The sequence below is a fragment of the Impatiens glandulifera genome, chromosome 2 (genome assembly GCF_907164915.1).
Source record: "Impatiens glandulifera chromosome 2, dImpGla2.1, whole genome shotgun sequence".
Classification (NCBI taxonomy): Eukaryota; Viridiplantae; Streptophyta; class Magnoliopsida; order Ericales; family Balsaminaceae; genus Impatiens; species Impatiens glandulifera.
Window position 1 is genome coordinate 1,106,124 of NC_061863.1, and position 72,089 is coordinate 1,178,212.

General features: G+C 25.2%; 2 protein-coding genes, 1 long non-coding RNA gene and 1 pseudogene across 5 annotated transcripts; 3 read left to right on the forward strand and 1 right to left on the reverse strand.

The window, feature by feature from the left end:
* The first annotated feature begins 214 nt into the window (after positions 1-214).
* Positions 215-3,712, forward strand: LOC124927257 (GATA transcription factor 27-like). Of its 2 annotated transcripts, XM_047467646.1 has the most exons (9): positions 215-764; positions 1,027-1,380; positions 1,452-1,731; positions 1,827-1,905; positions 1,977-2,080; positions 2,143-2,329; positions 2,413-2,518; positions 3,018-3,106; positions 3,146-3,712. In XM_047467646.1, the coding sequence occupies exons 1-9, from the start codon at positions 725-727 to the stop codon at positions 3,488-3,490; spliced, it is 1,584 nt and encodes a 527-aa protein (XP_047323602.1). In that variant the 5' UTR covers positions 215-724; the 3' UTR covers positions 3,491-3,712. The 2 variants fall into 2 exon arrangements, with proteins under 2 accessions (XP_047323602.1, XP_047323600.1); XM_047467644.1 differs by having other exon boundaries at positions 3,018-3,712.
* A 4,296-nt stretch (positions 3,713-8,008) lies between these two features.
* On the forward strand, positions 8,009-10,511 carry LOC124927084. Of its 2 annotated transcripts, none has more exons than XR_007098385.1 (5): positions 8,009-8,103; positions 8,181-8,257; positions 8,645-8,879; positions 8,965-10,250; positions 10,331-10,511. It is a non-coding gene; the product is annotated as an uncharacterized LOC124927084 (long non-coding RNA). The 2 variants fall into 2 exon arrangements; XR_007098386.1 differs by having other exon boundaries at positions 8,020-8,103; positions 8,178-8,257.
* LOC124927083 (expansin-like B1) lies at positions 8,263-9,344 on the reverse strand. Its single transcript, XM_047467429.1, has 4 exons — positions 9,209-9,344; positions 9,021-9,127; positions 8,628-8,939; positions 8,263-8,545 (listed from the first exon to the last, which is right to left on the reverse strand). Exons 1-4 carry the CDS (start codon positions 9,342-9,344, stop codon positions 8,351-8,353), a joined length of 750 nt encoding a protein of 249 aa, XP_047323385.1. The 3' UTR covers positions 8,263-8,350.
* A 15,441-nt stretch (positions 10,512-25,952) lies between the features above and the next one.
* LOC124928202 lies at positions 25,953-27,052 on the forward strand (annotated as a pseudogene).
* Positions 27,053-72,089: the final 45,037 nt, after the last annotated feature.

The following is a 72,089-nucleotide window of genomic DNA, read 5'->3' on the forward strand; positions in this document are numbered from 1 at the left end:
AAGAAGAATTATACTTAAAAAAAAATCTTATAAAGGTTATTATAGGTGAAATTTCTTGTAATTACATTATTATTATTATTATTATTATTATTATTATTATAAATAAAAGTGAAAGAATATAAAATTGACTTCATCTAATTAAAAAATAAAATTCATCCTAAAATTTTTCATTTAATTTTTTAAAAGTGCACAAAGAAAAAGGAAGAGCAAGATTTCAATAACATAAAAAAAATAAAGCAGAGAAAGCAGAAGCATTTACTTCACCTTACAACAAAAAAGGTCTACACAGAAATCTCAAACCCCCCTTCCTCCATTTCACCTTCCTTTGCCAAACCATTTATTAGACAGATTCCTCCTGTGTTCTTCTCACTTGATTCTAGAGAGAACCCATCTCAACCCCCCCTTTCATTTCAGCTTGATTTTGTCCATTTCCACTGGGTTTTCTTGGAATTTTAAGCTCTAAATATCTTCCGGGTCTTCTTCTTCTTCTTCCTCTTCCTCGGTTTTTCCTATTCTCTTCTCTCTTCTCTCTTCACCCTGCAGAGAACTGTTCTCTGTTTACTCGAAGAGAAGATAGACCATATACGGATTCAATACAACACTCTTCTTTTTCTTCAACTTTTTTCTTATTAAGAACAAGTTTTCCTGAAGAAATTAGTTCAGCTTCTCCTTTCTCCCCTTTCGTTTGTACTGCGTTTGTGAATTCTGAAACAATTTTAAGGAGATGGGAAAGCATGGACCTTGCTGTCACTGTGGTGTCACAAGTGAGTCCTTCGTTGAACAATGGTTCATTGAAAAGGGTTGCTGTGAACCTGTTGAATGTTATTAACTGTGATTTTTAAGATGGAAAACATTCATAAGGGTCATGCATCTTGATTCTTGAAAAGGGTTTCTGTTTTTTTTTTTTAGTTTTCTTTCTATCTGTTTTATGATATACCCATATTGATGGATTTGGATTTGCATTTGCATTTGCTTGTGGAATTCAAGTTTCTGATATTGTAATTCCTTGGTTGAAAATCGATATAGGCACTCCGCTTTGGCGAAATGGACCACCCGAAAAGCCAATACTATGCAATGCATGTGGATCGCGATGGAGGACGAAAGGAACACTAGAAAATTATACCCCTTTACACGCTCGAGCTGAAATTACTGATGTGTTTGATGACAGTGGATCAGGAAGAGTAAAGACTGTATCTCTTAAGACCAAAGAAGTGAAGTATGTTCCAAAAAGAAAGTTAATCGACAATGAAATCAACTTTGATTCCCAACAAAAGAGACCTTTTGATGATACCAATAGATCAAGTATTAGCTCTGCTAAATCCAAACCCTTCTCTGAGATCTTTGAAAAGTTTAATGTTGGAGATCCAACTGATTTAAAAGGTTGAGTTTGATTGAATATTATTCTTTTGTTATCCATAACCGACCGTGAGTTCATATTATGCTCATTACAGATCTAGCTCGAACCGTTGCATGGGAGACAAAGAAGAGGACTTGTGTTGGAAAGCCTAATGTATCTTCTTCAGTGGAGATGCTTACTAGAGATCTTTGTACCATTTTACATGAACAAAGACAATCTAAACAATTCTCTGAAGAAGATCTGTTTTTCGAGAATGTGTCTGTTGAGATGGGACATGGAAGTATGCTCATTCAAAATCCGAGTTCAGTATCCAAGGATGAGGAATCAGAAGCAAGTTCCGTTTCAGTTGAAAAAAAACTGGCTCTTTCAAAGCGGTAGTAATCTCTTCCCATTTGGTTTGATTGTATATGTTTTCTTTTTGCTCATTGGTTTTGTTACATTGTTTTAATCTGCTTCTATAATACATTAGTTGCAAGGATAAGGTTCAAAATGAGACACCAAAGATCCATGAAAATCCCAATTTACAGCTTCTTCATGTGGATCTTAATGTAAGTAATCCAAATTCTTCTGTAATGTTGAATCTTTGTTTTAGCAATTAGTTTAACCTCATTTGGTGCAGGATATCGTTAACTTTGATGTGTTCATGCATAACCTGTCGCATGAAGAACAGCAACACTTGCTTAACCAGCTACCATCTCCGGACACCACAAGTCTTCCAAACAGGTTATTTATTTATTTTTTTCGAATCCCAATTCGCTTGCTCATTTCTTTTGATGTTGTTACAGCCTTCAGAGCATGTTTACAAGCAATCAATTTGAGGAGAGCATACGGTCATTCAAGATGTTGCTTGGGGAAGGTATTCTTGATAATTCTATGGAAGGTGTATCAGTTGAGGATTGTAGGCATCTGAAGAAGCTTGCTTTATCGGATTTGCTAAAATCAAAATGGTTTGAACAATATATCACATTGAAGGTTTGAAATGTTTATTGAAAAATTTTGATCACGATATTTTGAATGATTTTTTTTAATGAAATGTTGTTGTACGACGATTGTAGGGTGTAAAAGGTAAAGGTAGATATGTTGTGGATTCTTCTGAAGTTCCAAAGGAAAAGATTGACAATATTACTTGGAAAACAGAGGATAATCCATCTCAACATTCAGGTAACTTTTACTTAGATTAAATATGCTTAATTGATAATCATGTTAATATAATTAATTAAATAGAATAATTGTTAGAACTAACATTATAGACAATATGAAAACATTACCCTATTGATAATGAAGTTCTTTAATTCTCAACCTTCGCGTGGAGAATTGAACATTCGTTGATCTACCACGGGGAATGTGACAATTGGATTTTTTTTTCATGTTTCTTAATCTTTGTTTTAACTCGTGACAGTTCTTCAAACTCTGATAAACAATTATTATAAAATCAGTTATTTAAACGTTAGGATTAGGATTACTAGAGATAGTTTAGTTATTTTATAAATAGGTAATATAGGTTAATTTATTTATCATCAACTAAATCTGATGAAACTATAATAAAACAGAGCATTAGGTCTAAAGCTTCAATAAAAATAGTTATAGATTATTTTTCCCGAATTCTTAGTGGGATCGAACTATTTATTTTCCGTATTCACTAATAAACATTGTGTTTCAGGATTGATGAAGAAAGACCAGCCAAAGGAGGGTGTCTTAAGTGAAAGTAAACTCCTTATAGCTTCGCCACTTGATGATAGCTCTAATCAAATGCTCGGCTCTTTCCAAATTGATGATAGCTCTAATCAAATGCTCGGCTCTTTCCAAATTGATGATAGCTCTAATCAAATGCTCGGCTCTTTCCAAATTGATGATAGCTCTAATCAAATGCTCGGCTCTTTCCAAATTGATGATAGCTCTGATCAAATGTTCGGCTCTTTCCAAATTGATGATAGCTCTGAAATGCTCGGCTCTTTCAAAATTGATGATAGCTCTCAAATGCCCGAGTCTTCCCAAATGAAATATGAAACTTCTGATGATCAAGATATACTACTGGATGTGCAATTCAACAATGCATTCCCGGAGGCAGAGCTTCTCTTTCCCCCTCCAAATTTTGGTTCGAAAGCAAGTACCATGAAAAATATCCGGTTTTGAAGATCGTGCTTTTCTTATGCTTAGCTTGAACACCAACTGCTAGTGGCTGTAATATTTAAAGAGATAGTTCAAATATGCAGCCTGTTTACTTTCTAAAACCAACTTTATTTTATTTTCTAGTTTGTTGACAAACTTGTGTGACACAATGAGGGTTCTTGACTTTTTGTATGTCGGTTTAAGATATACTCTGTTGTTTATTTATAAAATTTTCGATAAAAACCATTCTATGTGTATGTAGCTATAGTGGCCAGCAACTTAGATTTTCACTGAAAATAATGGGGTTGAAGTGGTGACCCTTTCTTTAAAAAAAAAAAAAAAACCCATCACTTATATAGTTTATTTTAAAACTTATATTTTATCTTAATTATTATTTTATTAAAAAATTGTTATAAAGTTTTTTAATTTATTTTTAAAAAAAAAAATTATTGTTCCATGATGAATATTGTAATGTGAATTTTTTAATTTATTTTGCATACAAATTGATTTTAGATTAGGTCAAAATTATAGTGCAATTTTTTATTTATTTAATTAGATATATAAATTTCTTAAATACCGTTTCTGACATTTTCCCTATTCAACTGTAATTTAAATGAACCAATGGGTTTTAAAGGTCAGTTTACCCGCGAATTTCATAAGTAACGGCTAGCAAAGAGATCATACAGTTGGCACGGTTTTCTGTACTGTGTCAGACCTAATCAGGTTTCACAGACAGATATATATAAAATAGTCCGTTAAAGTTAACTTTATATATATTTAGCTCCTCTAATCTTTTGAAAGTATTAAATTAATCCTTAATTGAAATCACTACACAGGGTTTAGTTCACGTAATTTTATAAACTTTGGAGTTTATTTAATGGAATTTTTTTATATTAAAAATTAACTTTATGATTTAAAATCATCTTTAATCTAGTTATTACGTAATGATTGAATTCGTCCGATTTTAATTTTGTATTTTTTTTACTAATATTTTTGTGGTTACCGATTATATTATTTAAAAATAAATTATGATAAAATTATCTTCTTCTTTAGAAATAACTCATTTTATTAAAATATAAAATTATATTTTTATGTAATATATGAAAATGATACATTTATTTTTCGTCCAGGTTTTTAATCCGAATGGTTTGATATTGACGATTTTTTTTTCTGATTTTACCAGTAGTGGATCAAGATGGTATTTGTGTCTCCTGCCTCGACTCTCCTTCGATCTCACTTTGATTATACTCTAAACACTAATAAACACAACTAAATATATAATATCACCAATATAATTGTTTTTCATATTTTATAAAAGTTTTAAGTTTAATTTTTATAATAATTTAAATTTTCAATTAAAAATTCAGTATATATAATTTTATTATTATTTTTTTTAAATATGATATAACGGTGCCCCGCGGGATTCTTCAAAATCGAACTAGACGGAGATAATAGTAAAAATAAATCAAAATAAAAATTGAGACAATTTTTGGTAGACGTATTATCGGGTCATATTGTTGTATGAACTAAATTTTTCCTTAATAACTCTTAATTTGATATGGAACCACATCAAATAAATCTACTAATGGAGGATACTGATTTGGTCAAGAAGAAAAAAAATATAAATATTTACTGTTATTTACTTATTTTGACAAATTGATCTTTTAATATACTAATTTCAGTTACTTTAATTTTTTACCTTTCTTTTTTGCTAGTTGAAAATAAATAAGTTTAATTAGTATTTGAGATATAAAATAAAAATAATAAACAAGTATATTTGTGGTAGACACAAATATCATCCTAACCATCCAGGCCAATTTGAGTAAAAATTAACCTAAATGGAATAATTTGAATAGAAAAAATGCAAGTAGATTAACTATTTTGATTGTTTTTTTTAGAATTACAATAATAACAATGACATTGATTATTTGATATTTGGTAGAAAAAAATTGATTGAAAAAGAAAAAACTTCATTTCATATTTAATTTGTTGATAATTTTTTAATCAATTATTTTTACTTAATTTAGTTTGATTTTATTTTTTATATTTATTTATTTGATCATTTTTTTTAAATATAAACAGATAAAATAGATACAAAATAATAATAAATTATTTTTATTTTTTAAATTTTAATAAATAATTATTTTAAATAATTAAATAAATAATATATTTGTTCAAAATAAATTAACATTATTGAATCAAAATATATATAATTGAGATACATATTTTTACAATTAATATTCATTTATCAAAATATATTAATTTGATACATTAATGGTTATAATAATAATTGTGGAAATAAAGATTTGCATTGAATGGTGCATTCATAAATGTCACCCTACAAATAAGTTGCAGAGCAAGTTTTCTATAATAAATTTTTATTGTAATTGTCGCCCTAAAGTTAACAATTTCTTTATTATTATTAAATTATTTAATATTTTAGTTTAAAATAATCAAAATAAAAATAAAATAATGTTTTTAAATGAGGGTTATGTTAAACATATAACCCGCAAATGCATAGAATTTGGCGTCTAAAAGACTCGAACTCATAATCTCTCAAGGAGGTTAGAGATATTCACGTCTTATTTTCGAATTTGTCAATACTCTTTAAAGATTTTTACTATCCACTTCAAATTAACTCATTCATTTATAAAAATCAAATTAAAATAAAAAATAATTAATTATGTTATAGCTTAATAACAAAATTCACTCATTAATTAATTATATTAGATAAATAAATTACATAATATAATTAAAAAAAATCAATATCAAAAAAATATATTTTAAATGTTGTAAAAAATGTATCACTTTATTTATTATATAATCAAACAACATAATTTATATTTAATTTTTTTTTTATATATTCTTATATTTTATTAATTTAATTTATTCACTTCCCTGTGATTACTTATTTACAAAAATATATAAATTAGTTATAATAAATATATAATTAAAAATTAATTGATAAGAAAATGAGAAAAAAACAATTAATGAAGCGTGAAGATAGAGAAATAATTTTGTTGTTTAGTCAGAATCCTAATCATCATTCCAATTCATTTTTAACTATAATTTTTTTTTTCTACTTTATCATTACTCTAATTGTTAACACAGGGATGAAACATATTTTAATCTCCACAACTCAGTTATCAAATTTCATTAAAAATCTTCATATAGTTTTTTTTTAATTAAATATTTTCCCTCAAAATCTCAATTTTCACCTTTCTCATCTCACGATTATTTAGATTGTAAGTCGTATTATCTCTTCTACATTTATCACAAGTCTTTTACCATACGCATAGATGTAGTTATTTACTTATTTCAATCGTTATTTTAATTATAAATTTTTCTGAACCATAAATTTATTATTTTATTTTATTTTTGTCAAATTTCAAAAATTGGTCAAACTCTTCCAAAAAGAATGTGTCATGTTAAATTATTTTCTTATTAGATGTGTTACCATTTTAAATTGTTTATAAGGATTATTGAACTTTTTTTTTTAAAGAGTTAAATAATTTTTATAGTGTATTTAGAGTAAATTAAATAGTATTTATATGTAAATATTTAATAAATTATTTGAAAAATAATAATAACTTTAAAAATAATATTATTCTTTTTATAATTAAACTTTAAAATATTTGACTGTAGTGTGCACATATTAATACTTTTATTGATAAAATTTAAAATTTATATTAACAAATATTAAATTTGAATCATCTTCTTAAAAATAATATTTGACTCATAATTAGGCATGAGAAAATTGTTTTATATCGAAAATATTGTTTTACAAAATATTAAATTTTGTATACCCATCAAATAGTAAGGTAGGATAGTTATACAAGATTATTAATAAGATAAATAAAAAGTTTAAACACTAATTAACTAATAAACAAGTCTCAAGTTTAAAAAGTATATATTATTTCACTAAGGTTAGTATTATTTATTTATTTTTTAAACATATTTGATTCTAATTTAATTAAATAACTCTATTTTTGAAAATTAAATTAAAATATAATTAAACTTTAATATTATTATGTATGAATGCTATAATACTTTACTATAAAACGTATACAGTCAATACTAACATATTTACAATATTTAGTTGTATCACGTCGAAATTTTAGTTTACAAAAATTATACGGTAATGTTATGATTTTTTTATACCAAAATTTTCGGTATGATATATAATATGGATAAAGAATTGCGATAAAATATGATATACGGTCAATATTCAATATAAACCGTATATTATTTGTACATGTTCAGATTTCGGTATACCGAAATTACGGTACAGTAAAGTTATAATTTTTTTTATACCAAAAAACTTTTGGTATGATATATAATATGGATAAAAAATTACGATAAAACGCGAAATATCGTCAATATTCAATTACTTGTATCATATCGAGATTACGGTAAACCAAAACTACTTTAATGTAACATTATTAATTTTTTTATACTAAAACTTTCATTTTCCTAATAAACATTATAAAATTGTTAATATTTAAAAAAAAAATAATTATTTTTTATGTCAAAAATCCTCCTTTTATCTCTCCTGTTTCTTTAGGTTGCCGCCGGGATGCTCGCCGGAAAAAGTTAGTCTGGCGATTTCTTTTAAAGCTTGCTTTGTTGCAATAGAAGTATAAACCTAATCCTTCTTTCTTGTTTAGATTTATTGTATTTCCTTCTTTCAACTAATTCCTAATCCTCTAAGCAGTCAGAAAATGGCGATTTACTAAACCCTAATTACTTGGACAGTTCATTACATGAGGAAATGATAATTTCTATCTGCAGGTATATCTGAAAACAAAACTTTATTCCATTTTCTTTCACAACTTAGTACACAAAATCACTTCTTTATTGATGAACACTATAGAAATTTAGATTCTACAACTGAACAGATGTATCATAAACCACTCCAGCCTTCCAATCATTAGGTATTCCTTTGTTAATAGTCACCCATTTCATTCCATCACCACCACTCACTTGAACCCTAAAGTTCATTGCACCTGTTGGGGGAGTAACTATGTCCCAAACCGTCCCATAAGCCCTTCTCATGCCTTTCCATTCTTTGCAATCCTCCTATATTTCAAAAAACAAGCAATTTCAGATTACTGTACAAAGTTAAAGTTGAAATGAAACTCATTTTGTCTATACTCTATACCTGCCATACTTCAACAGATGTAATGTCATATGAACCAGCTTGATACAAGATGACTATGGCTAGATAATTTGGGAATTTACTTTGCTGTTTAACCTTGATTAGGAGATTGTAGCCTGGATATTGACAAGGTACCCTTTTGTATTCTATATCAACCACTCCATAAGAAAATAACTCTGCAGCTGAATTCGGACGAGCCAATCTTCCATATGCACGAGTGCTGAGAATGAAATCGGTTCTGTCACCTTCACCGTAGTCTGTTACCACCACATTGATTCCATCATCACTGCAATGATTTGGTACCCTGCACCTAACCTGTTTTTTGTATTTTTGTTTTCAGGTTATTTATCTCTTATTTTGATTAACATGCAATGTGATGTGATGTAATGAAATGACCTGATAGCAAGCTCCACAGCCAGTTCCATTCCTCCATAATCGAGAGACTCCAGCGACATTAGCAACATTGATGGTTCTTCCATACTCTCCATATCCGCAAGCTCCAGCTAAGTTTTTTGGCATTGATTATTAATAGAATGAATTTATGTATTTTACATGTATCATGTATTATGGGAATTGAAACTTACTTGGGTTTCCTAGACAGTCGGGGCTTCCATAGTAGGATGCTCTAGAGGGGACAAAGTAGTCCTGACAGTATGAAAGTGCTGGTAGAAGAGTAAGAGCACATAGAAGGGAGTAGTAGTTTCTAGTTGGGAAACTCATTTTTTCTTATTGTTTGTGAGATGGGAAGGTGATATGAAGAGTCTATATTTATAATTGAATTGAGATAGCAGCCATTTATGAATGGTTACCTTTTTCTTCCACTGAGCTAGATTTTAGATGAGAATAAGTAGATGTCCATATTATTAAAGAATATAAAATGTGATATTATTATACATGTGCTTTGTAGGATCCATCTAGTTTCAGAGGATAGACTCCCCTTCCATTTTTTTATAATACAGAACCGCTCTAGGGTGATGCAACTTATGCATTAGAATATGGACACATTCTCAGAGTGCCACGTAAAAAAAATAATTTTTTTTGCTAAATATGAACTTCATTATTGCCAATGAGCCTTATGTCACTTAACCGACTGCGACTTAGATTGTGGTATCTTGAAGGGTGTAGAACTTTGTCTCTATTCTTTATCATTTTATTGTTGTCATTAGGAAGACTTTTGGGTATGAATATTGGAGTTATTTCTTCTTAGAATTTTGTTCTCTTATTTACTTCTTTTCCTTTAATATATATGTATAGCATCAATTCTATTTTTCATATCATTTGAATATATCTATTAAAAGAATTGTTTTTGCTTTTTCTTAATAGTCACCTTCTTGATAAAACCGTAAATTTTAGGTGTACTAGAGCTCCAGGTCTTATTTATTGACAGAGGGCTTCAACAGTCATAAATCATCCAACACAATGTATCACAAATCATTCAACATAATTTTTTCTTGTTTTTATTATTGGCATTATTTCCGTATTCATTTAGTATCGTGCCATTAGCAGATTTTAGCACAATTTTGATAATCTAGCTGCTGTCATTTTGTAGACTTCATCCAAGACTCAACTGTTAGGATCTCTTGACATCGTCCCACTTTTTGGCTTTGTCTCCAAAGCCACTTGACAGTATGTCCGCATACATTTAGTGCCGTCTCTCAAACAAATTTTTGCTTCGTCTAGGCACTCTAACGGTTGCGATTCTGCAGACTTTTCACTCAATTGTGCGGACCCCTTTAACATCGTTCCACTTTTCAGCGTTTGTCTCAAAAGCCACTCTATTTTGTTGAATCAAGATCCACCGATCCCCTAATTTAGGCTGAAATTTTTTGCCTAGTTTTAAGGAGATTGTTGAATTAGCAAACTAGACATATTTATAGTCTTTGTGTCTTCCCAATAACCATTTACTCCAAGTGGTTGGAGAATGATTTGCCTTCTAAAAAATGATATGTTTATTTAGAAAATTGTTTTATAGTTTTGTTTTTCGAGTTAGTATTGACTATAGATGTCACTTCTCTAACTCATGTTCTTCGAAAACTTGTGGTATGTCTTACATCTATATCATATCTACCCAATTTGAGGGGGGAGTGCTGAATTTTTTCTCTCATTCTCTCTATCATCTTCTTCTTGTCCTAATATCTATATATTATATTTTCTATATTATTTGAAGATAACAATTATACATAAAGCCTTTTCTCTTATGTTTTTCTTCATAAACCATAAATTCTTGAAAGGTTAAAATATAAAAAGTTAATAGTTTACAAAGCTAAAGTTGTGAGCTAATTAAGAATTGGATAACCCTTACCATGCCACTAGCTAGCATTAAGAAAAGGTTTCTATTGATAATGCTGATTGAGAGGTCTATCAAACTAGCCCTAAGGTAAGCACAAGTCATCAACTTGTCAAAGTTTAGTCCAAATGGATCTCTTCAATGGTTGGGGAAAATCCACTCCATGTAACTTTTGTATGTCTATCTCTTAAATATCATAAAGGAAATGATATAGTCAAAGTTGCATCATTGAATATCAGATTATTTTTTGGATCATGTTTCATATTATAAAATTGATTCATGGTCATGATCATAGATTTTTTTTGAATTATGGGACTATCTGCTTTCATTGTGAATCGAACCCGTTATCCTTTAGTCTCTTAGGTTAAATCTTTCCACTTGGGTAAACTATATGTATGTATTCTCTAGGTTAGTCAAGATAGCACTTAGCAGCCTTAGCCATCCACTTGGGGGAACTAACAATTCTAGATTATACATCCATTACAGCTGATCAAAAGGTAATGCATTTTTAATAGTATAGTTGATATATGTGACACTAGTTCCATTGCCGTCGGATCATTATTGATTGAGATAGTGGGTGAAGGAAGTAGGTGGACGAACACCCATGATCTAGCCCATAGGAAATGTTAGAATTGGTGGGATTAAGTACTTTTTAGTATAAAAATGTAATATTTTAAGTACTAATTGCAAGTTGTCTAAGCAAAGCTAAATAGGGTTTTAGAGTTTGGGGAATATCACTACTTAAAATTAAAATTGAGTCTCAACTCACTTAGACTAATTCATGTTCAGATTCTAAACATCTTAAGTTTCGAGGTTATGATTAGGCATGGCAAAATTTTGGTATAGTGTGAATCGACTCGAATCCAAATCTATCTTGAAAATTGGTATTTAAGTGAACCAAAATTATCGGTTCTGAACCCATTGTGTACACCGTATTAATTACACGGAACCAATCATTTTAAGGACCAGTTTGTTTTGTAATTTTTATTTTATTTTATTTAGTTTATCCGAATTTTTAAATTGGCAGTTTGTTTTATAAATTAACATTGTTTTAAAAGGATTTTTTTTTTTATTAATTTTTTCTTAAATGAGAATGTGACTATTAATATTATTGTCCATATTCTTATGTCTGACTCACTAATTTATCCATTCTCTATTGGAGAAAAATTATATTTAAGATTATGATAATAATAATTTTTTTTAAAAATTATATAGATAACATATTAAAGTTTTGATCTAACAAAAAAAAGGTACTATTCATTCGGTTTTAGTACCAACGTGTTAACAGTGCCGGATCCCAAGAATTGGGCTGCCCTATCCATGTAGGAAAATATGGAAGAAAAAAAATTATTGTCCTAATTTTAGTTTAAAAAATTGGTTACGTATTTTTGGAGAGATTTAAAATCTATAATCAAATTTAATGTCTTTTTATCATCTTAAACCACTAAGTTACACAATAATTGGTTAAAAATTTAAATTTAACTAAAATCCTATTTTTATTATTAAATGGGTTGCTTGGGAGTGAGTTGCCCTAACATGTGGGCTTGTCAAGTTACTCCAGGGCTGGCCCCATGCAATCGGAATACCCGACATTGACCCAAAACTTTTGGTTCCTAATTTACCTAGACACGATCTAGTTACATGATTATGCGGAATCTTGTTAACTAATAATTTTTTTAACCTTCCTAATATATTCAACTCCATTTCATTTGAAAAGTCTCGTATATATCCCTATCAATGAGTGAAAAGAAAGAAACCATTCAAAACTAGCAATTCTCCACCTCTAAACGTGGTGATCAAGAAAATTGTTGCAGGTGATTGAAAAAATATATAATCAAATAAAGGTCTCCAAAATCCAAATGCACTCTAATTAATCATCTTCTTAAGGTTTAAATATATAAGATGTACCACAAATTCAATCATGTTCATCATTTTGATGTGTATTATCTTCATCTTCTAATCACTTGTGTTCATGAACTCAATTTTGGTTGTCTCCTTATAAGAAAAATATAAAAGGAGATGCAATGATTATAGGTACAAAGTTATAAATCTATTTACATTAAAGTGATGCTTATTTGGATAAATCAACTAATTAACCATCTCATAATGAAATTTTGTCTAATGAGAAAAAGAATTGTACTTGACCCTACTACTTTAGTGGGTTCCATTTTCACTAGGATAAATATTTAAATTTATAGTCTTTAAATTTGGGTATTTGACTATTTTCAAAAATATATATGAATGAAATTCATTTTGTCTTCATTAAAAGTTTTGAGTTTTATTTTATCACTAAAACCTTTTATTTCTATTTTGTTTTTAATTTTTACGATTATACGAGTTTTTAAATTATTTCAATTTTCAATTTGTAGACTTTGTAGGTTCTATGCATCAACCAAGTATTTCGGTTCTTATACAAATCCAATCTATTTAATCATTTTTATAGTTCAAATTTTAGAGTATTGTAACTAAAAGTACTATTATATATGATATTTTATGTCTTGGCACAGTTGTGCATGTTAATTCATTTTTAATTCATTATTATTTTATTATCAATATTTATTTATAAAGGATGTTATGTTAGTACTCTTTAATTTAAAAAATAAAATAAAAAATTATCAAGTTTTTTGTTTTAACACACTTTAATCATTGAAGAATTATATTTACACACTTTAAAATTTCTGAAAATAATTTTAGGGAAGCTAATTAAAAATATTCCTTTTACTGAAATTGTTGTCATTGTTTAGAGAAAGAACATATTAGGAAAATGTTTTGTGAAAGAGTTGAAAAAATAGTATTTATTTTAATATTATTTAAAAAAATAATGTTTTAGGATAATTTTTTTTTTAAAACTTGTATTCATGACCTTGAAGAGATGAGTATCTACAATTTACTATTAAATTATGAGTTTCTTTATTATATAAATTTTATTTTAAAAGTTGTATTATAAATAAAAAATATGCTTTAATTTTAAAAAATATTATTAATTAATATAAAACTTTATAGGTGTTTTTTGAATTAAAAAAAGGTAAAAAGTGAAAATAAAAAATGAAAAGTGTATGAATATTGGAGATGGTCAAATATATGATCACGTCACAAAAATAAAATTTTGTTTTATCATTTTTTGATAGATTTTTTTTATTGATAGATTTCTTTTTTATTTTTAGTTTTGACCAAAATACTACATGGTTAATCTATCCTAGTAATATTTTAATTGTCAAATTGGATTGCACTATTAACCAAACACACTAACACAATTATTATATTTATTATTTACTAGGAATTAAAATGATTTAACAAATAATATATAAATAAATCTTTTAACTCGATAACAAAAAAAAACTATATTTTGTATCATAATCTAGACAATAGTTTATATAAAAGATGAAGCTATAAAGAAATACACTAATATTTAGATTTTGATTTAAGAAATTATCAAGAAAGTTAAAAAATGATGATCTACAACATTTTTATACCAAACAGAAAAGAAAAAAAAAACACTTTAAATTTAAATCTTTCTTTTTTCTCTTTTGTTAAAATTAATCAATTAAAGGGTAAAAATACATAGTTTTCAAACATAATATCATTTCTTTTTTAGTCAACTAAGAAGTTGGTGTCAAGATAAAAAAAAAAAGAGTAAAATAAACCTTTAATAGGTATTAAATGAACTACATTTATTTTTCTTTTCTTTTTGGACACATGTCAAATAATTATTTACAACATTCAAATATGTCGATGGTATGTTTGACCCTATTGATTCTATCTCTTTCACAAATATGGTTCATATAGTTTGAGGTATACATGGTCCCCTTTGAATTAAATGTTTAAATGTTTCATAAGAGTTGACCTATTATTAAAACATTAAATGTATGCAATTCTCTTTAATAACTTTTGACCAAATTTTATATTTTAAGTGACGATGAGTTTTACTTTGTATAATTAAAGGTTGTTACTTGTTATAACGTTGAGAGGTCTTATTAGCCTAAGTCGGAATTAAATTTGGATCGCTAACATAAAAATTATAATTTAGTGAATTTCCTTCTAATTAAAACCATATAATCTAAAAAGAAAAGGAATGTCTACATATAAATTAAAAAATAGTAAAAAAAAAGTCATATTCAAACCCATGTAGACACTTAGAATAGAGACAGTGCCGGACCGGACCTGAGATTTCGAGGCTTGAGGCGAACACAAAACTTGTTGCCCTCAAAACTTAATATTCATACATATATTTTTTATCGATTTAAATATAATAGTATTTGTAACATGAATTCTAGAAATAAAATATCATCAAAACAATATGTCATAAGTAAATACTAAAAAAACAAAGAAGATCCAAACAAAATATAAAATTTATGTTCCGAACTAGTACATAGTCACTTGAATATTACTCGTCTCACATTTTTTGAAGCGAAAGTATTGATCAAGTTTGCATAATCAACTTTCTCAATAATTTTTTTCTCGATAGATAACATAACTAACTTATTTAGTCTTTCTTGCGACATAATTGATCGAAAATAAATTTTAATCAACTTCAATTTGGAAAAACTCTTTTCCGCAGATGCAACAATAACTGGTATAGTCAGCAAAACTCGATATGCGATATAGGAATTTGGATAACAACCATCCATTGTTTTCAAATAATTCAGCACATCAATCGCTCTTTTTGTTTCTCCGGGTAATGAATGTCTTAACAACTTTAGTTCTAGAAATAAATTTGATCCATCAACATTGGAGTGCCCATCACGTGTTAAAGAATTTTGAAAATTGACACATGAGCTCAAGAGACCATCATCATCAATAGACTTCAACTTCTCCAAACTAAATAAAACCCCAAAGGTTTCTTCGTACTTTTGAAATTGCTCAAACCGAGTTTGAAGTGAAGAAAGAGCTTGATCAATTATAAATAAGAAGTAATTAACTCGAAAAGATTCTTTAGGAGATTGAGTTACCTCTTCACTGTTGATATCATCAAATTGTCTCTTTCTCCGAATGATGCGTTTTTCTCGGAAAGTAGGTTCATTTCCCATTCACTTGCAATATGTTCGGCTTCAACCAAGGCTTGATCAAATTCAGATTCTCTAAACTCTTGGAGAAAAGAAATAAACCCCTTTAACTGTCCGATAAAAACATCAATATTCATTTTTTCTGATTAGAGAAACTTATTGACAATGTTAATCTCATATAATAACTTGTACCAAATTATCATTTCGATTAGGAATTCAAAATTCTCAAGTTCAAATGATGCCAAGCTCTCAGCTTCACTCTTTATTTTTGAGTCATAAGAAGTGTTTGCCAAATCAATTAAAGCATCTCGTATTTTTGAAGTCTGGTTTTTTATGTGCTTCACACTTTCAACATGACGTTCCCATCGTGTTTGTGATAATGGCTTGACCGTAAGACCTTGTACATGATCTTTGAAGATTTTCCACCGCTTGGTAGAAGAAGAGAATAATGAATATATACAAGATACAGATTGTGAATCCACCATTCCACCAGACAAGTCCCCACCAACAAAAAATAATCAATTAAATCGAACCAAAATCTCACCGAAATCGGAGGAAGAACTCTAGTGGGCAGTGGCGCGGTGCCGAGAAACAAGGCTGGAACGAGCGAAAAAGGCCCAAGAGCTCGGGGAAGGAGACGACCGAGTTTTTTGCTCCGATTCCGGCAAGCTGGAGGATCGACGAGCTTGGGGTTTGGGGGAAGTGTTTCTTTTTCTTTTTCCAGAATGCTTGTTCTTATTTTTTTTCTTTTTCCTTGATTTTGTTGATAATGAGAATCGTGCGATTCTTTTCTCCAAATAAGATAATGTTTTTTATTTTTATTTTTTAATACAAATTAAGTTAGGGCTTATCATTGATAGGTTATCAATTATTATTTATGAGCTTTTTAAAAATAAGCTCATGAACATATCATTATAATTTTATTTTTTTAAGATTTTAGTGCCCTAAAAATATTTGGGCCTGAGGCAATTACCTCACTTATTACACAGACCTGAATAGAGATGACAACAAGGGATTGATCCTGCTTTCAGTGGATATAAGTTATTTCTACTACTTAATCAGAACTTCACTTCAGATAGATGCAACCAATTCACAGACAAAATAAAGAGGTTGAAGAAAAAACATCTGACAAATATCAAGAAAAGAAAAAATGGAGATGATAGAACTTTCGCAAGAGAACACGACCAGAAGTGTTACGACTTGTGTAAAAAGATATGGGGAATTGAAATTAAAGAAAGTTATGGCACCAAGGTTTCGAGGAAAGGAAAGAATGTGAGTGTTGAACAAAAGGGCAAAAGAATATAGGCATGGAGGTTGATCAAGCTGCTGATGTTCTTGTTGTTGCTGCTACTCCATCCAAGACTGAACCTTTCTATAGACAACCAGAATTAGTAGACTCGAGCATGAAATACGGGTCACAATTGATTACAGGTGCAAAGAAGTTAGAATTAGACAATAAGTTGACTTTTACAAATAAAGGAGTTAGACTATGTGCGTGTACGGACAGTTCTTGCACTCAAAGCATTGAAATCCAACACAAATTAAGATAAACATGTTTAAGACATATTGTTAATGTTTTCTTTTTTGTTATGAATTTTTAGAATACTAACTATTTTGCAGTCATGTTTCAACAAGAATTGGATGTTATTGTTTTTGGAACTCTTATCATTTTTATGTTTATTAATTATTATTCCTCAAAAAAAAAATTTATTTTATTTTAAAATAGAATAAAATTATATAAAAAAATTATCTTAAATTTAATTTTGAAAATTGTAAAACAAAAAAAAAATGATTTTGTTTATATTCTATATAAAAATGATTATTAATTAATATAATACAGGTAAAAAATGAATTAAAAGGATAAAAAGTGTATATTTATTTTTCAATTGTATGATTATGCCACAAAAATTATATTATTTTATAATATATATATATATATAAAAAAAAATTTAATAGTTAGTTGAAATTGTAAAAATTCAGTTTATAAGAATATTAATTTTATTTATATATATAATTAAGTATTTGTATACTTGTATAATTTTCAAACAAATATATAATTAATTAAAAATTAATAAAGAATAAATAATCCTATAAAAAAATTATATTTACTAAATAAATTAATTTATTTGTAAACTGTACTCATCCATTAAACTTTTTCTTTCTTAATCGGTAAAACCTCTCTCCTTAAATTTTAATTATTATCTCACATACTTCCTTCTTCAATTATTTTCTTAACAAATTCAAATGTTTTTTTTTATATGTCTTAATTATATATTCTTTGAGTTTTTATTGTAATGGTAAGCAATGTATTAGTTTTTTGGTTGTTAATAATATAATTGTAAAAATTAAAACTAAGTATTAATCTTAATCATTAATTTATTAACTCATGTGTTTAAGTATAAATAATGACGGTGTCTTAATTTAAAATGTTGTGTTTAATAAAATTTATTTAAAATTGAGATAAATTAAATGATTACGTGGTATAATCAAATATATGCATAAGTTTTATTTAAAAACAATGGTTGTATCAAATAAAAAAAAGAAAATAATACAAAAAAAAAAATACATAAGAATAAGTAAGGGTAAAATGGTCAAAAATAAATATAAAAGTTAGATAAAAATATTATCAAAATATTTTATACCAAATAAAGTTTAAATTTTAATCAAAATTTTCATATACTTTTTTTACTTTTATTTTTCAATCATTAAGTGAATTTTTTTGTTCACTTTTTATAATACTTGATCTACCTTAATTAAATATATATATATATATATATATATATATATAAATAAAGGAATATATGATATATATTTATATTTTTACCAAACAAAATCAATATTAAAAATTATAAAATAAAATATATACATACGATGTATACTAAAAAAAATACCAAAATAAAAATAAAAGTACAATATAAATTATGATATATCGGACAAAAATAGGGTAAGTTGGTAAGTTTACATATAAAAACTATTATAATAATTTGATCAATTAAAATTCAATTTTTGTTTTTTATTAAACAATATTTTTTAAATATCTAATAAAAGTTCAAATAACACAATATCAAACAAGCTTGTACTATTTTATTAATGTTGGTATAATAAAATAATCATTGTGAATAAGATTGTACTAATACCCAAACACAAAATATTATTGTATTTGCAAGGAATCAAAATGATCTAACAAATAATATAACAATCTAAAAATATCTTTTAAATCCAATGAAACCAAATATATATATAATTATATACATTAATACTTTGATCATGATTAAAAAAAATAATAGCATCAGATCTATTTTATTTCATTTATACCAAGCGGGCAAAAACACTTTAAATTTTTGTTGTTAGTTTTCGAAGTGAATATCTTATTATTATTATTTTAGTAAAGTTGTGGAAATAAAAAAGTAAAATAAACATTTAATAGGTATTCAATACACTTCATTTTTTTTTTTTCTTTTTGGATAAGTATATATCATAATTGTATTTTTTTTATTAGTATCAAAAAGCTCTTTACATCATTGAAATACATCATAAGACTTGCCCATAAATACATTTGCTTATAAACAAGAGACCACACCTTCATTAGAACAAAGAATTGTTTTAAATTAAGAATGCAATGCATCAATTTATCTACCACGTACACATACATTGCAATACTTATTCTGTCACTTTTATTTGTTGTCGAAACTATCAATGTCAACCCGCGTACCGACGGTGAATACCAAAGTTCATATCATCAACCAAATTTCCAGTAATCTGGCAGTCACATGCGGATCAAGGGATGATAATTTTGGAGTTCATATCATTAATTCACAACAAGAATATAAGTGGTCTTTTAAAATGAATATTTGACTATACGACCGAATATTTCTGCAAATATTCTTGGCTTTGGCGTGGTTTGAATGTTAGTCATGTAATGTTTAGTAAATTAATTGCAGAATCGTGCACTCAAAATGCTCCACCATTCCTTTGCCAATGGTATGTACGACCCAATGGATTATATCTCCTTGACAAATTTGGTTCATATAGTTTGAGGTATAATTGGCCTCCTCGAATTGAATATCTAAATGTTTCCAAGGAGAATTGAGACATTATTAAACATTAAATGTATGCAATTCTCCTTAATAAAGTTTTGTGAATTTTAGTTCACTTTTCATTTAAAGAACAATCTAAGTATTGAAAAAAATCTCACTTCTTGAAATAAATGGTACCATTAAAATATTTACCATCAAACCCATGGTGTTAGTTTAAGTGGCGACGAGTCTTGCTTTGTATATAAAATGTTTTATGTTTAATTTCAATACGAATCTAAATGGATGTTATAACGGTGGGAGGTCTTATTAAACTTGGAGCACAAAAAACTAGAATTGTAATAATCTAAAACTAAAGATAAATCATAATATAGCCACCTAGAGTAGAGATAAAACTGATGTTATCTAATGCGTCCCTTAATTCAATTATATAAATTACTACGTAAACGATACCTTCCCCAAACCGATGGGAATTTGTTAGTTTATTCAATGCCCGAATACGTGGATATTCAAAGCTCTATTACACTTGGTTAAAAATGTTACCCATCTACAAAAATATCTTTAGATTTGTGTTAGAATCAATGACTACTAGGAAAAACGATAGATTAAGAATGTTGTCGACAAAATTGTGAATACCTTTCCAATTTTGAACTTGGACATGAAGACACTAAAGACAATATTTTCATTACTTGTGATACTGAATTTTATAATTTTAATTTATAAGACAACTTTAGCTATTGTTTGTAATCAACAAGAGCAAGGTAATCTTATTTATGCATAAATTAAAAGTGGTTATGTTATTAATAACAATAAAGCTAGAGCTTACAATCACATTATTGGAATTAAAGTTGTATTATCACATTTTATTTAAATCATTATTAAGTTTTGTTTAACGAAAATATAATGATTTATTATTTAGAGAAATTATATATTAGGAAAATGCTGAGTGAGTTATTTTTTTTTATGTCTTTTAGTAAAATATTATTTTAGTATAATTATTATCTTAAATTTCATTTTGAAAATAAAAAATACACTTGTGTTTATATTTTAAATAAAAAACTTTTATTAATTAATATAGGGCAAATTACCTGAGCGGTTCTCGAATTACTCCGTTCGCTCACTTTTAGCCCTCAAATTATTTTTTTAAACAAATCCCCCTTCAACTTTTAGAAAGGTCACCAATGGCCTTTCCGTCAACTTATTGGTTAAACATAACGGTTTAAGTTAATTTTTTTTTATATATATTATCTTTAATCTTATTTTTTATATTTATATATATATATAATTATTAAATCGCTTATATATAATATTATATATATATATATCTTTAATTATTATTATTAATTTTTATATTTATATAATTATTAAATCTCTTATATATATTATTACTTTTATATATATATATATATTTATATTGGAAGGTTATCATTACTTTTAACTTTAAAATTATTTTTTAAAATATATAATTTATAAATTATATAAATTTATATATATATATATATAATTAATGATTAAAGATAATATATATAAATTATTTTTAAACTTTGTTTTATAGATATAAATATATATATAAGAGATTTAATAATTATATAAATATAAAAATTAATAATAATAATAATAATAATAAAAGATATATATATATAATATTATATATAAGCGATTTAATAATTATATATATAAATATAAAAAATAAGATTAAAGATAATATATAAAAAAAAATATTTTAAACTTAAATCGTTATGTTTAACCAAAAAGTTGACGGAGGGGCCATTTGTGACCTTTCTAAAAGTTGAAGGGGCGATTTGTTTCAAAAACTAATTTGAGGGCTAAAAGTGAGCGATCGGAGTAATTCGAGGGCCGCCCAAGTAATTTGCCCATTAATATAACACTTAATTAGGTAAAAAATGAATTAAAGAGATAAAACGTGAAAATAAAAAATGTATAATTGTTTTTTTTTAAAATTTATGATCATCTCACAAAAAATTATATTATTGTATAATTTTTTTATATATATATATATATTAACTTTTACATAAACAAATAGTTCAAAACTAAAAATAATTTTCTAGGTAAAATCGAAAATATACTAGAAATCATAAAAATTTAGTTTATAAGAATATTATTTTTATTTAAATATATAATTAAATATTTTATACCTACATTGTTTTCAAACAAATATATAATTAATTAAAAAATAATAACAAATAAATAACATTATAAAAATTATATTTACAACATTAATTCATTTATTTTAAAACTAGGTGTATCAATTTTTTTTATTATAAATAGATCATTTAAAAAATATATTATTTATTTGAATAAATACTAACTTTTATTTTTAATTTATAATAAATTGAAATTATTTATAAACTCAGAAAATAGTAAAATATTTACCTTCTTAATTTAAAATCGTAAAAATTAATTTTTTTTTTTTTTACATAAATCAGAATAGTTAATTTATTTTAAAATCATATAATCTTAAAATTTGAAGAATAAATTTATGTTTTAATATAGAGTTCGACACAAATATTTCTTTAAGTAACATTGTAATAATGTAGAAGATGGGCTGATCTCAATCTGAGGACCAATCCCAGCCCAATAATTTCAGCCCAAAAAAAAGGAGTTCAAGAAAAAAAGAAGAAGAAGCATAATTAGAGGGTCAATCTGAACCAAAAAAGGAAGTTAGAGGGCCTAAGGGTTATTAATTATATAATTGGTAAAACCTCTCTAATTAAATTTTAATTATTAGCCCACATACTTCCTTCTTCATTAATTTTCTAAACAAATTCAAATATTTTGGTTTTTGGTTATATTCTTTGAGTGTTTTTTATTGTAATGGTAAGAAATGTATTATTGTTGGTTGTTAATTATATAATTGTAAAATTTAAAATTTATTATTAATGTTAATCATTAACTTATTAATTCAATGTATTTAAGTATAAATAATGAACGGGTGTCTTAATTTAAAATGTTATGTTTAATAAAATTATTTAAAATTGAGATGAATTAAATGATTCTAACATGTATAAGCAAATAACTGAATAAGTTTTATTCAAATAAAAATTATTCTCATCAAATAAGAAAAGAAAATAATACAACAAAAATAAATTAAGTAAAGGTAAAAAGATCAAAAATAAAATATAAAGTTAAATACAAATATTATCAAAAATATTTAATACCAAATAAAGTTTGACATTTATTTTAATCAAGATTTTTCATACAAAATGATATTATTTTTAATTTTAATTTTTAATAATCAAAATTAAGTTAGAATTAAATCTGTTACTTTGATTTTCTTATAATTACTTTTTACACTTGATTATATTAACTATATTAATATCTCATCAAATAAAAAATAAAAAAAAACAAAAACAAAAATAAGTAAAAGGTAAAATGATCAATAATAAAATATAAAAGTTGAATAAAAATATTATCAAAATATTTAATGTCAAATAAAGTTTCATTTTTTTTATTCAAGTCTTTTCATACTAAATGAAATCAAATTATTTTTACCTTTAGTTTCTAATAACCAAAAGTAAGTAAAAATCGAATTAGTAACTTTTTTTTTTGTTTTATATTCATTATTTTTGACACTTTAAACTATATTAAATCGTTGTCATCAAATAAAAGAATACAACAAAAGAATAAATAAAAATAAAAAGATAAAATTATCAAAAATAATATATAAAAGTTAAACAAAAATATTATTAAGTAAAAATCGAATTCATAATTTGTTTGTTGGTTTAAGAATTAATTTCTGCATAACTAAAATAAAAAATACTCTTTTATACAATTAATATTTAATTATTATTATTCTCATAATTTTTATCATTTTAATTAATTAGAATGAAAATATGCATTTAAAAATATTTTTATATAATGAATATTTAAGTATTATTATTCTTTTAATCTATTTATTATTACAAATTATTGTACTATTATTATTTAATATTGTAATCATTATATTTAATAACTAATACAATTATAATTAAAGTATAAAAAGTAATTATAATATATATTTTTATAAAAATATTATGTATATTAAAAATAATAAGAACCATTTTAGCAAAAATGATAAAACATTATTCTCATTTGTTATCCGTAAAATAGTGTAATATCTATAATATTTATAGCCCAAAAAAATAATCATGTAATCACAATCATACACATATCATCCTTAAGAATTTTACCATGAATAATGTTTCATCCAAAGAACGAGATCTTGGATGAAATATTTAATTCTCAAATTTCTCTCAATAAAATTTATTTACAACTTTTTAACGAACAAATTGCAATTCTCCACATGAAAACTATCTATGAATTGTCAATGCATAACATAATTTTCAGACGGGGACTCTTTCCTACGTCCTACCAAAAGAAAAACTCTATTATGGGACAAACTCTCCATAATATTTAATCACTTTCTATATCAAATTCGATTGCAAAACTAGTAGACCGAGTATCAAAAATATCTTTAACTATGACATTTCTATATATATCAATGTAAACAAACTCATGATACATCGTTACTATACTTTTCACACTACATCAAATGTCGTCTTAAAAATTGATTAAAGAACCATTCATACAATGAATTTAGATTACTTACAAAAACTTTTCCACATAAAATAAACCCCTCCAAATAATACACACTATCAGATCATTATAATATAAATTGTAAATTATATTTATTTAATTTAAATATTATTAATAATTATAATAAAATAAAAATACACAATATTTTTTATAATGTACTTAAAAATAATAATAAATAATTAATAAAATTATCATTATAAAATAAATATATATATTTTAATTATAATAGTTCATTTATTTATATATTATTTTTGAAAAAGTGACAAAAAGTACTTTAAACATTGAATTGATAACTACATCCGCTTAGAAACAATTTAGCACACATACATGAAATCAAAACAATTGTTTTAAATTAAGAATGCTTTGCATCAATTCATCTACCATGCGCAAATACACGGTAATACTTATTTTGTCACTTTTATTTGCCACCAAAACTATCAATGCCGATGATCAATTCCAGGTTCACATCATCAACCAACTTTCTAGTAGTCTGGGAACCATATGCAAATCAGGGGTATTGGAGTTCATGTCATTTATCCACAACAACAATTTGTGTGGACTTTTAAAATGAATGTTTTCCATTCGACCTTATTTTAATGCAAATTTATTTGGATTTCGCGTATGAATGTAACTCATGACGTGTTTAGTCAATCAATTGGAGAATCCTGCACTCCAGGTACTTCACTAATCCTTTGTCGATGGTTTGTCTGACCGGATGGATTCTATCTACTAGACAAATATGGTTCATAGAGTTTGAGGTATACATGGTCCCCTTAAAATTGAATATCCTAAATGTTTCTTAGAGAATTGGAATATTACTCAACACTAAATGTATGCAATTCTCCTTAATAAATTTTGACCAAGTTTGATAAATTTTTGTTCACTTTTCATTTAAAGGTCAAAATAAATATTGAAAAGATTCTTACTTCTTCGCATGAATGGTTTCTGTAACAATAATAACTAACGGTTTATTAAACCGTTAATTAGTTAGTAACTGATTCGTTAGTTTGATTAATTAGTTAGTATTGAACTCTTATATAAGGGAGATAGGTAATTGTTTGAATAATAACTTTCGATAATATAAGATTACATTTCTACTTCTCCTTCTTCAAGATTTTAACATGGTATCAGAGCTTCAAGGTTAAAAATCTTGGAGAGTTTTCGCTGCCTCTCCTGGTGGCCGGAGAAGCCACTGGTGGAGGGTTTTATTGTATTATTACTATTGAAGAAGTGAAATAAATGAAAGATGAATTAGTTGAATGCACTGAGAGATTTTCCATTGTTGAAGATATGGGTCATGATACAATCAAGAATGGTGACAAAAAGATAGAGAAGAAAAAAGTTCGCAAGAGTAGCGAAAAAGATCAAGATCAAGATGAGGAGGAGAAGAGTAAATGGTGACTCTGAAATGGAAGAAGGAGATATACAAGATTCAAATGTTGATGACATATTTGTTTGGAGAGATAATGAAACTATTAACAAAAATAATGAAGAAGAAGATCAAGATGAGATTCTACCCGTTGTTCCCGAAATAAAAGGTAAAATTGGAATCGAAACCAAGTAGTAGCCATGACAGAAGTTCTTCACTCCCCTCGATCTTCATCCCTTCTTCATTACTGTGCGCTCCCTCTTCTTCCCCTGTCATCATCAATGAAGTGGAGAGTTGAAGAGATGGAAGAAATGGGCCACAATATTTGCAAATCGGAAAAAGCATGTGTTATTGGAGAAACCGGTGGCTCTGAACACGGCGGAGCTTGACAAGATTCTTGAAGCCTGCGAATCGAATGGCTTACAGTATATGGATTCCACGATGTGGATGCATCATCTGAGATGAAGATGAACGAATTTCTCTCCGATCTAGATCGATTCGGCCAAATCAAATCGATTCACAGTATATTAACTTACAAAGGCGATTCCGAATTTCTAAAGAACGACATCCGAGTTCAACCTGACCTTGATTCTCTCGGTGTACTTGGAGATGCCGGCTGGTATTGTATTTGCGCGATTCTTTGGTGTATGAACTACGATCTCCCGAAGAAGGTAACCGCTATTCCAGATCCGGAATTCAAAGAATTAGGCGTTCTGTTATCTTGTTCTGCTTTGTTGACTTGGGGAGATTGGAGATCATCTACATTCTACTGCTCTTTTCTGGCTAATCATGTGATGGATATTAGGGTTTTAGGAAGTAAAGGAGATTTATGTGTTCATGATTTTGTAATACCGTTTGAGGAGTTTGAGGAGAAAGGAGCATCGTTCTATACAGTTTCTGGTTCGAATTGGTCCAATTTGTCTCTAGGATGGGAACCGATGCCGAGTGAGTGCATTGTGGAGACGGATCTTCCTCAAGAAGCTTTAATGGCGAGGGAATTCTCTAGGTTGGTTTCTGATATCATATTTGAGGGTTCGAAGCTGGAGATGAAGTGGGTGAACATTAGTAGGTAAACGCAGCTTGTGATTGATGCGGTGAAGATGTCGTTGGAGAGAGCGATTTCGCGGCTATTGAATTGATTGAAGACGTAGATAAAGATTCTCTCGCGATCACCGAAAGAAATGGATTTGACGACATAATTTGTCAATACCATAAGAATGCTAAATTGGCTTTCTTTGAAGAAAAGAAAAACTAAAACCGGAAAGGTTGAAAACTGACCGCTAATGAAGAAAAGACCATTCACGATGATTGTTGTGGATTGGACTAACAAAGATTGAGCTATCTAATCGGGTAGTTCGAAAGAAAATTTGGAGCTTGCTGAATTGGGCTTGCTCGGCTGTCTATGTTGGGTAGCTGAAAAAGAAATGGAGCTTGCTGAATTGGTTTGCTCGGCTGTCTAAATTGGATAGCTAAAAAAAATTAAGCTTGCTGAATTGGGCTTGCTGAAGACAATGGCTGCATGATTGTAGCTTGATGTTTCATCGACTTGTTTTGTCAAGGTGAAACTTTGTTTCTACTACGTTTCTCCTTGAGGGGAGAATGTAACAATAATAACTAACGGTTTATTAAACCGTTAATTAGTTAGTAACTGATTCGTTAGTTTGATTAATTAGTTAGTATTGAACTCTTATATAAGGGAGATAGGTAATTGTTTGAATAATAACTTTCGATAATATAAGATTACATTTCTACTTCTCCTTCTTCAAGATTTTAACAGTTTCATTCTAATATTTACCACCAATGTCACCCTTTGAAACTTCACAAGTCTCCTTTATTCATTATTGGGTATCTTGACATAGGTAATTTAATTTACTACTAATTAAAAAAATGAGAAAGATTAAGGAGCAGGTATAGTATTAAAAAAAATGACGGAATGATGTGTTAATATGTGGATTAAAAATTTAATATGAGTGAATAGTTTTATATTTTTAATCCATTTATAAAACTACACATCATTCTTATCGTTGTTAATATTATTTTCGTTCTCTATCATTTCTTTTAAAAATATATAATAATAAGTGGTCTAAATTAAACACTTTATATAAAATAAAATTCTAAAAAATAAAAATAAACAAAACGAAACTAAAATTAAAAGAGTTTAGAATAATAAAAATAAACAAAATTTAAATAGAATATTTATAATATTCCATTATTGTTAAATCACAACTATTTCAAAGAATCAATTTTCAAATTATGATTCTCGTCCAACTTACTTTGTTCATTCATTTTAAAAATAATCTGTTTATTAATATATTTTATTTATTTATTTTCAAACTAATATATTTTACTTTTCAAACTCAATTTATTTATTTATTTTATCTTTATCTTTATTTATTTATATTTAAACTTATTATTAAATATATATATTTAATTTATTACTTTTATTAAAATATTTAAATTATTATTTTTTGTAAAATATTTTTTTTTTTGAAAAACAACTAATGCTATTTCATTAAAAAAAACCCAAAATAGAAAAATGAGTTTCAAGAAACAAAGTAAGACGGACCCTAACTTAGTTGAAAACACAAATTGAGTTTAAAACAACTAAATTACATACCAACAAACAATTGAATTACAAATAAGTTATCAAACTAGAACTATTTGAACCATCATTTTAAATTTAATTGTTTATATAAGAGATTTAATAATTATATAAATATAAAAATTAATAATAATAATTAAAGATATATATATATAATATTATATATAAGCGATTTAATAATTATATATATATATATAAATATAAAAATAAGATTAAAGATAATATATATAAAAAAAATTTAACTTAAACCGTTATGTTTAACCAAAAAGTTGACGGAAGGGCCATTGGTGACCTTTCTAAAAGTTGAAGGGGGATTTGTTTCAAAAAATAATTTGAGGGCTAAAAGTGAGCGAACGAAGTAATTCGAGGGCCGCCCAGGTAATTTGCCCATTAATATAACACTTAATTAGAAACATAAAATATTAAATTTGAAACATAAAATACATTACAAATTACAAATTAAGTATTAAAAAGATTCTCACTTCTTGAAATTAATGGTACCATTAAAATATTTCCTATCAAACTCACTCTGATAGTTTAAGTGACAATGAGTCTTATTTTTGTATATAAAATGTTTTAGGTTTGATTTCAATATCTTATTAGTCAACTGCAAAACTAAACTTGGATCACAAAAAATAGAATTGTAGCGATCTAAAATGAAAAATAAGTCATAATGTAGCCACGTGGAGTAGAGATGGACAACTAACAAATATTTGACGTGTACCCTTAACTCAATTTTAGAAATTTATGAAAATTTCTTAGGTTATTCAATGTCCAAACATGTGGGTATTCGAATCTATTACAACTTGTTAGAAATTTTACACATCTATATAAAAACATTTTTAAATTTGTGTTAGAAACAATGACTATCATAGAAAAACGGTCGACCTAATTTTGAACTTGGACATGAAGACACCAAAGACAATATTTTCATCACTTGTGATACTGGATTTTATAATTTTAATTAAGACAACTTTAGCAATTATTGTTTGTAATTAACAAGAGCAAGGTAATCTTATTTATGCATAAATAAAAAATGGCCATGTTATCAATTACAATAAAGCTATATATATATAAATAAAAAGTTGAAATAGAATGTTCGAGAATCCAAATCATCAGAGATATAGTATTTCTTAATTAATCACTCAGTTTATATTTTGATATCCAAATTTTACTCTCTCATTTTTTAAATTAAAGTTGTATTATTCAAGTCGGTTTTAATATTTTAAATTATTAAATAAAATAAATTGCAACTAAACATATTTTTATTATATTTGCCAAGGTATAATTTGTTTGTATGAATTATTTATTAAAAATTCAGAAATTCACCTAAAAAATTATCTTACCTTATTATATGTGATATTTTTTTGTGGGATAAGTGTGGATTTTAATTAATTAATATTTTATTTTCTAGTTTTTTATATATTAATTTTGTATTTCATTTGAATCATTTTTATTTTGTTAAAAGGGATAATATTTTTTTAAAGATATGTTTAAAGTTTGAATCGATTGTCTACCTTTGTTCCATTGGGTCATAAGTCAGATTGTTGGACAATCTTTTTTAACAAAAAAAAAATAAAATTAATATTATGAAAATCGTTTTACAATACTCATAAAAATATTATGAAAATCCTTTTACAATACTAATAAAAATATTTAATGTCAAATAAAGTTATTTTACCTTATTATTTTTTAGTAAGGTAAATTAATCAAAATAAAATAAAATAAAATATAAAAGTTAAATAAAAATATTATCAAATTATTTAATATCAAATAAAGTTTTATTTATTTTAATAAAAAAAATTCATACCAAATTAAATAAGTTATTCATTTTTTAGTATTTAATAATAAAAAATTTAAATAAGAATTGAAACATGATTTTTTTGTTCTTTTAAGAATCACTTTTAACACTTAAACAACAAATTATATTGTTGTATGAATTATTTATTAAAAATTTAGAAATTCACCTATAAAGTTATCTTATATTATTATTTTTTTATTAAGAATAAAATGGTCAATAAATTATATTAGTTAAATAAAAATATTATCAAAACATTTTATACAAAATAAAGTTTCTTATCTTATTATTTTTAGTAAAGATAAAATGGTCAGAAAAGGTAAAACATAAAAGTTATATAAAAATAATCGTTTGGTTAATAGTATTAGGTATAAAATGTAGGGGATATAACTTGTATATGAGTATTAAGATATATAAATTTTATAGATGATTAATGTTTGGTTGAAATAATAAAGAGATATAAATTATATAGGTTTTATAATTTTATGTTTGATTTTACTATTTTATTCTTGTATTTATTAATTTTTTTTATTAATTCTATTTAAACTAATAAAAATATTTTAAAAAATAAATAATAATGTTATATGATTATATAGTTTCTTTAATTTTAATTTCTATACTTAAATACATATTTATCAATAATTAATATTATTAAATATAAAGTATAATGATAAAATCACGTACAAATTAATGAACCTCAATAATTTTCCGAGCCTTCCATTTCTTTTATATAAATTGTTTTAAGTTGTGGATGATTAATAAGAAATTATAAGAATTTATTCAATTATAGGTCAAACTAAAATTAAAACTAAATAAAATTACCAACTAAGACAATTTGATCTATTTTATGAAATCTAATCTAATAAATAAAATAAAATGCATTAAAAATATAGGTTAAAAATAAGAAGGATTTAAATGTTTGAGAGAAAAAATTATAAACTAATAAGGTTAAAAAAGGTGAAAAAAATTATACAGTTTTATATCTAGTCATAGTAGTTACAATTTTATACCTTTTTAAGGGGGAAATTGGACGAAATGACCCTAAAAATTGGGTTATTTGCCTCCGTGGTCACCCAATAATAAATTTGATCTGGTGACCACTTTATTTTTTTTAGACGAAATTACCCTTTTCGCGTAACGCGAAGGGACTTCGCGAAACGCGAAGTGAAACAGTGTGAATATATATACTAAATTTTTTTCATTTTCTTCATTTCGTTTCTCTCTCTTCTCTCTCTTCTCTCTCTTCTCTCTCTTCTCTCTCTTCTCTCTGTTCTTGTTCGTCGGTGGCGGCGACGAAACTTCGGCGACAGCAACTTTGGCTATGCCTTGAATCTACAAAGATAAGAAACCTTAACCCTGAATCGATGTTTATAATACAGATTTATGCTCTTATTTCCATATCTTAATTTCAAACCCTAACCCTAACCCAAATCGATTTATGTTCATGTTTCTAATATCTCCATCTGAAAACCCTAAATCAATTTATGTTCTTATTGTCTATTATCTTCATTTTAAACGATTTATGTTCTTTTTAATGAAACCCTAACCCTAAATCAATTAAATCTGTTCATATTGGTTCATATTTGTTCATATTTGTTAATATTGGTTCATATTGGTTCATATTGGTTCATTTTTTGTTCATCTTATTGTTCTTATGTCGATGATGATATTTGCAGATCATATGGGTTCCGTTTCACGAAGGGCTTCTCGTTACGCGAAGGGCTTCTCGTTACGCGAAGGGCTTCTCGTTTCGCGAAGGGCTTCCCTTTATGCATTCATAGAGTATGTGCACACAAGAGGCATGAAAGGTCTGTCTGTAATTTGTATAGATCGATGTTATATTTTATATGTGTGTGTTTATTTCTTTTCCTGATTCCTAGCCCTACATGTGTTTCCTATATCTGCATATAAACAAGCTGATGGAATAAAGATTGATAATAGAAGAGTGCTTGTCGATGTTGAACGAGGTAGAACAGTTCCAAACTGGAAACCTCGTCGACTTCGTAGGGGTCTAAGAACAACCAGGATTGGAGGTGAAGATGTAAATAAAAAACAATTGGGGAGGTAATTGATTAGGATGCCTTTTACTTTCACAAGCCTTTTTAGAAACTCTATGTGAATTTTTTCTTTATATGTTACCTTCTCAATGTATTTGCTGAACAACTTGAGTTAAATTTTGAAGAGGAAAGAATGCAATGATGGTTGTATATCTAATAGAGCTTGCATCCACTACCTATAACAAGTAGACAATATGAGATCTTTTAATCTGCATAATTTTTATAATTTTCTTCACTTTCATTTCTCATCATGTGTAGGGAAAAATCCCGTGAAAAGGGAAAAGATAGAGAGGGTGATAGGGAGAAATCTCGTGAGCGATCTTATGAGAAGTCAACGGATCGTGATGAACCGGAGGATGAAGTGGAGGGATTGTATGAACATGAATGTCGTCAACGACACCATTTCCTCCATTTTTTGTTTTTTATAGCTATATATATGATAACTCTCTAGTCTAGTTTGAAACTTCTTGGTGAGTATGAATGATAAAAACATTCCATTTTGGTGAGTTTTATCTTAAATTTCTATCCCAAATTGTAAATAACAAAAATATGTTTTCATTTAATTTCTTTAGGTGACAGGATGAAAGTACAATATTACATTAATAATTAGAAAAGTTTCATATATATATCTGATTATAAAAATAAAACAGACAAAAGAAATGAAGCTTCCTTTTAATTAGAGTATCTAAGGAAATGAAACTTATTTTAATTTCCATTAGGTTAGGTTTAATAATGCAAATTGGATTAAAGTCCCTTAATATGAAGGGAAGTTTATCCAAGTTCAATCTCAATTTCTCTATGTCTCCCCCCTATCAAAATGCAATTCTACAAACAAATCCTTTAACATATAATTATAGAACACCTAAATGAAAACAACTCAATTGTATTGACTATTGAGAAAACCCTTCATCCATAACACTTAGCCTGTTTTCGTCTTGCTGTATGTACTTCTTCACTGAATTCCGACCCATTTCTTTCAATATTTTCGCCCAAGATTAGATTCGTGAAGCCCTTCGCGAAACGAGAAGCCCTTCGCGTAACGAGAAGCCCTTCGCGTAACGAGAAGCCCTTCGCGTAACGAGAAGCCCTTCGCGTAACGAGAAGCCCTTCGTGAAACGGAACTCATATGATCTGCAAATATCATCATCGACATAAGAACAATAAGATGAACAAAAAATGAACCAATATGAACCAATATGAACCAATATTAACAAATATGAACAAATATGAACCAATATGAACAGATTTAATTGATTTAGGGTTAGGGTTTCATTAAAAAGAACATAAATCGTTTGAAATGAAGATAATAGACAATAAGAACATAAATTGATTTAGGGTTTTCAGATGGAGATATTAGAAACATGAGCATAAATCGATTTGGGTTAGGGTTAGGGTTTGAAATTAAGATATGGAAATAAGAGCATAAATCTGTATTATAAACATCGATTCAGGGTTAAGGTTTCTTATCTTTGTAGATTCAAGGCATAGCCGAAGTTGCTGTCGCCGAAGTTTCGCCGCCGCCGTTTCGCCGCCGCCGTTTCGCCGCCGCCGACGAACAAGAACAGAGAGAGAAGAGAAAGAAGAGAGAGAAACGAAATGAAGAAAATGAAAAATTTTTAGTATATATATTCACACTGTTTCACTTCGCGTTTCGCGAAGTCCCTTCGCGTTACGCGAAAAGGGTAATTTCGTCTAAAAAAATAAAGTGGTCACCAGATCAAATTTATTATTGGGTGACCACGGAGGCAAATAACCCAATTTTTAGGGTCATTTCGTCCAATTTCCCTTTTAAGGTATAAATTGTACCTTGAACATAACTGTATATATAATTTTTTTTAACCAAACAAAAACTTAATATTATTGTAGATATTATTGTCCTATATCTATAGTGTTGTATCATCAACCAAACGAAAATATTATCAAAATATTTAATAGCAAAAAAGTTATCTTACCTTATTTTTGTTAGTGAGGATAAAATAATAAAAAATTAAAAATATAAAAATTAAATAAAATTATTATCAAAATATTTAGTACCAAATAAAGTTGGATCCTTTATTTTAATCAATTTATTTTTTTATACCAAATCAAATAAAATTATTTTAACTTTTACTTTATAATAATCAAAATTAAGTTACACTCAAAATAACGTACTTTTGTTATTTTAGTAATTACTCTTTATACTTGAAAATAGTTTAAATATCTAATAATTAAAATTTCAAATAAACAAACAAATTATGAATAACTTGTACTATTTTATTAATGTTGGTATAATAAAATAATCAAACTTTAATTATGAATAGTATTGTATTATTTTTCAAACACAATCTATATATGCAAGAATCGAAATGAATAATTTGCCTAAAAATATATTTTTAACCCAATGAAACAATATCATAGTCTAGACAATATACGGTAAATTATAATATAAACTATAAATTATATTTATTTTATTTAATATTAATAATAATTTTAATGAAATAAAAATAATATACATAATAAACAATAATAATTATAATCTAATTAAATTATAAAAAATAATTAATAGAATTATAATTTTAAAACTAAATATATATTTTTTAATTATAAAATTATAATATTGAACTATTTAAAAAAAGTATATGATATTAAAATTCTTATATATAATAATAGTATTAAAATATATTTAATATATTATATAATAATAAGTTTCATATAATAATATTATTAACAAACGATAAAAAAATAAAAACATTAAGTGATATAAATTTTCTTTTATCTAAGGAGACTAGTTATAATTTTAATATGAAGTATAAATTATACAATAATATAATTTTATACCAAATATTAAAAAGACTATTAATATATTTTCTGTTATACCAAAATTGTTATTCTTTCTAGTACTGTTTGATGCTACCTGTTAAATATTTATATTACACTATTTCATTTATTTATTTATAATTTATTTTAATAAGTGTAAAAAAAACATTTTTCAACATTGAAATATATAAGAAATTGAAATATATAAGAAGACTTTCCTATAAATACATTTGCTTAGAAACAAGAGATCACATCCATTAGTTCAAAACAATTGTTTTAAATTAAAAATGCATTACACCGATTCATTTACCATGAACGCATACACCACCGCAATACTTATTTTGTCAATTTTATTTGCATTTTTAATTTTATTTGCTGCCAAAACTATTAATGCCGAGGGTCAATTTCAAGTTCACATCATCAACCAACTGGAAAGTAACTTGGCAACTGTATGCAAATCAAGTGATGATGATTTAGGACTTCATCTCATTTCTCCGCAAGGAGAATTTGCGTGGACTTTTATAATGAATATGTTCCATACGACCTTATTTTATTGCAAATATGTTTGGCTTTTGCGTGGTTTGGAGGTATCTCATGACGTGTTTAGTAAATCAATTATAAAATCATGCACACATAAAGCTCCACCGTTCCATTGTCGATGGTATGTTCGACCCGATGGATTCTATCTACTAGACAAAAATGGTTCATATATTATGAAGTATACATGGTCCCTTTAGAATTGAATGTCTAAATATTTCCTAAGAATATTGAAATATTATTAAAGAATAATGTATGCAATTCTCCTTAATAATTTTTTACCAATGTTTTGTGAATTTTAGTTCACTTCTCATTCAAAGGACAAACTAAGTATTAACAATTCTTCTAATGAATGGTACCATTTGAAACTCCATGAGTCTCCTTTATGTATTGTTGGATATCTCTAAATAATAACAATAAATTGTTCCCATTTAAATAATTTCTCCCAAATTTTTTTGGAATAAATCAATTGTCTATAATACCCCTTCACTATATAGCCACAATTGCTTCAACAGTTGGACAATAAAAGAATTTGATAAAAATAATAAATTATTAAAATATAATATTTATTAATTTTTAAATAATATAATTTATAATCTTTAAATAATTGGTTAATATATTTAAAATTATAAAATAAGATATTTTTAATATGTTATTTTTTAAATTAATTATTGATTTTGTTTTTTAATTTGGTTATATATATATATATATATATATATATATATATATATGTGTAATTTTATTATTATAATATTATGTATAATAAGATTAATAAAAATAGTTAATTAGATTTCAACATTAAAAAATAAATAAATTATAAAAACAACTGAAATATAATATTTTACATAAAAAAACTCATACATTTGGTTGATTATTTAAATAAATTTATTTTTTATTTTTTAATTAAATAATGTTCTGTATAAATAATTTTATAATTACTTTTTAAAAACTTCAAAATAATATATATAAATTTATTGAAAAAATAAAAATAATATATTCAAACTATTTTATTTTATAAATTAAATAAATTAATGGTTTTTTAAAATATAATAAATTATTATTAAATATTTAGTTATTATTCTAAAAAGTTTAATATTTAAATAATTATTATTTTATAAAGTATTAAATAATAATAATAAATAATTAATAGAATTATCATTATAAAAATAAATATATATTTTTTAATTATAAAATTATAATAATGGACTATTTAAAACATATAAAAATATAATATTAAAATTATTATATATAATAATAATATTAAAATATAATAATAAGTTGTGTATAATAATAATATTAATAAAGAGTAATGAAAAAAAAATGAAGTGGTATATAAAAGTGTTCTTCTAATTATAATTTAAAATCAAATATGAGGTATAAGTTATATAGATATATACCATATCATTTTTATTATAATCAACATGTGATACCCTATACTTCATTTATTTATATTTTCTTTTTGGACAAGTGACAAAAAAAAAAAAAAGGGTACTTTACACCATTGAAATATATCATAAAACATTCTATAAATACATTTGCTTAATAAACAATAGTTGCACACATGCATTAGATCAAAACAATGGTTTTAAATTAAGAATTTGTTGCATCGATTCATCTACTATGCATACATACACTACCATACTTATTCTGTCACTTTTATTTGCTATCAAAACTATCAATGCTAATGATAAATACGAAGTTCGCATCATCAATCAACTTTCCAATAATATGGGGACCGTGTGCAGATCAAAGGATGATAATATGATAATATTGGAGTTCATCTTACTTTTCCACACCAACAATTTGGGTGGAATTTTAAAATGAATATTATACATTCGACCTTATTTTACTGCAAATTTGTTTGGTTTTTGCATGGTAAGAATGTAACTCATGACGTGTTTAACAAATCAATTGCAAAATCTTGCACTAAAATTGCTTCATCGTTCCTTTGTCCATGGTTTGTCCGACCCAATGGATTCTATCTACTAGACAAATATGGTTCATATAATTTGAGATTTAAATGGTCCTCTTAAAATTGAATGTTTAAATCTTTTCTAAAAGAATTTTAATATTATTAAACAATAAATGTATGCAATTCTCTGTATAAATAAATTTTGACAAAGTTTTATGAATTTTAATTCACTTTTCATTCAAAGAACAATCTGAGTATTGAAAAGATTCTCACATCTTCCAACCATTAAAATATTTACCATCAATGCCATCATTTGAAACTCAATGAGTCTCCTTTATTTATAATGGCTGTATCAGAAAAAAACATAAATTAGGTTTACTTTTAATTAAAATATGAGAAAGGTTGGTAGCGAGAATAATATTAACAAAAATTAGGGAAATAATGTCTCATTTTGAGTGAATTAAAAATTTAATAAAAGAAAGAATTTTTAATCAATCATCTTGAAGGTAGACTTTTATTGACAATCAATTTAATATATAATTAAAGTTATAAAAAATAACTAATCAACTAAATTAATTATTTTAAATTTTATATTAAATTATTATATATTATTATATAAATATAAAAAAAAATATTATAAAATATTGCATAGAGACATTCACCAGTCTAACTTATCTAAATTTTGTTTAGAAAATAAATAATAAACTAATACGACTCTTCACACTCATAATACTTCATTTTCATTCAAATTGTGAATCAAATATACCTTCTTATATCTAAGAATTGTTTACTAAGCTATTCTGGTATGCGATAAATAATTAAGTTTAATATATATATATATATATATATATATATATATATATATATATATATATATATATATATATATATAATTATTATAGTGGAAAAGTTAATAATTTCTCCCATAATATTTTTAAATAAATCAATCCCATTAAAGAAGGAGTTGGTGTAACTGTTAAGTTACAACTATTTCAACTGGACAATAAAAGAGTTGGATAAAAATAATAAATTATTAAAATATAATATTTAAACCATAATTGAACTAATTTTTAAATAATATAATTTGTTTTATTCAAATATTTTGTTATTTAAAATTATAATATAAATAATTTAAAATAAAATATTTTTAATATGTTATTTTTTTAAATTTTGAATAATATTATATATATTATTTTAAATTAATTAATATTTATTTTAAATTTGGTTAGATATAAGTAATAGTGTAATTTTAATATTATGCCTAATAAGTTTAATAAAAATAATTAAATAACTCATACTAAAATAATTTAAATGTTAAAAGTGATTCTTAAAATTTACAAACATGCCTAAAATAGAAAGTTGTAATACTAATTTTTAACATTAAAAAAATAAAAATAAAAGATTAATATATATATTTTTTAAATAAAATATGTATCTGTATAATTTTTTCTTAAACTTCAAAATAATATATATAAATTTATTCTAAAATTCAATACAATATATTCAAAATATTTTATTTTAAATTAACAAAATTTTTAAATATAATAAATTATTATTAAATATTCAGTTATTATTATAGAAAGTTTAATATGTAAATAATTATTATTTTATAAAAAACAATTAATTAGTAACATGTTGACTTGAAAAAGAATTATTTTTGTCCGTATTTGGATAATATGAAAATTTTATAAGATTCATTAATATAATTTATTATTTTTCTTATTGAATAATTAAAATTTAAGCTCAATGTTCAAGAATCATCTATGATTAGGTAAATATTTTATCTCATTCACACATATCTCTATCTTAATATTATTTTTTTCTCTTATAATCTATAAATATAGATATAAATATAGATAGTGAATCGGTACAATATAATATACTTTAATATTTTATTCATATTTTATATCTTACTTAAAATTTCAGTATGCAAAAAATGCATACTTTTACCTTACATTAATTTCGGTATACCTTGATTTCGATATACCTTAATTTTGATATAAAAAAATTCATACATTTAACTTACCTTCATTTCGGTATACCTTAATTTCGGTACGGTATAATATAAGTATTATTCCTTTAATACCTAAAAACATATTAACTTAAAAAAAATCAATTTCATCTGTAAAGTAGATAAATAGATATATAGAATAATATTTTAATATAATAATATTTTGATATTATTTAAAATTTATATTTTTATAATTAAATTAATATTAAATTTATTTAATTATTTCTATAAGTATTATAAATATATTTATATATATAATAACTTATAAATACTATTTCAGTATATCATATAACCAATAATTTCGGTATAGGTATTATACCTTACCTTTTTTTCGGTATACCTTAAAAATTAATATTTTCGACATATTATATTTTCGATATACCTTTAATATCGGTATTTTTCCCAACCCTAAATTCATCTATATATAAATACAAAAATTATAAATAAAAAATATATATTTTATATGATTAGTTGGAAAAATATATACATACAATATTATATATTTTTTCTTTCATTATTAATTTTATATTTTTTTTTATCTCACTAACTCTATAAAATATATATTATCTTATCAATAATTATATATATAATAATACCATAATATATATATATATAAATATAATTTTTATAAATAATAAACAATAATAACTAATTTTTCTTTCTTAATTATTTTCTTTCTCTTATATATATATATATTTTCACAATCATATAATATATATATATATATATTTATTTATTTATTGATAATATATATATTAAATATAATTAACTTATATATAATATATTATTTTTCATTATTAATTTTATATAAATACATTAACTTTTTTTTAATTATTTCCTCTCTATCTGATTAATTATATATATATTATACTATTTTTTATCATTAATTTTATATAAATATATTTTTATTTTTTATTATATATTTTTTCTCTCGTATATATATAATATTTTTTTTATAAGTATAAATAAAATTTTAATTAATATAAAAATTAATAATAAATATTAAATACAAAATATATGTACATACATAAAATAATAAAATATTTCAACAATCTCAAGTGATATAATGATTAAAATGTTCATATTTCATACTTAAGAGTAGAGTTCAAATCCTAAAATATGCAAATTTAAATTTTTATGAACGTATTCTTAACTATAATATATGGTGATACAACTTTTAAACAAATGATACATTGATCTTCAGCCAGGTCAAATTATACATTGGAATGATGATTTTAATGTTCTTGGGAGCTTTGTGAAGCTACCCAAGGTCTTGGATCAAATGATCCAAAACTCCATCAAAAATGCAAAACTTGCAATTTTGATGTTTTTGAGGATCGAGAGATCAGACCGAGAAGTCAAACCTAGAACCGAGGAGTCTCGCACTCGACCAAAAACAATTGAACCTAGGACCGGTAACTTCTACCTAGGACCGAGGCATCCGACTGAGAAGTCATACATAGGACCAAGGAGTTTCGCAACCGACCGAGAAGTCTAGCCGAGGATCGAGAGGTCCTAACACCCCGACCGAGGATCTTGAACACAGTCTGAGGAGTCTCCGATCAAGACTGAGGGCTTTTTATCCCCGACCGATAAAATGAGCCCATTAACTAGGACACCGATCCTAAGGCCTATTTGGTTCCAATTTTAAAGTTCCAAAATTATTTTTATAATCTTGGAACATCATACCATTTTCTAAAAATCCCGAAAAATTAGAAAATAATTTCAAAATCTTTTTGGTAACTTTCACATAAAATATTTTGATAAAGGCTTGTTTATGATTTATTTTAAAACCCTAATCCTTTTAAACTATTGTTCTTTAGGTATTATCTTCCCTAGTCATCAACCACATGTACTAGAACTTACAATAATTATTATTACAATTTTTTAAATACGCACAAACTTACACATGTATAGGACCGAAAAAATAATCGGTTAGTAAAATTTATAAGTAGAGACCTTTTTTAAAACGGGTACAGAAGATAAAGCACGAAAGCCTTATCGAGTATGACCAAACTATGAACTTAAAGAAACTCTATCTAAAATATATTTGTTAAGAAATAAAAGAAAATAATACAACAAAAGAATAAATAAGTTAAGGTAAAATGGTCAAAAACAAAATATAAAAGTTAAACAAAAATATTTTCATAATATTTAATAACCCAGAAGACCGGGATTTTGTTTGACATTTATTTTAATCAAGTTTTCTCCTTTTTTTTTGCTTTCAGTTTTCAATAATCAAAATTAAGTAATAATCAATTTGTGATTTTGTTATCTTAGGAACTCCTAACACTTACTTTATAGTCACCAAATATAAAAACTAAAAAATAAAATAAAGATAAAATGCTAAAAAAATATTATCAAAATACAAATAAAGTTTCATTTATTTTAATCAAGTTTATTCATACAAAATGAAACAAACTATTTTTTTTTATGATCGAATTCATGTTTACACTTTAAACTAAAATATAAAAATATGTTTATACAATTAATATTTAATTCTTATTATTCTCTTAATTTTTATCTTTGTAATTAATTAGAGTGAAAATATGAATTTTAAAATATTTATATATATAATCAATATTTAATCATGATTATATTCTCTTAACTTATTTAATATTATAAATTATTATAGTATCATTATTTAATATTGTAATTATTATACTTAACTAATTCAATTTTAATTAAAATATAAAAAATAATTATAATACTTTTTAAAAAAAACTTCATATATATTAAAAATAATAAAATCTTTTAAGCACACAACCACAAAAAATGACATAAAAAAACGTTACTGAATATGTTATCGGGATTGTAGGTACTCGAGAAAACGATTAACTTCTTGACCGACTCTACCGCCTTTCCAGAACGAAACTCATAAAGCGTTACATTAATAGTATTATGAATTATACGCATCAACGACTACTATCATTGAATATTCGACGATTTCTCTCAAATCATGTAGTCCATCAAAAAATAATTGGGATGGTAACTCAAATATGTTGATATGTTATATGAGCCACATCAATCTAAATTTGATAGCAACTATCTAAAAACTCAGGAATCATCCAATGAAACCTAGTAATACTCCATAAAAGACTCTATATTTCAGTCACCTCTTGACAATACAAAAGTAATTGAGTTTTCGATTCATCTTTCTCGTGACACATATGACAACGTCTAATCATAATACAACATTTTTTCATACACATATCATCCGTAAGAATTTCATTGTGATTAATGTTTCATCTAAAGAACGAGATCTTGAATAAAAGTTTTGACTCCTAACAAAAATTATTTGAAATCTTCTTAGCAAACAAATTGTAGCAATGACTCACATAAAAACTATATGTATTTTGTCAATGCATAACATAATGTTCAGACGGGACCCTTGTTTGCGTTCTACCAAAAGAAAAACTCTATTATTGGATGATTTCTTCATAATGTTTAATCTCTTTCTATATCTAATTTGGCTAGCGAACCTCTAAACCTATAATCAAACATGTCCTTTAACAATTACATTTCTAAACATAGAAATGAAAATAAGTTTATGATATGTTCTAGCTAGACTTTTAACCCTACATCAAATGTCATAAAAAAAAAAAAAACATATTGAAAAATATCTTCAGAATAGATTACTCACTCTGAAAATTAAATCTTCAAATATTGCACCCGCTAGATAATTATAATATAAATGGTAAATTATATTATATTTATTTTATTTTAATATTATTAATAATTGTAGTAAAATAAATATAAAATAAAATATAAATATTATTTATAATCTAATTAAAAAAGTATGAAATAATAATAATAAATAATTAATAGAATTATCATTATAAAAATAAATATATATTTTTTAATTATAAAATTATAATATTGGACTATTTAATATATATATATATATATAATATTAAAATTATTATATATAATAATATTAAAAAATAATAATATATTATATAATAATAATTTGTGTATAACAATAATATTAATAAAGAGTATAATAAAAATAATAAAAATTAAGTGGTATAAAAATGTGTTATACTATACTACTAGTTACAATTTAAAATTATATATGATATATAAATTATATAGATGTATATCATATAATTATATAGATGTATATATCATATAATTTATTTTATAATCAACATGTATTATACCCTCCTAAGACTGCATATCAATACTTCCTTTATTTATATTTTCTTTTTGGACAAGTGAAAAAAAATAAGTACTTTATAATATTGAAATATATCATAAAACATGTTTATAAATACATTTGTTTATAAACAAAGGATACACATACATTAGATCAAAACAAATGTTTTAAATTAAGAATGCGTTGCATCTATTCATCTACGATGCGTACATACAGTGCAATACTTATTCTGTCACTTTTATTTGCTACCAAAACTATCAATGCCAATGATAAATATGAGGTTCGCATCATCAACAAACTTTCTAGTGACTTGGGAACGGTGTGCAGGTCAAAGGATGATCATATTGGAGTTCATCTCACTTTTCCACACCAATATTTTGGATGGAATTTTAATATGAATATTTTTCAATCAACCTTATTTTACTGCAAATTTGTTTGGTTTTTGCATGGTAAAAATGTAACTCATAAAGTGTTTGACAGATCAATTGCAAAATCTTGTACTAAAAATACTTCATCGTTCCTTTGTCAATGGGTTGTCCGACCCAATGGATTTTTTCTACTAGACAAAAATGGTTCATTTACTTTTAAATTTGAATGGTCCCCTTAGAATTGAATGTTTAAATCTTTCCTAAGAGAATTTTGATATTATATGTATGCAATTCTCCTTATGAATAAATTTTAATTCCCTTTTCATTCAATGAACAATATGAGTATTGAAAAGATTCTCACCTCTTCCCAAGAATAGTACCATTAAAATATTTACCATCATTTGAAACTCCATCAGTCTCCTTTAGTTATTATTGGCTACGTACATCAGACAAAAAAAAAATGAAGTTTACTTTTAATTAAAAATGAGAAAGGTTGGTTGGTAGGAGAATAATATTAACAAAAATTTTTGACAGGAATTAGCTTGTTATTCCTAGCCAATTCAATATATACGTAGGCAAAACCCATCTTTAAATACTACACTAAAATAATAATAATAAGAATAATAAGAATAAAATTGTTCAAAATTTTAGTGAACTATTCGTTTATAATAACTAAAAAATTCTCAAATAAAATCTTAATTACTCTAATATTTTTTTTTAATAAATCAATCTCACTAAAAAAGAAGTTGGTGTAACTGTTAAGCCACAACTATTTCAACTAGACAATAAAAGTGTTGGATAAAATAATAAATTATTAAAATATAATATTAAACTATTTTTTAAATAATATAATTGGTTATTTTTAAATAGTTTGTTATTTAAAATTATAATTTAAAATAAAATATTTTTAATATGTTATTTTTTTAATAATATTATATATATATATATATATTATTTTAAATTAATTAATGTTTATTTTAAATTTAGTTATATATAAGTAATAGTGTAATTTTAATATTATGCATATAAACAAGAGATGCAACATACATTTGATCAAACAGTTGTTTTAAATTAAGAATGTGTTACATCAACTCATCTACCCTGCATATATACAGTACAATACTTATTTTGTCACTTTTATTTGCTACCAAAACTATCAATGCCAAGAATAAATACGAAAATACGAGGTTCACATCATCAACCAACTTTCTAGTAACTTGGGAACTTTGTGTAGGTCAAAGGATGATTATATTGGAGTTCATCTCACTTTTCCACACCAACAATTTGTTGGAATTTTTAAACTAATTCTATAAATTCCATTAATGAATGGAAATTAGAATGTGGGTAATAAAATTAAATCAAATTCACATGAAATTCAAACGTGAATTAAAGGGTGAAATTTGATCCAAATGTTTGAATTAATTAATTTAAATTAATTAATTAAAATGCCTTGATGACCAATTAACAAAATGTTGTTAATTTGTAGCGTGACTTACATGAGTTTGTTATTATAATTAATCGTTATGATAATTTAATATTATTATTAACAGATTAAAAAACCATGTAACGTGAGTATTGCAAAATAAATGTCTTCATTAATTTTGACAAACAATTACCCTTCATTAAGAAGAAATATTAAGGCAAATGAAGAGGCAAGCAATGCCAACCGTTGGATCAATTGATGATTTAATTAAGTGTTTATTATTTCAACAATCTAAATAGTCATTCTATCCCACACCATCCCATGGACAAAAAATACACATCACTTCTTCATTTCCATTCTTTCTCACTCTAGAATTCCAAGAGTCTTATTCTTGTTTTTGATTTCGGTGCTAAATCACTACTAGATTCGTTGTACCCTGGGAGACAGTCATCTGTGATAAGCTCTAGCACATGTGGAGACGGTGGAACTGTTTTAAGGGAAATGTGTCTAACACATGCCTCGAATCAACCATCAAATACGGTGATATTGTTCTTCGTATATATTATTTTATTTTTATTTATTTGTAACATCGTATATGTATATATTTTTCTGTTATTTCAAGACAATATATCTAACACAATTTGCGTGGAATTTTAAAATGAATATTTTCCAATCGACCTTATTTTACTGCAAATTTGTTTGGATTTTGCATGATAAGAATGTAACTCATGAAGTGTTTGACAGATCAATTGCAAAATCTTGCACTCAAAATGCTTCATCGTTACTTTGTCAATGGTTTGTCCGACCCAATGAATTCTATCTACTAGACAAATATGATTCATATAATTTGATATTTGAATGGTCCCTTTAGAATTGAATGTTTAAATCTTTCCTAAGAGAATTTTGATATTATTAAACATTAAATGTATGCAATTCTCTTTATGAATAAATTTTGACCAAGTTTTTTGAATAAAATTTGACCAAGTTTTATGAATTTTAATTCACTTTTCATTCAAAGAACAATTTGAGTATTGTAAAGATTCTCACCTCTTAACATGAATAATACCCTTCAAATATTTACCATCAATGTCATCATTTGAAACTCTATGAGTCTCCTTTAGTTACTATTGGCTATATCAGACAAAAATAAATTAAGTTTACTTTTAATTAAAAAATGAGAAAGGTTGGTAGCGAGAATAATATTAAAAAAAATGAGGGAAATAATGTGCCATTTTAAGTGAATTAAAAATTTAATAAAAGATAGATTTTTAACCAGTCAACTTGAAGATCACATAGACTTTTATTCATTAACCAATTCAATACATACATAGCCAACCCAACTTTAAATACTACACTATAATAATAATAATAATAATAATAATAATAATAATAATAATAACAGTAATGATATTGCTCTTTCAAAATTTTAGTAAACTATTAGTTTATAATAGTTAAAGTTATAAAAATAATAACTAATCAACTAAATTAATTATTTTAAATTTTATATTAAACTATTATATATCTTTATATTATTATAAAAATATTACAAAAAAACTGCGTAGAAACCTAACTTATGTAAATTTTATTTTTATTTTTAAATAATAAAATTAGCATGACACTCTATATTCATTATATTTTATTTTGAATGTGAATCAAACATTGACTTTTTTTTATTTAAGAATTTTTTTTGACTAAATCATTCTGGTAGGATATATATAATTAAGTTTAATATATATATATATATTAAAATTAATAAATATTTATAAATTTGGATATATATAAGTAATAGTTTAATTTTATTATTATGCATAATAAATTTAATAAAAATAATTAAATAACACACACTAAATAATTTAAATGGTAAAAGTCATTCTTAAAATTTAAAAAACATGCCTAAAATAGAAAGTTGTAATGCTTGTTTTTAACATAAAAAATAATTAAATAAACAAAAAAAAGATTAACATATATATATATATATATATTATTTTATATAAAAAATTTCATAAACTCCAAAATAATATATATAAATTTATTCTAAAATTCAAAATAATATATTCAAAATATTTTATTTTAAATTATTTTATATATTAATGATTTTTTAAAATATAATAGATTATTATTAAATATTTAAGTTATTATTATAGAAAGTTTAATATGTAAATAATTATTATTTTATAAAACAGATTGCTTAGTAACATGATGACTTGAAAAAGAATAATTTTTGTCCAATTTGGATAATAAATTTCATGAATTTAATTTTTATATATATATAATGATATTTCAAATTTAAACTCACCAAAATAATCTATGTACAACAATAATTCTGATCAGCAATTCTCTTTTTTAATAATTATTTTTTTCCTATATATATATTTCTCCTTTTTTTTTCTTTATATATATATATATATAATAAATATGTAATATTATATATAATATAAAAATATAAATGAAAAATTATATATATTATATGATTAGTGGAAAAAAATATATATTCTCACTAATTATATAAATTATATATTTTTTATAAATAATTTATTTATATAATATAAACTCTTTTAACAAATTAATCATCACACAGGTCAAATGATACATTGGAACGATGATTTTAATGTTTTAGGAGTTTTGTGAAGCTATCCAAGGTTTTGGATTAAAGGATCTAAGCCTCCATCAAAATTGCAAAACCTGCAATTTTAATGTTCTTGAGTATCGAGAGATTCGATCGAGAAGTCAGACCTAAAACTTAGGAGTCTCGCACTCGATCAATAACTTCCAAACCTAGGACCGATGACTTCTACCTAGGACCGAGGCGTCCGATCGAGAAGTCATACAGAGGACCAAGGAGTCTCGCACCTGACCGAGAATTCTAGTCGAGAACCAAGAGGCCCTAACACTCCGACCGAGGAGTCTCTGACCAAGACCGAGGGCTTTTTATCCCCGACTGATAAAACTAACCCATTACCTAGGACTCCGATCCTAAGGCCTTTTTGGTTCCAATTTTAAAATTCCAAAATTATTTTTGTAATCTTAGAACACCAAACAATTTTCTAAAAATCCCAAAACACTAGAAAATGATTTCAAAATATTTTTGGGATCTTTCAACAAAAAATATTTTGATAAAGGCTCGTTTTGAATTTATTTTTAAACGCTAATGCCTTTTAAACTGATGTTTTTTAGGTATTTTCCTCCCTATTCATCAACAACAACAAATACCAATACTTAAATAATTATTATTATTACAATTCTTTAAATACGCACAAACTTACACATGTCTAAGATCGGAAGAATAATCGGTTAAAATAAAATGTTATACAATCGATTTTCAAAAGCCAAATTTATAAGTAAAGAACGTTTTTAAAACGGGTTCGGAGGATGAATCGCGAAATCTCTTTCCCGAGTATCACCAAACTACAAACTTAAAGAAACTCTAGCTAAAATATGTTTGTACACATGTTAGTTTATTGATTTTCAAAAATTAATTGCGACTCTATTTTCAAATGAATAATCGTTTAAATTAAACAATTTAAAACAATGAATTTCTAAAAAAAACTGTAAATTCAAAAATTATTTAAATTCTGTTAAAAATTATTTAAAATCTTTTAAAATAATATTTTATTTTAAAATGATTTCTAACACGAAAATTGAGATTGAAATTCTCAAACTCGAGTTTTTCATTAGACCCAAGGGTTTTTCGGAGGTTATAATGGTGATGAGTCTTACTTTTACTTTGTATATAAAATGTTTTAGGTTCAATTCCACTTCGAATCCCATGATTAAATGGATGTTATAACTTAAGAAGTCTTAACTAAACTTGGATAAAAAAAAACTAGAATTGTAGCAATCTAAAACAAAGGGTAAGTCATAATGTAACCATGTGGAGTAAGATGACAATTGGCGATATCTGACGTGTACACTTAACAACTCAATTTTATAAATTATTACAAGATACCTTCTCGAGCCCTAAGGTAATTTATTAGCTTATTAAATGTCCTGATATTCAAAACTCTATTACAGCTAGTTAGAAATTTTAAATATCTACATAAACAATATTTTTAGATTTGTCTTACAAATGATTATTACCATAGAAAAAATGATCAATGAAAATGTTGTGGACAAAAAAAGTGAATATGACATGAAGACACAAAAGAAAACATTTCCATCACTTGTGATACTGGATTTTATCATTTTAATCAAGACAACTTTAGCAATTATTGTTTGTAATCAACCAGAGCAAGGTAAGCTTATTTATGCATAAATAAGAAGTGGCTATATATGTTATCAATAAAAAAAAGCTAGAGCTTAACATAGATTAAAACTTTCATTCTCTTAGTTTTATATATAATGGACTTGTTATTTGAATGTTAAAGATTAATTATAAGTTATAACTAAACAAAAATTTAGTTATAACTAATATATATAAAAAGAAAAGGTGTAAATAGAAGGTTTGAGAATCCAAATCATCACACTTATAGTATTTCTTAATTAATCACTCAGTTTATATTTTGATTTCCAAATTTTACTATCACTTTAATTATTGAAATTAAAGTTGTATTATTCAAGTTCTTGTTAATATTTTAACTAAACATATTTTTATTATAATTTGCTAATATATAAATTTTTGTATGAATTATTTACTAAAAATTCAGAAATTCACCTATTAAATTATCTTACCTTATTATATGTGATATTTTATTCGTGGGATAAGTGTGATTTTTAATTAATTACTATTTTATTTTCTAGTTTTTTATATATTAATTTTGTATCACATTTGAATCATTTTTATTTTGTTAAAAGGGATCATATTTTATTTAAGAAGAAAAACTAATAAGTTTAAATAACAAAGACAAAAGGTTACACTTAAAAGTTCTAATTTTCATCGAGTCACAAGTCATGTTTTGTTGGACAATCTTTTTTAGAAAAAAAAATGTTGAAAATTGTAAATTTTGAAATATTTGATTTTGATTGGTAAGAAGTGATCTCAACAAAAATAAATTCAGTAGAGCAGTTTGATGAACTTATTAAGTTTTTAGAGAAATTTTAAACTCGTTAATACTATTTATTTTAATAATTGATCGAGTTATATTTTCACACTTTAAAATTTCAAAAACTATAATAAAATAATATTAGGGAAACTAATTTAAAATATTCTCTTTTTTTTATCTTTATGTAAAATATTATTATGATAATTATTATAGTAAATTTCATTTTAAAAATTATATAAAAAAATTATTCTTTTGTTTATATTTAATATAAAAATATATTATTAATTAATATAATACTTTATTAGGTATAAAAATAAATAATTTTTCTTGTCAAATTCATGATCATGCCATAATAAAATGGTGAAAGGTAGGATTGTTGTGTAAGAATAAAAGTAGAATATCCAAGGGAGCGATTGTAAACTTTATTATTGACCGTACCTGTTGTCACGGATTCCATTATCGGCTGACTTCATAGAAGAGGGGATTTCAAAAGAATGGAAATGAAATTCAAGAGAGGTGGTCTTAACTTAAAATGGTAAGAATTTTTTTAATTTAAAACTTTTGATAAATCAGACTAGTTAATTTCTTCTAAAATTTCAAAATTTGAAGAATAAACTTATAATTTAACAGACTTCTACACAAATATTCTTTAATTTCAGCCTGCCGAAGTTCAAGAAAAATGTAATATGGAAGCATAACTAGAGGGTCAATATTTGGAGGGTAATGGGTACTCGTATACCTGATAACTGTGGGTACTCGATGATCAAGTTTGAGTATTTAAAATTGGGGTCAGAATCGCGGATGGAGAGTGAAATGATTACCCAATTGGGTTCGAGTTCGGGATTGAGGAGTGTGTGAAACCCAAACCCGATACCCGAAATATATATATATATATATATATATATATATATATTGTTAAAATTTAAAATGTCTTAATTTCTCTTCCTCATGTCTCTTAATCTTTAATTTATAACAAAATATTTTATCTCTCTACTCATTTTCATTTCTTATTTTCAAATTTAACATTCATTCAACTTTTTTTAAATTCGGTCTAATTTTTGTTTTAAATTTAGCATTTATTCAACCTTCTTAAACTTCAAATAATTATAACAATAAAGTTGTTATATTGTATTGAACTTCTACAATATAATGATGCAAGTAAGTAATGTTTTCATTTGTGTTTTTAATATTTAAAATAAATAAATATATATATTCATATTTTCATTGGGTAATGGGATACCCGTCGGACAAGGTCGGAACTAGAATTTAAAATCTACCCAGGCTAAAATATTTTTCATACAAACCAATATAACATAATATTTTTTAAATAGTCTATAAAATATTTAAAAATATAAATTTTTTAAACATAAAAAAATAAAGTATAACATCAAAAAAAAATAACGATACGAAAAAAATACAGATCTTAAAGTGTATGAAGGTCTTTAAGAATGTCGATAACCCTTATGAGACAAAAAGGCGCACTTACTTATGTCATTAACACGTTTCTAACTTTTGAAACTTTCAATTATAAAAGCAGATTGTTGGAATTTACGAAATTAATAAAATAGCATGCATGGAAAACAAAATAAAGGCCTTCAAAGGAGAGTACTCCAATTATGGGAAAATTTTAAACTAGGAGTACATATTGAAATCAACGTTGTTTTTTCAAATTCAGATCTCGGATACTCTGACAACATAGGTTGATATCCTCATTTTAGTGCAAGTTCGTCTAATTTCATTATGATTGTAAAATGTTGTCACGAATACGCAATTCATAATCTCGTTCAAAGATAGTTTCTTCAAACTAAACTCTTTGAGATTGAAAATGATATTTTAGATTCTCATTATAAATTATTAATTTGGTTTAATGGGCTCAAATAATAAAGCATTATTAATTATTGATTTAAAAAATGATATAATATTATTTTTTCTCTTCCTTTCTAAATTTGATATTAAAAAACTTGTTGAATTTTAAGATTCTCAATCACACATAGATTAGATACTAAAAAAAATTGCATCGAAACATTAATAATATAAAAATAATTCACATAGACACAAATGACTATAAAATTAAAATTATACAAACATGTTGAGAGAATGAATTTCAGTCTAAGTCTGGCTTTTTCGATTTAGCTTTATAAATTATAGAGAAAAAATGCAATTTTTCAAACTAGTACAAACTATTATTGTTAGATTAGTTAATTAAGTATAATAAAATATATATAGATTAATGGTAGATAATCGAGTTTAATTAAAAATAAATAAGTTATTGGTTTTTTAATTAGGAATAGATAGATGGTATATTAAGAAGTTATTTATTTAGAAATTAATATATTGTTTAATTATAAATAAATATATTAGATAGTTTAATAAATTATTATGATAAATTAGAATTGGTTTAATTATGAATAAATATATTATATAATATATTAATATGATAAATTAGAAATTATTTATTATATTAATAAGAATGGTGGGACCAAGACTGATTATACATATGATAATATATTATAGGATATTAGTTTTAGGTGGATAACTCCTTCCGGGTTCGGGTTATCAATGGCAGTGGCGTGTCCCTGTGCGTCTTTGTTTGTGATCGAGTACCTATCGTATCGAAAGATAGAGTACCCGTTCCCATCCTTAGTGAATCTAAAAAAAAATGTATTAGTTTTTGGTTGTTAATTATATAATTGTAAAAATTAAAATTGTTATTAATCTTAATCATTAACTTATTAACTCAATGTATTTAAGTATAAATAATCAATAATGATGGTGTCTTAGTTTAAAATATTGTGTTTAATAAAATTTATTTAAAATTGAGATGAATTAAATGATTTTAACATGTATAACCAAATAAGTTTTGTTCAATAAAGATTGTTCACATCACATGAAAAAAAGAACATAATACAACAAAAAAAAAAAAAATAATAAGTTAAGGTAAAATGATCAAAAATAAAATATAAAATTAAATAAAAATATTATCAAAATATTTAATACCAAATAAAGTTTGCCATTTATTTTAATCGAGTTTTTACATACCAAATGAAATTATTATTTTCACTTTTAATTTTCGATAATCAAAACTAAATGAAAACCGAACACCTGCGAATTTTGTTTTCTTACCAACACTCTTAATATTTTGAACTACAAAATAGTACAACAACAACAAAATAATGTTACTCAATATGTTATCGGCTTCGTAAATACTTGAAAAAACGATTAACTTCATGACCGACTCTACCGCCTTTTCGGAACGGATCTTAGAATGCGTCATAATAATAACATTATAAATTATACGCATCGACGACTACTATCATTGAAAATTCAACGATTTTTCTCAAACTAGATAGTCCATCAAAAAATAATTGGGATGATAACTCAAATATGTAGGTCTGTTATATGAGGTGCATAAATCCAGATTTCATAGTAGCTATTTAAAAACTCGAGAATCACCCAATGAAACCTAGTAATACTTAATAAAAGACTCTAAATTCCAGTCACCTCTTGACAATACAAAAGTAATTGAGTTTTTGATTCAAACTCCTCGCGACACATACAACAATGTCTAATCATAATACAACATTTTTTTATACATATATCATTCGTAAAAATTTTATCGTGATTAACACTTCATCCAAAGAACGAGATCTTGGATGAAAATTTTGACTCCATCAAAAATTATATGGAATCTTCTTAGCGAACAAATTATTGCAATGCCTCACATAAAAACTATATATGTCTTGTCAACACATAACAACATGTTCAGACAGGACCATTGTTTGCGTCTACCAAAAGAAAAACTCTATTATGGGATGAATTTTTCATAATGTTTAATCTCTTTATATATCTAATTTGGCTAGCGAACCACTAAACGTATAATCAAACATGTCCTTAACAATTACATTTTTACATATAAAAATGGAAGCAAGTTCAAGATACGTCGTAGCTAGACTTTTAACACTACATCAAATGTTGTCTCAAAAACTAGTCGAAGAACATCTCCACAATAGACTACTCACGAAAACTTTTTCACATAAAATAAATTCCCAAATGTTACACCCCGCTAGATAATTATAATATAAATGATAAATTACATTTATTTAATTTAATTATTTTTAATAATTGTAATAAAAATTAATATAAAATTAAAACATAAAATATTATTTATAATCTAATTAAATTATGAAATAATAATAATACATAATTAATAGAATTATCATTATAAAAATAAATATATATATTTTTAATTATACAATTATAATATTGGACTATTTAAAATATATATAATATTAAAATTATTATATATAATAATAATATTATTAAAATATAATAATAAGTTGTGTAAATTAATAATATTAATAAAGAGTATAATAAAAAATAAAAATTAAGTGGTATAAAAATGTGTTCTACAAGACTACTAGTTACAATTTAAAATTAAATATGATATATATATTATATAGATGTATATATCATATAATTTATTTTATAATCAACATGTGTTATACCCTCCTAAGACTGCATATCAATACTTCCTTTATTTATATTTTCTTTTTTGGACAAGTGAAAAAAATAAGTACTTTATAATATTGAAATATATCATAAAACATGTTTATAAATGCATTTGCTTATAAACAAAGGATACACATACATTAGATCAAAGCAATTGTTTTAAATTAAGAATGTGTTGCATCTATTCATCTACGATGCGTACATACAGTACAATACTTATTCTGTCACTTTTATTTGCTACCAAAACTATCGATGCCAATGATAAATATGAGGTTCGCATCATCAACAAACTTTCTAGTAACTTGGGAACGGTGTGCAGGTCAAAGGATGATCATATTGGAGTTCATCTCACTTTTCCACACCAATATTTTGCGTGGAATTTTAATATGAATATTTTTCAATCAACCTTATTTTACTGCAAATTTGTTTGGTTTATGCATGGTAAGAATGTAACTCATGAAGTGTTTGACAGATCAATTGCAAAATCTTGCACTCAAAATGCTTCATCGTTCCTTTGTCCATGGTTTGTCCGACCTAATGGATTCTATCTACTAGACAAATATGGTTCATATAATTTGAGATTTAAATGGTCCTCTTGAATTTGAATGTTTAAATATTTTCTAAGAGAATTTTGATATTATTAAACATTATATGTATGCAATTCTCTTTATAAATAAAATTTGACCAAGTTTTATGAATTTCATTCAAAGAACAATCTGAGTATCGAAAAGAGTCTCACCTCTTCCCATGAGTAGCACCATTAAAATATTTACCATCAATGCCATCATTTGAAACTCCAGGAGTCTCCTTTAGTTATTATTGGCTATATCAGACCAAAAAAAATTAACTTTACTTTATATTTATAAAATGAGAAAGGTTGGTAGCGAGAATAATAGTAACAAAAAAAATGATGGAAATAAAAGTGAATTAAAAAATTTAAAAATTTAAAAATTTTAGCCAGTTATCTTGAAGGTCACATAGACTTTTATTCATAACCAATTCAATATATACATAGGCAACCCATCTTTAAATACTACACTATTATAATAATCATTAAAATTATTATAATTGTTCTTTCAAAATTTTAGTAAATTATTCATTTATAATAATTAAAGTTATAAAAATAATAACTAATCAACTAAGTTAATTATTTTAAATTTTATATTAAACTATTATATATCTTTATATCATTATAAAAAAATATTACAAAAAATTGCATAGAGCCATGCCTAACTTATGTAATTTTTTTTTTTAAATAATGAGAACTAACATGACAATATATATTCACGATTCTTCATTTTCATTTCAAGATGTGAATCAAGCATGACTTTTTTTTTTTATCTGAGAACTTTTTGACTAAGCCATGGTAGGTATATATATAATTGTTTAATTAATAAATACAATTCTCATATAAAAACTTAAGTGGAACTGTGGAAGTTTATCCCATATTTTTTTTAAAATTTGGTTACATATTAACTAAAAGTGTAATTTTAATATTATGCATAATAAGTTTAATAAATATAATTAAATAACACACAAAATAATTTAAATAACAAAAGTGTTTCTTAAAATTTAAAAACATGCCTAAACTAGAGAGATGTAAGGTTAGTTTTTTAAATCGGCGTCGAAATCAGCATTTATCAAATGAAGCGCATGCGGCACGAAACGATCGGCACGGGCGGTACGGCCCGATCTGCACGGACGACACGATATTGTCTAGCGACTTGCCTTTGTCTGTTCTTTCTGGTTTCTTTTGGCTGCTTTTTGGGAATCTGTTGGTTGCCGTCTGCTGTGCAGTTTTCTCCTCAATCAGGCTGGTCTAAGTTGGATGGCTTTTGCTGACTCCTCTGTTGTCATATGATGTTGCAGACTACTGTTGTTAATTTCTGTTGTAGGTCTGAATTGTTGATGGTTGCTAAGGCATTTGGTTATCTGCTGCGCAGGTTTAGCCACTATGAGTCTACGCTCGACCAACCTCCTCAACTGACCTAAAAGCACAAGGAAAAATAAAGGGAGTCTAAAGAAATTGGCGAAAGGGTTGTCACTTCTTCTAGTTGTCCGACCGGTCACAACGCAGCTGATGTAGATGACGCTGCCTTCAGTCCAACTGTTGCATCGACCAGTCACATGGTTGGTCTATCAACCGGTCGTGCCCGTCTCCCAACTCGTCTCCCAATCGGTCATGAAGCCCCTCCCATGACCAGTCATGTAGCCTCCACCCCGACCGGCCTAGCTGCTGTCAACCAAACTAGCATCGCTAGTCATTCGATAGGCCATGTATTTGCCACCCTGACCGGTCACGATGCTGTTTTTCCAGTCGGGCTCACCTCAGCCACTACGACATGTCATGACATCCCCACCCCGACCGCTCAAATCTCCGATAAGTCATGGATCAAGGGACCAAATGAAATCGCAAAATTGACGGGCATTTAGAACCAAATTCTCAAGTCCCTCGCACAATTTCAAAGGCATGAACTTATCATGACCAATAAAAGGAATGAGCAAATCATTTCCCAATTCAAAATCCGATTCGAGGATTGGAACTCATTCGACAAAGCCGAATACGAGGAAATCGTTCTGTGGTCGGTTAATGTAATGAGAGAGTTCAACAAGTTCCCCAAAACCTATGCATACACTACACAAACAAACGCAAACCGAACATGACAAACCAACAAGGTTTGGGGAAAACGGAACATCTAATGAAGGCAAGCTGAATGTGTATCCTAGCCTAAAAATTAAAATGCTCGAACACCTGCTCCAAATCGAACTCCCCTGGAAATTGAAGAGAGGTGCGTCAACAATGGGAAGCGAGTTGTCGTCAGTCACTTCATGGGCACCCACAAGGCCCCATTTCGAGCAATTAAGGCATCCCTTTTTCCGACAATGGAGCAAAAAAAGGACTAAAAAATTCAAAATCAATGACTTTGGTTATTTCTTCCTCACTTTTGGCACGGAGCCCGAAGCCCAAGCCATTGCCGACTCAAATTTCACCTTCATGTTTAGTTTATGTTTCAAGCTCGCCAAATGGAATGAATAAATGGACATCAATAACAAACCGCCACAATCCGAACAAGTGTGGGTGAGACTGAGAAACATCCCATTGCACCTTTGTAATGCCAAAGCACTTGACTACCTCACCGGACTCATTGGAAAGTCGCTTAAGCTCGATCCCGACTTTGACTCGTTTGAACGGGTCATGTTTACCCGCATTTGCATTGAGATAGACTCAACGAGTACAAAACCAGAAAAAATTGAGCTAAGATGCCGGAATAGAAACATGGCCACCATTGAGGTCATGTACGAGCAACCGGAAAAAGAAGACGGGGAAAAGCCAAAGAAGCCCATGGCCACCCCGAATAAGAGAATGTCAAAGTGGTTAAGAAATCATATATCGAAATCTTTAAAGCAAATGAAAGTCACAATGAATACGTGAACGAGAACCAAACCGATCCCGATCCCACCGAGCCTGAAACTAAGGCCATTTTCCCACTAATTAGGTTCGAAAAGCCCGACGTCGATGTGGATGATAGTGAAAGCCAAAGTATCTCGAAAACTATGAGCTCCGAAACTAAAGAAAGCCGCAACGTTGTCAAAGAAAGCACCTTAAGGGATAACTCATACGCTCAACTCCAAACTCAAGCCCAAAAGGAAAAATATGACAAGAGAAGCTAGCGAATACGAAGAAGCTAGAACTCTTTCCAGAAATATATCCCCAAAAGACCTCAGGGTGACAAGAAATTATACATTTTTTCTCTCGTTTATTTATATATATATATAATATCTTCTTTATAAGTATAAATAATTGTTTTGTTAATATAAAAATTAACTAATTGATAATAAATAATAAATAATATATATATATATAAAATAAAAATATTATTTCAACCATGTAAGTAGTTTAGTGGTTAAGTGTTCGTATTTTATTCTTAAGATAAGATTTCAAATTCTAAAACATGTAAATTTAGATTTTTAAAAATGCATTCTTGATAAAAATATATTCTATTTAATATTTTTTTTCTCTCACTAATCATATAAATATATATTGTTTTATCAATAATTATATTTATAATAACACTATAATATATATATATATATATAATTTTTACAAATGATAAAAAATAATAACTAACTTTTTTTTCCTAATTATTTATTTTCTAATTAATTATAAATATATATATATATATATATATATTAAATTTAGTTACCTTATATATATATATATTATTATTTTTCATCATTAATTTTATATAAATACATTTTTATCTTTCATTGTATATTTTTTCTCTAATATATATATATATATATATATATATATATATATATATATATATATATATATATATATATATATATATATAATATAATATAATATTTTATGAGTATAAATAAACTTTTAATTAATATAAAAATTAACTAATTGATAATAAATATTAAATACAAAATATATATACATACACAAATAATAATATATTTAACAATCTCAAGTGGTATAACAGTTAAAATGTTCATATTTCATACTTAAGACCAGAGCTCGAATCCTAAAATATGCAAATTTAGATTTTTATGAATGGATTCTTAACTATAATATATGGTGATGCAACTTTTAAACAAATGATATGAGGCATCCGAAAGTGTGAGGTCAGAATTAGTGATTGGTTTGGCGAACATTTGAAAGTGTGAGGTCACGAGATGAAGGTCAGGTGGTGATTAGTGCTTGTTTGACATTGGATAAGAGGTCTGTGATCAATTTGGATTGGTTGTTGATTTGTTGAAGTGAGAGTAAAAGAGAGATCGACTATGATTTGTGAGTGGTTTGTCAAGGGATAAAGAGGAATATAAAAAAGTGTGAGTCACAAGATTATGGTTAGTTGGTGGTTTTTCGAAAGGATAAAGAGGCATATGAAAAAGTGTGAGTCATAGGATGAGGGTCAATTGAGATTAGTGGTTGAATTTAACGAAAGATAAGAGGTATGTCATCAACTAAGATTGATGAGTGGTTTATTGAGGGTATAAAAAAATATATGAAGTGTGAGTTACAATATGAAGGTTAATTAAGGGTTTTAAGTGGGTGCCAATTTTTACAAATAAATTTTAAGTGGGTATTTATTGACCAATATGTTAAAATTAAAAATTTTAACAAATAAAATTAATTTTTAATTAATTTTATTTAAATAATATTAATTTTATTTAAAATATTTATAAATTAATAATATTTTGTAATGCATGATGATAATTAAATAGAATTATTATTATAACTACCAACCTTACCTTAGTTACAATCAATTAAATTTGAATAACTAAATTTAAAAAACATGCTTCATTTTCATTTATTACTTACTCTATTCATCAATATATTTTTATTTTAATTATTTTATTTTATTATTATATATTAATATCTCTAATTCATAATGACTATATGAAATCATTGATTTCTTAATTAATACTAGTAAAATACCCTACGTTGTACAGGAAAAAATATAAATGAAATTTTTATATGATATTTAATTCAATATGTTTATATATAATGAAAAAAAATATTTATATAAAATTAATAATAAAATAATATATATTTATATTAAAAGAAAATATATATACATATATGAACTTACAATATTTTAATTTTTTATAAACGAACTTATATGAACTAAATATTCTTATATAAATATAAACATGAACTTACACTATTTTAATTTCTTTATTAATTTTATAAGTTTTATTCTTTTAATGTTAAAGAATGAAATTTTTTAATGTAAATTTAGTGGTGTTCTACAAAATGTGTTCATAACAATCATTAAGAGATACTAAATCGTTGGAATAAGCACATCTTCAACAAAAACGGTGTCACCTCTTTCACACCAAAATTTAGACAGAGACTTATATACTCTACATACTTCCAATACGTGCTGAAATCTGATACAACTAAAATCATTTCATTACACACTCTTCACAATTAACTACATTATAACTGTCACTTTATTATCGTCACTATATTTAACCCTAATACCTTTCTCTCTTGTATCAAAATCTTTTTCTGAATCTATGCAACTGTAATGAAAAGTGGTCAGTTATACAATTATCAATTCAAGTTTAGTAATGAAAAGAGAATTCAACATAAAAAAAATAAAGGGTTTATGTTTTGTATCATCATCACAACCAAAAATATGTTTATAGGTTCATTCATAAACACTTTTGCATTATACTTTTGAAAAACGTTAATAAATTTATGAATATAAAAAGATGTATTTGACTGAGATATTAAAATAGAAACCTCCCACTTTGAAAGAGAGTAATATTTGAAAACAATTTGTATCTAAACATTAATATGCTACTTCAAATATTCTAGAGACATTAAGATTTCTTTTAAAAAAAGGTAAGACCTTGATTTATATTGTTTCTCTTTGAGCCAATATGAGTTTATAAGCTGCATATATCACCTCTAAGGTACCATTTCCCGTGACAACACTCATACAAAAACATTTAATACCACATCATTCAAAATTTCCTTGAATGATACCCATTTTTCATGTGTTTCTGGATAATCTATTTTGTTATAAACTGCCAAACATGTTTCTAAATCTATGTAACTGAAATGAAAAGTTGTCAGTTATATAATTATCAAATCATATTTAGTAATGAAAAGAGAATCTAACATAAAAAATAAAGAGTTTATGCTTTGTATCATCATCACAAACAAAAATATGTTTATAGGTTCATTCATAAACACGTGTGCAATATACTTCTGAAAAACTGCTAATAAATTTATAAATACAGAAAGATGTTCATAGTTGAGATACAATGAAAATTGAGACATTCCACTCTAAAAGAGAGCAATATTTGGAAACAATTTTGTATCTAAACATTAATATAAGATTTTAAATATTCTAGAGATATTAAGATTTCTTTTAAATAAATGGTAAGAAATTTATTTATACTGTCTTCTTTTTGAGCCAGTATGAGTTCATAAGTTGCAGGTATCACTTTGTGGGTACCATTTCCAATGGCAGCACTAATACAAAAAAACATATAATGTCACGTTCTTTAATATTTTCCTTGAATAATGCTCATTTCTCATATGCTTTTGGAAGATCAATTTATTTATAATCTACCCAACATATTTTTTCAGAAAGCTCTGGAATAAACAATTATATTTCAAGCCGAACTGAATCATATTCGTATTATGGCAGTTTAGATGAACTATCAATAATTTGTACATGGTTTTCATAATGGTTATAAATAAGCAGTAGCACAGTATGATGACATTAATGAATATATAATTTCATTTTCATCTCTCCTCTTCCTCGTCGTCTTCATCGCCATCGTCGTCTCATCGGGAGAAGAAGACAATGCACTCACCATCTACGATGTCCTGCAACAGAACAATTTTCTCAAAGAGTGTAACAGAATACAAGATCAATCGAAACTCAGAAAAATCAATGTGTACCTTAAGGATACCTGTAGTTACAGCATGAAATGTTAGTAGAAAACGACGCGATGAACGCCACATCCTCATGTGCATCAATCTCATCTTCTCGCACAACTGTCTTCTGCATTACTTCTTTATCTAAAAAAATCTGGATTGAGTTAAACATTAAAAATAATTGGATCCCCCGAAATCTATCAAATAATATAAAGAGAAAATAAAATATAAATTAATTATTAAAGTTATAAAAGAAAATAAAAAAATATTAATTAAGAAGAAAAAATTAATATATATAAAAACTGAAAGAAAGAGAAATTAGTAATTAAAAATGAGAGTTAAATTAATAATTATTATAAGAGAAAATTTGAGAATTATTATTATTATTATTTATATTATATATATATATATAAATAAAAGATAAGAGAGAAAAAAATTAGGAAAGTAAATTAATATATATAAATTTTAGGTGAGAGAAATGTTATTTGTTTTTAAAATATTTAATTTTTAAATAAATTAAAATATATATAATTTTTTCTTTTATTAAAAAAAATATAAAATTTATTTGTGAGAAAATATTAAAAAAAATTATATTTATATAAAATTATTGATAAATGAGAATTATTATTATTATTATTATTATGTATATTATAAATATTTTTACATAAAAATAAATAGATATTTAATATTAAATATAAAATTATTAATAAGATAATATATATTTTATGTAATTTGTGTGAAAAATAATATATTTATATGAGAGAGAAAATAAAATAAAATAAAATAAAAATAAAAATAAAATAAGAAAGATAAATTAATAATTATGGTAAGAGAAATAAATTAGTATATATATATATACGATGAGAGAGAAAATAAAAAAAATATTAATTAGGAAGAAAAAATTAATATATATATTAACGGAAATAAAGATAAATTGGTAATTATTATAAGAGATAATTTGAGAATTATTATTACTAAGAAAAATATAAATAATTTTTTTATAAAATATTTAATTTAATAAAAGAGAATATATTTATATGAAGAGAAAATATATAATATAAATATATAAATAATAATTGTTTCATAATATAAGTAAATTTTATGAAAATAAATAAATTTGTAAACGATCAAATTCCTGAAAAAAATATAATAATTATTAATTTATCTCTATTTTGTAATTATTAATTTCTTTTTCTATTAATTTTTTTTCATAAGACAATATGAAAAATATATATATAAATGAGAAGAGAGAAAATAAAAAATAAAATTAATTATTAGATATACAAACTTAATATTAAGTGTGTCTCTCCTAAATTTATATATATTATTTTTTTAAAAATATTTATACATATATATATAAAAGTATATATTTAAAAAGTAACCGACATAGAATAATTATTGATGAAACATTGTTAAGAAATGATGAATATATATATATATGAAGATCATTTTGATGAGAGCTTGATGTACATATAATGAAAATATTATTTATTAAAATATAATATTATTTATAATTTTATTATAAAATATCTTATTAGAATGTGTTCTGAAATAATAAAAATAAAAAATAATAATTTTTAATTTTTTTTCTAAATTCACATAGACAAAGAATATCCGGCTTTCTCTTGATTTCAAATCATTGTCTTCCATTTTTCTCGCGCCATTTGAAATCCTCTTTACAGATTTTTCTTGCAGTTTTTTATAATTAATATATACCATATTTTAGATGAGAATTATTAGGTTTACTATTAAAATAATTAATAAAAAAATATTAATATATATATATATATAAGTATATATATAAAAGTAACCGACATAAAATAATTAAAATTTTGTTAAGAATGAATGAAAATATATATATATATATATTTATTAAAATATATATATATATATATATATATATATTATATATATATATGATGAAGATCATTTTGTTTGGAGAGAGCTTGTTGTACATCTCCAATATTTATATACATATAATTAAAATATTAATATTATTTATTAAAATATAATTTAATTATAATTTATTATAAAATATCTTATTAGACTGTGTTATGAAATAATATAAATAAATAATTAAATAAAAAATAATAATTTTTAATTTTTTTTTCTAAATTCACGGAGACAAAGAATTTTTGACTTTCTCTTGATTTCAAATCCTTGTCTTCTTTCGCTTCCCATTTTTCTTGCGGGCATTTAAAATCCCCTTTAAAGATTTTCCTATACATAGCCATCACATTATCATCTTAAAACAGTAGGTATCTAGCGAGAAGAACAAATAGGATAACACCGCATGACCAAATAATAAATGATGATAGAATTAACAACCTGCTATGATTAAATTCAGACTAAATCACATTATTATTAATATAATATGAATATATTAAATAAGATAATCAAGACAAATATTATACAATAATGAGAATAATAAATAAATTAATTAAACAAATATTATAAAATAATGTGAATAATAAATAAATTAATTAAATATTATAATAAATAATAATAATATTTCAAAAAAATTGGAAAATAGTAAAAAGTATTAGTCTAAGAATATAGAGATCATATGCATTTAATTTTTTATTTTATTTTATTAATTAGTCATAAAATTTAATCATTACTCATATTTTGACCATATCGGATTCAAAAGAAGATCGATAAAATGTGTAGGATGTTATTACAGCTGCCTGAAACGATCGGATTTAAAAGAAGATCGATGAAATGTGTATGACGTTGTTGCAGGTGCCTGAAACGATCAAATTCCTATTAAAAATTTTAAAATAGTGAACAACAGATTGTTGAAACATAACCCAATACAAATTCAATTATTGAAAATATTATATTGATAAAGAAATTGAGAAGATTCGAGTCGATACAGAGATAACACGCTTGAAGACCGATGATGTTGTTGTAGCTGCCTGAAATGATCAAATTCCTGGAAAAAAAATGCAAAACAGTGAACAACGAATTGTTGAAACATAACATAATGCAAATTCAATTATTGAAAACATGACATTGATAGAGAAATTGAGAATATTATGAGTCAATATGACTATTCTCTCCTCAATTGAACCTTGTTGATTTAAGATTATTTATAAGAGAAAATATTTGGGTGGAGAAGAAGATGAAAAGTCGGGTTGATTTAACATATTGGTTTAATTGTAGTTATATACGTTGATATAATTATTATTTAATGTTAAATTAAATTAATAAATAATTATAATATGATAACTGGAAGTTTTTTTATTCTTGTATATTTTTATATTTAATATTTAATGTTAAATTGAATTAATATAAATATTTTTTTTATAATTAATATAATATATTAACTAAAATTCTTATTTTTCTTGCAGTTTTTTTTATAAAAATTCAATTAATATATAAAATATTTTAGAGGAGAATTATTAGATTTACTTTTAAAATAATTAATAAAAAAATATTAATATATATATATATATAAGTATATATATAAAGGAGTAACCGACCTAAAATAATTAATGATGAAATTTAATTAATAAATTCATGAAAATATATATACGGTGAGGGAAAGAAAAACAATTCATAAATGAAGAGAGAGAAATATAAAAAAATACTATGAGAATCATTTTGGAGAGAGCGTGATGTACACCCTCAACATTTCAAATTAAGCGTTATTAGATATATATAGATTAGTTATTAAATAACTCAATCTAATCTAACATTATTTCACACTTTTTCTTTAATATACCATTCAATTTAATAATTAAATAGTAAAATATATTTTATTTTATATTATTATTATTTTATCGTTATATTAATACTCTTTTAAATATATATTTTTTTTATCAAAAATTAGCATGTACTCTGCATTTTGTCACAGCCCAATCTTCCTGGCCCGCTTAAGCCCAATGCGAGGAATATTCTAGTTGGAAGGTGCTTGATTAACGCATCACTAATTGAGAGTTGAAAGTCATGTCCTTGATTAGTGCATCACTAATTGATAATTAAAAAGAATGTCCTTGATTAGTCCATCACTAATTGACAATTAGAAGGAATCCCTAAATTAGTGCACCACTGATTGACACTTATAAGGAATGCCTAAATTAGTGTGTCATTAATGTAATAGCTAGAATTAGTCCTATAAATACATGTGAAGTATTACATTGTAAATTATCAAGTATTCAAGTGATATAATATTATTCTTTGTAAGAGTTACTCTCTCTCTAGAATTTTTGTGTCAATTCTATTAAACGTCGAGTGTTAAGTCGAGTAAAGCTGAGTGGTTACTCATTTTTGCGAAGATCGAGGATGGGATTTCAAAAGAATGGAAATAAAACTCAAGAGAGGTGGTCTTAACTTAAAATTGGAAGAAAATATTTAATTTAAAACTTTTGATAAATCAGATTAGTTAATTTCTTCTAAAACTTCAAAATTTGAAGAATAAACTTATATTATAATAGACTTCTACACAAATATTTCTTTAACTATTAGCATTGTAATAACGTAAGAGATGGGCCGATCCCAATCTGAAGCCCAATTCTAGCCCAATAAATAATTTCAGCCTGCCGAAATTCAAGAAAAAGGTAAAATGGAAGCATAATTAGAGGGCTAATACTATGGATGGCAATGGGTACCCGTATACCCGATAATCGTGGGTACTTGATGGTCGGGTTTGAGTATTAAAAATCGGGATTGAGATCGGGGATGAATAGTGAAATGATTACCTAATTAAGTTCGGGGTCAGAGATGAGGAGTGTGAAAAGCCCAAACCCGATACCCGAAATATATATATATATATATGTCTTTTCAAATTTCATATCATTATAATCATTATAAATTTATAGTAAATATATTATTTATTACTCATACTACATTTTATATCATCATCCTTTCAACTAGCATGTATCACGTGCATTTACACGAGTAATAATATAAAAAACCGTGAAAATAATATTAGGGTAAAAATGTGATATCATTTTTAATTTTATTTTTAATCGTCTTAAGTTTATGGGCGGGTCAACCCACAATTCGACCCAAGTATCCATTTACTCTCACATTACAGGACGATCTTTAAAACAATTGATATAGTTTGATTCCTCAACTCAATTAGTTTGACCTCTTGAGTCCACTTCTTTCCCATACTACGAATGAAAGGGAAAATGTAAAGACTACCATTAAAGTAGTCAATGCGAGATTTACTATATCCATATGAATTATGACCCCTATCTCTATAAATATAACGGAATTCTTCCATTATTGCTCACTAATAATAGTGAAATATATAGCACAGATTCAAAAGAGAATTATGACTTATTAAAAACTATTTATGCACCAACATGCTCATCAAATTTGGTGTTGAATTTAAAATATAAAGTGTTATTAGTCTAGTTGATTAAAGGGTCGTACTTGTTTTGTTAGCTTGCAAGTTCAAACCATACCTATAACATTTTTTATTTTATTTTTAACCGTTATAAGTTTGTGGGCGGGTCAACCTATAATCCGACTCAAGTATCCATTTACTCTCACATATATGTCCAAATTAACCACAACTCTTGACCCGGCAATCCAGACACTTTAAAAATTAAGCATCATTGTATATATATATAGATTAGTTAGTTAAAAAGTTGAACTTATATTGTTAAAATATTCCGCGTTCATCAAATTTGGTGTTGAATTTAAAATATAAAGTGTTATTTAGCCTAGTTGGTCAAAGGGTTGTACTTATTTTGTTAGGTTGCAAGTTTGAACCATACCTATATCATTTTTAATTTTATTTTTAACCGTTATAAGTTTATTAGCGGGTCAACCCACAATCCGACTCACGTATCCATTTACTCTCACATATATATCCAAATTAACCATAGCTCTCGACCGGCATTTCGGACACTTTAAAAATTAAGCATCATTATATATATATATATATATATATATATATATATATATATATTAGTTAGTTAAAAAGTTGAATTTATATTGTTAAAATGTCCCGCGTTCATTAAATTTGATGTTGAATTTAAAATATATAGTGTTATTAGCCTAGTTGGTTAAAGTGTTGTATTTATTTTGTTAGGTTGCAAGTTCGAACCATACCTATATTATTTTTAATTTTATTTTTAACCGTTATAAATTTATGGGCGGGTCAACTCACAATCCGACCCAAATATTCATTTACTCTCACATATATATCCAAATTAACCACAACTCTCAACCCGGCTATCCAGATATTTTAAAAATTAAGCATCATTGTATATATATAGATTTCTCTTCCTCATGTCTCTTAATCTTAAATTTATTTAATCTCTATACTCATTTTCATTTCTTATTTTTAAATTTAACATTCATTCAACTTTCTTCAACTTCTCTCTAATTTTTGTTTTAAGTTTAACATTTATTCAACTTTCTTAATTTCTCACTAGTTTTGGTTGAACTTCAAGTAATTATAACAACAAAGTTGTTATATTTTGTTGAACTTCTACAATATAATAATGATGCAAATAAGTAATGTTTTCATTTGTGTTTTTAATATTTAGAAAAAAATAAATATATATTTATATTTTCATCGGGAATGGAATACCCGTCGGACAAGAGCGGTGCTAGGATTTAAAATCTACCCAGGCTAAAATATTTTTCATACAAACCAATATAACATAATTTTTTTAAATAGCCTATAAAATATTTAAAAATATGAATTTTTTAAGCATAACAAAATAAAAATGACATCAGAAAAAATATAAATATCGAAGAAAAAAAATAAAGATCTAAAGTGTATGAAGATCTTCAAGAAGGTCGATAACCCCTCATGAGACAAAAAGACGCACTTACCTCTATCATTAACACGTTTCTAACTTTTGAAACCTTAAACTATAAATGCAGATTTTTGGAATTTACCAAATTCAAAAAATAGCATGCATGAAAAAACAAAATAAAGGCCTTCGAAGGAGAGTACTACAATCATGGGAAAATTTTAAACCAAGGGTACGTATTGAAATTAACGTTGTTTTTCCAAATTCAGATCTCGGATACTCTAACAACATAGGTTGATATCCTCATTTTAGTGTAAGTTCGTTTAATTTCATCATGATGATTTGTAGAATGTTGCCACATATAAATACACAATTCATAATCTCGTTCAAGAAAAGTTTTATTAAACTCAACTCTTTGAGATTGAAAAGGAGATTTTAGATTCTCATTATAAATTATTGAATTTGGTTCAATTGGCTCAAATAATAAAGCATTATTAATTATTGGTTTAAAAAATGATAAAATATTATTTTTTTCTTTTCCTCTCTAAATTTGACATTAAAAAACTTTGTTGAATTTCAAGATTCTCAATCATACATAGATTAGATACTAAAAAAAATAACATCGGAATATTAACAATATAAAAATGATTCACATAGACAAAAATGACTATAAAATTAAAATTATACAAACATGTTGAGAGAATAAATTTCGGTCTAAGCCGTCAGAATACGATTTTCCAATTTAGCCTTATAAATTATAGAAAAAAAGAAAAAAATGCAATCTTTCAAACTAGTATAAACTATTATTGTTAGATTAGTTAAGCATAATATATATATATATATATATATATATATATATATATATATATATATATATATTAATGTAGGTAATCGAGTTTAATTAGAAACAAATAAATTATTGGTTTTTTAAGTTAGGAATAGATATATAGTATATTATTAAGTTATTTATTTATAAATTAATATATTATTTAATTATAAATAAATATATTATATAGTATAATAAATTATTATGATAAATTAAAATTTGTTTAGTTAAATATATTATATAATATATTAGTATGATAAATTAGAAATTATTTATTATATTAATAAGGGTGCTGGGACTTCCGAGGCTGATTATATAGAAGATAAATATAATAGGATATTAGTATTAGGTGGATGACTCCCTCCAGGCTATGAATAACAGTGGTGCCGTTCTTGTTGGTGGAATGGTATTCGACGAATTGGGAATAGAGATACAACTAGATATGCTCGTTGGGTTCGGGTTCAGGAATAGATAATAAAATAAAAATCGAGTTCAAAGATGAGTACTATATACTACTCCACAAATAAAGGATTTATTATCATCTCTAATGAATCTATACCAAAAAGGAAGTTTGAAGGCCTAAAGGGTTATTAAATTTTTACTATATTTCCCTCTTAATCGCTAAAACCATTCCCTCTTTAAATTTTATAATGGTAGAAAATGTATTAGTTTTTGGTTGTTAATTATATAATTGTAAAAATTAAAATTAAACTTGTTATTAATCTTAATCATTAACTTATTAACTCAATGTATTTAAGTATAAATAATGATGGTGTCTTAGTTTAAAATGTTGTGTTTAATAAAATTTATTTAAAATTGAGATGAATTAAATGATTTTAACATGTATAACCAAATAAGTTTTGTTCAAACAAAGATCTTTCAGATCACATGAAAAAAGAAAATAATACAACAAAAAAAGAAATAAATAAGGTAAAATAATCAAAAATAAAATATTAAAGTTAAATAAAAATATTATCAAAATATTTAATACCAAATAAAGTTTGACATTTATTTTAATCGAGTTTTTACATACTGAATGAAATTATTATTTTCACTTTTAATTTTCGATAATCAAAACTAAGTGAGAATCAAACACCGGCGAATTTTGTTCTCTTACAATCACTCTTAAGATTTTGAATTACCTTAGCTATTATAAGTTGTAATCAAATAAAAAAATAATACTACAACAACAACAAAAATACGCAAAATGGTCAATAAAAATATTTAATACCAAATAAAGAATTTTAATCAAGTTTTTTCATGCCAAATTGTTTTCACTCCTAATTAATAACCAATATTAACATTGAGACTTTTGGTATGACTATTGGTATTCCTAGTAGAATCAATTTGGTATGACTTTTTTTTTTATATAAATCAATTTTGACACCTTCAATGCTTATTAAAATTGTTGTCATCAAATAAAAGAAAATAATATAACAAAATAATAAATAAGGGGAAAACTATCAAAAATAGAATATAAACATTAAACAAAAATATTATCAAAATAATATTTATACCAACATTTAGTTTAATCAAGTTTCTCGTATAAAATAAAATAAAATTATTTTTATTTTTAATTTTCAATAATCAAAATTAAATAAGGATCGAATTATTTCTAATTTTTATTTCCTTACTAATTACTCCATTTGAGCAACATTAACTTTATTAAAAAAAATTGTCAACAAATAAAAAAAATAATATAACAAAAGAATAAATAAAAATAAATTAAGGTAAAATGGTCAAAAACAAAATCTAAAAGTTAAAAAAAAAATATTATCATAATATTTAATACCAAATAAAGTTTCACATTTACTTTAATCAAGTTTTCTCGTACCAAATAAATGAAATTATTTCCGCTTTCAGTTTTCAATAATCAAAATCAAGTAAGAATCGAATTCGTAATTTTGTTATCTTAAAAATCACTCTTAACACTTACCCTACCTAATTAAAATTATAGTCACCAAATACAAAAAAATAAAAAAATAAAAGAAGATAAAATGGTAAAAATATTACCAAAATATTTGATACCAAATAAAGTTTCATTTATTTTAATCAAGTTT

Bases quoted from the DNA above. Each gene is read 5' to 3' on its own strand.
- LOC124927257 (XM_047467644.1), top strand. From the start codon at position 725: ATGGGAAAGCATGGACCTTGCTGTCACTGTGGTGTCACAA. The intron at 1,381-1,451 runs GTTGAGTTTGAT...TGCTCATTACAG, and splicing joins AGATCCAACTGATTTAAAAG to ATCTAGCTCGAACCGTTGCA. The intron at 2,519-3,017 runs GTAACTTTTACT...ATTGTGTTTCAG, and splicing joins TAATCCATCTCAACATTCAG to GATTGATGAAGAAAGACCAG.
- LOC124927083 (XM_047467429.1), bottom strand. From the start codon at position 9,344: ATGAGTTTCCCAACTAGAAACTACTACTCCCTTCTATGTGCTCTTACT. The intron at 9,128-9,208 runs GTAAGTTTCAAT...CAAAAAACTTAG, and splicing joins CGACTGTCTAGGAAACCCAA to CTGGAGCTTGCGGATATGGA. The intron at 8,940-9,020 runs GTCATTTCATTA...TACAAAAAACAG, and splicing joins GCTGTGGAGCTTGCTATCAG to GTTAGGTGCAGGGTACCAAA.